Source organism: Dipodomys merriami, unplaced genomic scaffold (genome assembly GCF_024711535.1).
Source record: "Dipodomys merriami isolate MVZ:Mamm:240054 unplaced genomic scaffold, mDipMer1.0.p SCAF_509, whole genome shotgun sequence".
NCBI classification, from domain to species: Eukaryota; Metazoa; Chordata; class Mammalia; order Rodentia; family Heteromyidae; genus Dipodomys; species Dipodomys merriami.
Window position 1 is genome coordinate 582439 of NW_027206079.1, and position 60948 is coordinate 643386.

Below are 60948 nucleotides of genomic sequence, written 5' to 3' on the forward strand. Positions count from 1 at the left end.
ACTTCACCTTTAAACACTGTCCTTAATTACAAGTTCCATGTCACTAAAGAGTGATTTCCTGGGCTAGGAATGTGGCTTCATGGTTAGAGTGCTTGCCTAGCATACATGAAGTCCTGGGTTCAATTCCTCAGTCCCACCTAAACAGAAAAAGCCAGAAGTGGTGCTGTGGCTCAAGTGGTAGAGCACTAGCCTTGAGCACAGAGAGGCTCAGGGACAGTGCCCAGGCCCTGAAGTCAAACCCCTGGACCAAAAAAAAAAGAAAAGAAAATTGTTTGAAGTGTGTGCAGACAACTCAAGTAGCAACTAGCAGCCAGTTGTATGGGTAAACTAACAGGGAAATCTGGTGTGGACGTTAAGGATTTACGGGTGGGGACTGAAGCCATGGGTGTGTGTGAGATCATCTGGGGACTGAACTTGTGAAGTGACAAGGAAAGCATGCAGCCTGGGTCTCAGTGGTAGAGCACAGCTGCAATCCCCAGCACCACTGTCCAGGGAGAATGGGCTGGAGGCGGGAGGAAACCCAGCCGTGCCCCCTTAGCATCAGTACCTCCCAGGCCAGGTCAACACCTGCTTCCAGACACCCAGCAAGGCCCAGGAGCCTCCAGTCACAGTAGAAACACTGCCATGTCTTGACTCTCTTCTTACTGTGTTTTTGCCAGTTGCCAAATACAAACTCAGAATAGTTGAACCACCAGTATTGCCTTTGGATAAAAAGTATGAGGCTGATGAAGATGGTGAGTAGAGAGGTATGCTGGGGCCCAGGGGCATCTAGAGCCTGTGAGCCACGTCAAAGACTCGCTGTCCCCTTTTTGTTCTGCACAGACCCAGATATCGAGCCCAACCTGTGGATGTGGGTAAACCCCAACATCGTGTACCCACCTGGCAAGATGCAGGTCAAAGAAGCTAAGTGGGCACGTCCGTCGAGCCCTCCTCTCGCCTCCCAGCGATCTGTGAAGAAGGAGGAGGACAGCTGCTCAGAGGCCACAGAGGAACAGCTGCAGCAGCCTTCCTCCAGCTTGGGGTCACCCTGTGAGAAGCCAAAGCGGAGCCAAGCTGCTGCCCCTCCCCCTTGCCCCTGGGAGGTACGGATGGTATGGGCTGGCAGTAGGCAGGGTGGGCCCGGGGATGAAAGCATCATCCTTTGGGTTTCTTAGAGACAGGTTAACAGGTTTAGGGCTGGGGAGACTCCCAGATGTTGGTCTTAGACCATTCCCCCTCCAGCCACTGTACCCCAGAAAGAAAGCCAAGGAGTCAGGACCAGTTCCTGCTCTGTGCCCCTCTAGCTTGCGGAAGAGGAGGCAGCCCAGCACCAGGACGACAGCTCCTCTGTGGCCCTTGCATCCGCTCATCTGAGGGGCCCCCTCCAGAGTCGGAGGCTCCGGCAACCCATCAGCTCAGAGGGCAGGCTCTGGCCCCGGCCTCCCCTCAATTACTTCCACCTAATTGCCCTGGCACTAAGAAACAGCCCTCCCTGTGGCCTCAACGTGCAGCAGATCTACAGCTTCACTCGGTATGCGCCCGGGGGCAGGGGAGGGACAAGGCCCTGGGTCTCATGTTTTCTAGTCTGCCCCTGACCTCACTGACTCGGTTTCCCCATTTGGATCTGAGGTCCTATGCCTCCCCAATTCTCTTTTCTCAGGCAAATAGGGGCCTTGCCCACATACAAGAACACAGCTCCCCCCATCCCCAGGCTTTTTTGTCTTAGCTCTCCTGTAAAATACAAATTCACCCCCCAACCTGCCTGTCAAGATTACCCAGTGTAAAGTCTGTTTGTCCTAGGACTGTCCTGCCAGGTGCAGCTCTCTGAATCCCAGGGCCCTGGAGAGCCAGATGGAAAAAGGATTTGAATGTAATGCTGGGTGTGCATGCAGGTGCTCACGCCTGCTCACACAGAGCTGGAACCCAGGGCCTCACAAGCTGGGCTGTGCTTTAGCTGAGCCGCAGCCCAGGCCCTTCATTCAGCTACCGACCATAGTCAAGTATCCATGAGTACATGGGAATTTCTCGGACGGTTTCCTAGTGTTAGAAAAAGAACCCAATCCCTCAGACTCTCCTGGTCTGCTGTTTCTGCTGTAGTCAGAAGTCCTAATCCCCAAGGAGGGAGGGAAACCAGCCTGAGGCTGGGGGGGGAGGGGAGACAGTGACCTAGGCTTACAAAAGAGGGGAGGGGTAGGTTTTCTCCCCTGCTTAATCAGCAGAGGGCAGTTCTGGGCCAGCTGGGCATTACCCCCCTTGAGAGAAGGACTAGGCCCCAGGGGAGAAGGCTGGGGAGTAAGGTCTACCCCACCCCACAGCAAATCTTTGCCTTTCCTCCCTGTCCACAGACAACACTTCCCCTTCTTCCAGACGGCTCCGGAAGGCTGGAAGAACACGGTCCGTCACAATCTCTGCTTCCGAGACAGCTTTGAGAAAGTGCCTGTCAATATGAACATGGAGGCCGGCACGCGGCCTCGATCCTGCCTCTGGAAGCTGACTGAGGAGGGACACCGCCGCTTTGTGGAGGAGGCCCGTGTCTTGGCTTCCACTAGGATGGAACGCATCCAGCAGTGCATGGACCAGCCAGGTGTGAAGCCTTGTCACGCGTGGGCCCAAAGAGGGGGACCCAAGGCTGACTGTGGCAGCTTGGGCTACACTTGGGGGCATCTTCTGTAGAAAGCCGAGAGAAATCTGGCTGTCTGACAATACCTGCCCGTGGAGAGGCCTCGCCAGTGACCTGGGGACAGGGACTTACCTACAATGGACTGAGAAGCAGCCAGGGGCTGCTGGCTGCTCATGCCCTAGGGGAATGGTGCCACAGACAGGGGCAACTCGGCCCTTCTAGAGCAGTTCAAGAAGCCACAGAATCTTGAGCCTTAGAATCTTGAGCAAGGGGAGGAGCTGGCCTGTGAAAGAGCACTCCAGATTTGGGGAACAGCAGTTCCAAACTGCACGTTACTTTGAACTTCTTTCTTTTCTTGCAGATATGATGCCCTTCCTCTTTGACCTTTAAGAAGCATAAGTTCCATATGGCTTATTAAAGTTTCTCTGCATATTATATGTGTGTATGTGTGGTCTTTGTAGATGGGGTTCAGTGCCCACTACATGGGTGAAACTGGCACTGGTTAAGGAGCTGCTGCTCAGCACAACAGGGCAGGCCTCAATAGTAACTGCGGTAGGAGCTAGTGCACGAGATCACACAAGGGCTGTAGGAAAGAGATTTAAAGAAATGAGATGCAAGATGGGACATAAGGGGTTTTTGAGATAGGATTTGGCTGAGCATCCCAGGTTGGCTTGGGACTTGAGATCTGTCTACCTCAGTCTCTTAAGTGCTGGGACTACAGCAGCCATGATACCCAATTTTTTTTTTTTTTCCTGAGACAGGGCTTTCTTGTTTTCTTTTTTGTCGGTCGTAGGGCTTGAATGCTGGGCTTGGGCGCTGTCCCTCAGCTCTTCAGCTCAAGGCAAGTGCTCTACCATTTGAACCATAGCACCACTTCTGGTTTTCTGGTGGTTCACTGGAGATAAGAGTCTCACGGACTTTCCTGCCCGGGCTGGCTTTGAACCTCGATCCTCAGATCTCAGCCTCCTGAGTAGCTAGGATTTACAGGCATGAGCCACCAGCACCCGGCCTGAGAGACAGGGTTTTCTATATAGCTTGAACTCATAATTCTCCTGGTTACAGGCATGGATCAATATACCCAGCTTGTAGCATCACTTTATTTATTTACTTAGTGCTGTCCTAGGCCTTGAACTCTTGCTCCACTTTACTCAGATCCTTCCCAGGAATGGAGGCAGAGGGCAAGTTCACAGAGAACCTTCAGGGAAATCCCCCAGTTTCCTTGTTAGGGTTGCTGGGATTAAATTTATGTGCTATCATGATTGGCTTCTGGTGTACTTTTTTTTGTACCAGGGCCTCAATTTTTTTTAATTTCCATTGTGGGGCTCAAACTCAAGAGTCTAGACGCTGTTCCTGAGCTTTTTTGCTCAAGACTTGTGTTCTATCATGTTTAGCCACAGCTACACTTCTGGTTTTCTGGTGGTTAATTGAAGATGAAGAGTTTCAGAGACTTTCCTGCCCTAGCTGGCTCTCAACCCCAATCCTCAGAGCTCAGGCTCTTAGGAGCGCAAGCATGAGCCACCAGCATCCGGCTCCTCAAGTTTTCTTGACTTAATGGCTCTGCTGGTGTTCTACTACTGAAGCCATATTCTAGCCTTGTTTTTGTTTTGTTTTTATTTTTTTTGCTATTAGTTGGAAGTAAAAGTCTCAAGGACTTTTCTGCCTTAGCTGACCTGAAACTGCCACCTTTCATATCTCAGTCTCCTGAGTAGAATTACAGCTGTGAGTCACTAGTACTTGGTTTATTTGGTAGCTTGGTGCTACCAATTAGCAGGACGGTAGCTGCATGTTTTCTGTTCTCCATCTCTGAACAACTCTGACTTTAAGGAGACTATTAACTGCAGACCACTTGGGTTTTGAAAGTTTTAACCTAGTGGACCACTGGGTACAAACTGTTAACATTCCCGCATGAATCTAATTCCTTCACTTGAGCTTTTCCAAAGGTTCTGGACTATTAGATATAACCCCAGTATTTAAGCTTTTCAACTATTAACAAAAAGATGCCTGGTGTTGTGGTATACTCCCATAATCCCAGCACTCAGCTGAGGCACGTGGATTACATCAGGAGTTCAAGGCCCGCCTCGTCCACCTAGCAAGTTCCAAGCAGGCCTGTGCTATCTAGTGACATCCTGTCCTAACTGTCGCACAAAATGACAGGCGTAGTAAAGGACCCTGGGATTCTGGGGCGGAGACGTGGCGCGGTGGGAGGGAAGTGGCACAGCGCGTGTGAGGCTCTCCGTACCAGGCCAGCACCACGCACACAAAAACAGAAACTCCCCCACGGACGGCTCTGCGCCGTTCCACCAAGGTCAACGTTTCATTCTTCGGGTAAGTAGGAGGCGCTTACCTGTGCCAGAGAAAGCCCTGGGCTCCGCGGAAGCTGCGGGTCCCTCGGGTCATCTCTCAGAGCCTTGTAGGTAAAGACTGTGGCTCCGGAGTGGGAGCAGAAGGTTCCAGGCTCAGAGAGATCTCCCGGGGCTGAACCGGATACACTGGGGTGTGGCAACAACTGTACGCGGGGAAGGCCCAGGAAGCTGGGAATCGTCTGGAAAGAGGCTTGGAACCCCCCCAGGCCTCGCCTTTCTCGCTCTTTGCGCCGGCGCGGCCCGACCTCTCGCCACGGGCGTCGGGGAACGCCGGCCGCCGCACGTGGTTTTCCCAAGAACGGCGGAAGTTGGGAGCCGAAAACGCGCGTCCCGCGCAGCCGCAGAACGGGTTGCAGTGTCGACGGCCGGCCGATAGGGGGCGCCAGGGCCCCTGCGTCCCGCCCTGCCCCGCCCCGAGGGGTCAAGGGTCAAAAGTAAGTTGATGGCGGCGAATCTCCCGCTGGTGGCGGAGGTTCGTGATCCAGAGCTGATGGCGCCGCCGCAGCGCTGCCCTCTGTGCCGCCAGACTTTCTTTTGTGGCCGCGGGCACGTCTACAGCCGGAAGCATCAGCGGCAGTTGAAAGGAGCTCTGGAACGACTCCTGTCCCTGGTGCGGACGCGGGGCTCGGGGCGGGGATGCGGGGCGGCGCGGCGCGGGCCCGCGCGGCTCTGCTCAGCCCAGCCTCGTCCCCGTAGGTGGAAGCGGCCCGCAAGGCCATCCGCGCCGCCCAGGTGGAGCGGTTCGCGCCGGAGCACGAACGATGCTGCTGGTGCCCGTGCTGCGGCCGCGAGGTGCGGAGACATCTGAGCCACGGAAACCTGACGGTGCTGCACGGGGGTCTGCTGGAGCACCTGGCCAGGTGGGCGCGGGACGGGGGTCTGCTGGAGCACCTGGCCAGGTGGGCGCGGGACGGGGGTCTGCTGGAGCACCTGGCCAGGTGGGCGCGGGACGGGGGTCTGCTGGGGCACCTGGCCAGGTGGGCGCGGGACGGGGGTCTGCTGGGGCACCTGGCCAGGTGGGCGCGGGACGGGGGTCTGCTGAGGTACCGGGGGCATTATCGGTCTGCGCAGTAGAAACTTTATGGCCGCCGCGGTCCAGTAGTGAGTCACTGCTCACCAACTCAGCTTCATTGGATGAAGGGAGAGTGGAGATCTTGAAGAGCGGCGGCAGTACTCCTCTGCCTTGCTTGTCCAGGGCAGGGATCCCCTGCCAGTATGTTATTTAACCTAATGCTCATATTCCCATGATCAAAATCTGAGATGACTCATCATTGTCATTTTCAGCCCAGAACACAAGAAAGCCACCAACAAATTCTGGTGGGAGAACAAGGCTGAGGTCCACATGAAAGAGAAATTTCTAATCTCCCCCCAGGACTATGCACGGTAAGTCCTTGGTTGTGGTTATTAGCAAAGATGAAGTAGCCGCGTTGATTCTTTCAATCTTTGCCAGTTAGATTTTTTTTTTTTTTTTTTTTTGGTCGGTTGTGGGGTTTTAACTCTGGGCCTGAGCTCCTCAGCTCAAGGCTGGTGCTCTATCAGTTTGAGCCACAGTTCTATTTCTAGCTTTTTGGTCGTTAGTTGAAGAGTCTCTTGGACTTTTCTGCCAGGGCTGGGTTTGAACTATGATCCTCAGATCTCAGTTTCCTGAGTAGCTAAGATTCCAGGCCTGAGCCTACAATCAGTGCCTGACTGAGTAATTGATTTTCTCAAGTGTGATAGCCTAGAATATTACTGCTATTGGAAGATGCCTGCCAGAATATTTAGACTTACTTCTCATGTTTTGGCAAAAGAGGTGTAGATGAAGGGGATATGACCAACATAGTAATCTGGATGAGATACATACAGAACAGTGTTTAACATTCTTTTGTGAGTTTTATCAAAATTAAAAAAAAAATAATGTACCTAAGAGCTTTTCACAAATGATGGGCTGGGGTTCTAGGCCGATTTGTCCCTTTTCTTTTAGATTTAAGAAATCTATGGTGAAAGCTTTGGATTCCTTTGAGGAAAAAGAGGATGAGGTGATCAAACAGGTAAGTAAGAAAGGCTCTGAAGAAGCCCATCTCACGATACTGACCCCCATGATACTGAACTGGTCTGAGCATCCTTTCTCCTACAGATGGCAGCTCAGATCCGTGAGGTGGAACAGAGCCGGCAGGAGGTGGTCCGATCCGTTTTAGAGGTTGGTTTTTCTCCGAGGATCCAGAGCAGTATCCAAATCCACTTATCCCTGCTTTCCTAGATCCAGCCTTCCAACTTGCAGCTCTTCTCAGAGAAGTCCGAGACTCCATTCCTATCTGCTTGGCTTGAATCCCCTGTGGGCCAGGGGCAAGCCTGGGCCATGGTGATGTGGGTGGGACCTTCCATGATACTAGAATCTGGAGTGTGGGGGCATGGCCAAGATAGGCTCTTAAGCACCTTAGACACATTTATTTTTCCTGAATCAAACTCAGCCTCAGGCAGAGCCAGAACCAGAAGAGGGCTCTTCAGCACCAGGAAGCTGGAAGGAAACAAACAGGTAGGAGTTGGGATACATCTGGCCTGTGGGCTCTGTATGGCTTACAAGGTCATTTGGTCTATGATGGGACACATGCAGCTGCTCACCAGCTGCCTATATTGGTAATTTTGTATGACCTAGAAAAATGGTACAGCCAAATAACTGATGGCAGGAAAAAGGTGGCTTGTTGTTGTTGTTGTTGTTGTTTTAATGTGAGTGGGGAATGGGAGGAACATACCTAAATGTTTCTATCCTTATGGCCCAAGAACCTCACCTGGCAGCCTGGCTCCCCGTTTGTATTTCAGCCAAATAGCCTGCAGCTCACAGCAGCCCTCACAGCTGGACCTGCAACCTGCTCCTGAGCTCGACTGGATGGAGCCAGGCCAACCTCTCACGTTCATTGGTCGTCAGGTACAGTGGACTAGCAAGCCAGAATGCCACAGTCCCCTCAGTCTCATAATTGCCCACCTGGCTTTTCCTGCCATGGGTACGTCACTATCCCACACTCAGCTCACTTTCCAGAACATGTAAGTTTGTCCTATTAACTGTAACTCCTGTCTCAATACTGGGACAATTTCTACTCGCCCTGTATCACCTGCCCTGTCAAAACCCACACTCCAGTGTTGAGATGGTGCTGTAACACTTCCACTCATACTTTTCTTCCTCAGCTTTGTCATCTTTGTACAGGTCTTAGTTGTCAAAACTGGTCATCTATTACAAACAGATGTGGCACCATTTAGTTTTCAATGTACTATGTGTAAAGTAAGCCTCTCTTTCACAACTCTCTCTACATATATCTTAAAGACATTCTTCTAGACACATCCACTATTAAGACCGAGACCAGGACTGTCCAAAAGACCTAGTGTATACTCTGCAACAGGATTAGCATTGCGGTGGTTTCCTCTCTGGCTCTATCTTATCTTAGATCTTTTCTCCATTTCTACTACAGGATACACCTGGAGTTGGTAACATCCACTCAGGTAAGGCCCCAGTGTTTCTAAAACTAGAAGCAGTTGAAACCCCAGAATCACTTTATTAGTCAAATGCAAATGAAAGTCTTTATCACTCCCTCCAAACATCTTAAAATGTTAAGACTGATTATACTAAGTGTTGGGCAAAGATATAGTGAAAACAGAACTTTCTTACACCCTTGATAGAAATGAAAAATGAGGGGCTGGGAAGGTGGCTCAGTGGTAGAGCACTTGCCTTGCATGCATGAGACCCTGGGTTCGATTCCTCAGCACCACATAAGCAAAAAGAAAAAATCCGAAAGTGGTGCTGTAGCTCTAGTGGTAGAGCGCTAGCCTTGAGCTGAAGAGCTGAGGGACAGTGCCCAGGCCCCATGACCTGACCCCCCCCCCAAAAAAAAAAAAAAAGTAAAATGATACATTGGGAAAAAAATGACCAGCCTTTCCACATCTACCCACTCAAGACAAACTCTTTCACACATGTATGTAAATGTTAATGGCAGCCCAAAATTAGAAATAATCCAATGTCCATCTACAGGTACCTGAATTAACTGAACATATTACATACGTAACAAACACCAGCAGTTACAAGAAAAGACAAGCACTTTACTTAAAAAATACAGGCACCAAAAATGTGCAATTAAGCACCATGCCTCAAGCCTATAATCCTAGCACTGCTCAAAAGAAAGCTGAGGTGCTGGAATGTGGCTTACTGGTAGAGTGCCTGCCTACCCTGCCTGAAACCCTGGGTTCAATTCCTCACTACCACAAAAGCAGAAAAAAAAGTGGCATTGTGGCTCAGCCGGTAGAGAACTAGCCTTGAGCAAAAAGCAGCTCAGGGACAGTACCCAGGCCCTGAGTTCAAGCACCAGGACTGGCCAAAAAAAAGGGCTGAGGCTGATGGTTAATGTCTGTAATCCTCATTACTCAGGGAGCGGAGATCTGAGGATTAGGATCTAAAGCAACCCAGGCAGCAATATGTGAAAGTCCTTAATTTCTCTAAGCACCAGAAAACTCGGGCAATGAGTTCAAGCTGTAGGACCAGCATGCAAGTACACAAAAATAACAAGGGCTGAGACCTGAGAATTTCATTTCCAAGCCAGAGCAGACAGACTAGAACAAAGTATAAGCAAGTACCTTTTCAAGTCTGTCGACTGTTTGAAACTAGTTGAGGACCTTTAATATCTTAGGATTTTTCAAGAATACTGGAGCCTTTCTAGTTCAGTCAGGCACAGTAACAGCCAGCCCATGTTCCTCAGTAAGGATGTTTCTTATCTCATTCCCCAGTACCACTAAAAGTACTCTTAATTCTGGGTTGGGTCTTTCTCCAGGTGCCACACCTCCCTGGATGATCCAAGATGAGGAACACAGGTCTGGAAACCAACCAATAGGACCTTCCTATGAAGAATTTCTTAAGGAGAGTAAGTTTAGAGCTGTTGCATAAGGAGGGTGCAGTAGCACATATCTGAAGCACAGGCAGTGTCTTGCCTGGGCTATGCATTTACGAAGCCAACTAAATCTGTTTCCTTACTGCAGAGGAAAAGGAGAAACTCAAGAAACTCCCCCCAGACAGAGTAGGGGCCAACTTTGACCACAGCTCTAACACCACTGCAGGCTGGCTACCCTCTTTTGGCAGAGTGTGGAATAATGGGCGTCGCTGGCAGTCCAGGTATGGGTCCATTTGGGACTCCAGCTTGCCACTGTCTGGGGTTGTCACCATCCTGTTAACCTTTATTTCCTTTCAGGCATCAGTTCAAAACTGAAGCTGCAGCAAGAAACAAACAGTCACATACAGAAAAAAGCTGATTATTCCCATCCAGATATTCTTCTAGTCACCATCAGCTGGAAGGCACTCATATGTATGACCAAATACTTTACAACTTTATAATCGCTTCTCTTAAAAAACGGACACACTCATTCACTGGTGTAATAAAGTTTTATTTTTCCAAATGTACAGCTGATTGTATCTGTTAAAAGAAAAATTAAGAATCAGAACCAGAGCCTTGAAAAGGAATGTATGCTTGTACATTGTTAAAATTCTTGGGTCTGTGCTCACCTGTTCATGCATCTTCACCAGCAGCCGGGGCATCTCCACCTTTAGTATTTCTAGTGTAAATTACTTGAGCTCTGTGCTTTGAGACTAACTTGATAAGTCCTAAGGAAAAAAGAGCAAAGCTTTCACACAGTAGCACTTAGTTATACTATAAACCTTACACGATTGTTAATTCTACTTGCAACTAAACTAAATGTGGCACTCAGACCCATTACTGAGTTTTAAAAGTTCAAGGAGTCGGTAAACAATTACGCTCTGAAACCTTTTATACGTTTTAAACTTTCTCAATACAATAACTTAAAGGAGCAATTGCTGGCTTAAGTGGTAGAATTGCATAGCAACTCTAAGCACAATTATTCCCAGCACTGGAGGAAAAACATTTCCTCTTGCCTGGCATTGGTGGCTCATGCCTGTAATCCAGCAGGGGCTGAAAAGTCCCTGTGAGACTCATCTCCAGTTAGCTATCAGAAAACTGTAACTGGAGCAGTGGCTGAAAATGGTAGCGAGCTAGCCTTGAGCCAACAGTTCTCAGGCCCCAAATATAAGTCCCACGACCGACAAAAAAAAAAAAAAAAAAGAGAAAAGTTTCCTCTTAATTCTACATGATTTCAGACTAGGCTTTCTTGAGGAGTGGGTCGGTGGACTGAGTGCAGGGTCTCCCACTTCTTTTCTCTAAATCTCCCCAAATACTCCCCCAGGAAAAGTAGGGCAGGTGAGTCTTGACAATTGAATCCCTGAAAGCCCTCCTCACCTTTACTAAGCAGCTCCTGAAGGGCTGCCCTGGCCAGGGAGCCACGAATCTTCAGCCTCTCAGAAACCACAGCAGGGGTTATGAGTTTATAGTTCGGAACTTCCTTACAGAGTTTGTCGTAAGTGGCTTTGTCAAACAGGACGAGGTTGTTGAGTTTATCCCGAACTTTGCCTTTGGACCACTTCTGCTCACAAAAACAAGGGAAGCCAATCAGTAATCCCGACAGAAGCGCTCGTCTCCCCTCCCCGCAATTAACAAGCGCCTGAGAAATCCACGGGTTTTGCACGGGTGCAACGTCCCTGGGGCTTTGAACACCTGTAAGTAACATCAACGCATCTGTGAGCAGACGCTCCACTGCACTTCGGAGAGCCCGCCTCCCCTACCTTCTTCTTGGCCTTGCCCCCAGACTTGTTTACTGGGTCCTTGTCTTTCTTGGCCGACTTCCCGGCATCTTTCTTCTTCTTGTCGTCCTTGGGCGGCTGTGGGGAGGAAGCAGAGCAGGGGTGCTGAGGCGGCCCGCGCCCCGCCGCCGAGCACGTGGGGCAGTCCCCGCGCGCCGAAGCCCCGCCCGCACCCAGGGGCCCTCCGGCGGGGTCGCCCGCACAGCAGCCCGGCCCCGCCCGGTACCGAGAACCACGTCGCTTCGCACCCCAAAACTCACCATCGCAAGGCCTGGAGAGCGGGAGACACCGCTGCGGCTTCGTCAAGATGTCGGACAGAAAGGAAGTGCTCCTCTCCGACAGACCCAGAAACCTCAGGCCGCCGCAAGTACTTCCGGGGCGAGGGGCGGGGCCACGCGGAGGAAGTTGGGGGCGGGAAGGGGCGTGGCTACGCTCCACACTTGACGCGGTCGCATTGCTCTACCCGGGCACTGGGGAACAGGAAACGACTTGCCAGGTCCCGGACCAGTTTCTCCGCATAACTGGGTCAGCCTGCAGCTCCGAATGCGCACGCGCCGCAGATGGTGGGCGGGGTACTGGGAGACAGCCGGCGGAGTGGGCCGGGCAGGACCTGCGACGGCATTTCCGGGGCGGGGACGTCGGACAGAGGCCGCATCCGGGAGTCACCGCGGCAGCCATGGCGATTTTTAGCGTGTATGTGGTGAACAAAGCTGGCGGCCTGATTTACCAGTTGGACAGCTACGCGCCACGGGCGGAAGCTGAGAAAACGTTCAGTTACCCGCTGGACCTGCTGCTCAAGCTACACGACGAGCGGGTGCTAGTCGCCTTCGGCCAGCGCGACGGCATCCGGGGTGGGCTGGGCGCGGGCCGGGGGCGGGGCCAGCCGCGGCGGAGGCGTGAAGGGGCGGGGCGGCCGGCGTGAAGGGGCGGGGCCAGCCGCGGCGGAGGCGTGAAGGGGCGGGGCGGCCGGCGTGAAGGGGCGGGGCCAGCCGCGGCGGAGGCGTGGAGGGGCGGGGCGGCCGGCGTGGAGGGGCGGGGGCAGCCGCGGCGGAGGCGTGGAGGGGCGGGGCGGCAGGAGCGCGGCCTAGGAGGGTCCCGAGCAGCGGAGCCCGGGGCTGTAGCAGTGCTGACCCTAGGCCTCACCTCTGCAGTGGGCCACGCGGTGCTGGCCATCAATGGCATGGACGTGAACGGCAAGCACACGGCCGATGGGAAAGAGGTGCTGGAGTATCTGGGTAACCCTGCTAACTACCCGGTGTCCATTCGTTTCGGCCGGCCCCGCCTCACCTCGAATGAGAAGCTCATGTTGGCCTCCATGTTCCACTCGTAAGTACCCCAGCCCTTCGTAGCGCCGCGGGCTTGGGCGTGCCGTCGGTTGGGTTGGCCTGGTTCTGCGGGCGGGGCCAAGCTTTTCTATACCTCCCTCGCTGGAGCGTTCGGTTCGTGTGAAACCAGCTGATCAGGGATGTTTAAATTTTCGGTAGTACAGAGGTGAGATCTGGCCTGAGTTAGCCTCTTTTCTCTGAGCCTTAGTGTCTTCATCTTGAAAGGAAGGCAACTGAATTAATGACCTTTAAAATTAATAACTGGTATGAGATGTGCAGGGATGGGCCTAGCGGTGGACTAAGTAAATATGCACATAATCCCCAGAGTGTTTGTTTTACCCGGAGTTTTCAGTGTAAAACATTTTATAGCAAAACAGGAATGGTGGGAGCTGTAGCTCAATGGTAGGGCACTTAACGTAGTAAAATATGTAATGGAAAATAGAAGTCATGTGAATTTGAAAGAATTATTTTTGTCGGTTATGGAGCTTGAATTTGAGTCCTGGACGCTATCCCTGAGCTCTTTTTACTCAAGGCTAGCGCTCTACCACTTTGAGTCACTTGCAATTTTCTGGTGGTTAATTGGAGGTAAGAGTCTCATAGCCTTTACTGCCCAGGCTGGTTTTGAACCAAGATCCTCAGTCTCAGCCTCTAGAGTAGCTAAGACTTCAGGCATGAGCCACCAGCGCCCAGCTGAAAGAAATTTTGACACAGCTGCTAGATAGTCTACATTAACTCTCCTGACTATGCCAGGCTGTAAAACAAATTGTCGGCAGGTAGAATCAGCTTAATGGAAAAGTGAGGGGTGCATTCCCGACTTGCCTCCTTTGCACACACAGGCTCTTTGCCATTGGTTCCCAGCTGTCTCCTGAACAGGGAAGCTCGGGCATTGAGATGCTGGAAACAGACACATTCAAACTGCACTGCTTCCAGACACTGACAGGTATGTGTTTGTAGGTAGGCCAAAGGGATGGGTGATTGACCAAAGACAGGTTTGGTAAGCAGGGGTGGTGTCACACTTTCTATTTACTGGCTTTGTGAAGCCAGGGCCAATATTTAATCTGAAGCTGGTATTTCTTATGGTTTTTTTTTGGGGGGTTGTCCGGTCATAGGGCCTGAACTCTGGGCCTGGGCGCTGTCCCTCAGCTCTTCAGCCCAAGGCTAGCACTCTACCACTTGAGCCACTTAGGCTTTTTTTTCTTTTTTGCTTATGTGGTGCTGAGGAATTGAACCCAGGGCCTCAGGCATGCAAGGCAAGCACTCTTACCACTGAGCCACCTTCCCAGCCCCAGTATTTCTTATGTTACTCAGCATGTTCAGCTCTAGCCGTCCTAGGTTCAGAAAATTCACCTAATTAACATTGCACACACAAGAGAATTTTCGAGTGTTGTTCCAAAATGAAACTTGAAAGCCAAGTGAAGATGGCCTTATCATTGCTTCACTCCCTAGTGCAGATAACGGAAAACTCCCTGCGCTTGTCCTGTTTGGCACTGAGGAATTCCAAGAGTGGGAGTAAGTGGCACAGCTAGAACTAGAACCTGGTCTCAGCCTGGGTGATAAAAGTCACAGCATTTGGGGCTGGGAAGGTGGCTCAGTGGTAGAGCGCTTGCCTTGCATGCTCGAGGCCCTGGGTTCGATTCCTCAGCACCACATAAGCAAAAAGAAAAAAGCCGGAAGTGGCACTGTGGCTCAAGTGGTAGAGCGCTAGCCTTGAGCTGAAGAGCTGAGGGACAGCGCCCAGGCCCAGAGTTCAGGCCCCACGACCGGAAAAAAAATCAATCAATCAATCAAAAAAAAAAAAAAAAGTCACAGCATTTCTTTGGCCCCTTCTGCTTGATGAAGTAATAGATTAAAAACTTTTTTAAAAAATCACAACAGTCTTTTACAAAATTGAAAAGGCTTTCCTATACAGAATGACATTACTTACTGCATTTTGTCCCTCTGGTATAACCATCCTTGGCCTCTCTACAGGGATCAAATTTGTGGTACTGGCAGACCCCAGGCAAGCTGGAATAGATTCTCTTCTCCGAAAAATTTATGAGATTTACTCAGACTTTGCCCTCAAGAATCCATTCTACTCACTGGAAATGCCCATCAGGTAGGTGAGCCTATTTCCCAGACAGTGGTCAAAGCATTGTACACCTCCCCCAAATCATGAAGTTTGAGAGTACTTTTGTTTTGGTTTTTATTTTGGGTCCGGTTGTGGGCCTGAACTCTGGGCCTGGGCGCTGTCCCTCAGCTCTTCAGCTCAAGGCTAGCGCTCTACCACCTGAGCCACAGTGCCACTTCCGGCTTTTTTCTTTTTGCTTATGTGGTGCTGAGGAATCGAACCCAGGGCCTCATGCATGCAAGGCAAGCACTCTACCACTGAGCCACCTTCCCAGCCCCTTCCCTTGGAATTTACATCTTTAAAGTAGTGTTTCTAAGTGGTGCTGTGGCTCAAGTGGTAGAGCGCTCGCCTTGAGCTGAAGAGCACAGGGACCCAAGCTGAGTTCAAGTCTCACGACTGACAAAAAAAAAAAAAAAAAAAAAGTAGTGTTTCTGCTGATTCTGCCTGTATACCCCAAGTGGGAAGGAAGCCTCAGGCCTCACACTTTTCTGTCTCCTGGATTTGGCCTAGGTGCGAGCTGTTTGATCAGAACCTGAAGCTAGCCCTGGAGGTGGCAGAGAAGGCTGGAACCTTTGGACCGGGGTCATAAGCTAAACTGGCAATGGGCTTTCAAATTCTGAAATCCTGGGCAGGGGTTCTTCTGTTTCCACTCTAGTGGGGATCCTGTTGCAGCAGCCTTGGAGTGTACTTGAAAATGGGGCAGTCCTGAGCTGAAGTGTTTGCTCTCTTCCCTTCTGTATATATCAAGGTCCTGCTTCCTGACTGTACAGATTTATTTATGGAGGAGGTAGGACCATAAGTGCTCTAATAAACTTTCTTAGTTCCAGTCTGTCCTGATGGTGTTTGGGGAAAAGGGATGGGGTGAAGTAGGGCAGATGGCAAGGGCCAGCTAGGCATGGTAATACATGCTTACAATCCCAGCTACTTGGAAGGCGTAGGTAGAATTGTGGTCCAAGGCTAGCCCAGACAAAAGTGAAAAAAAAAGAAAAAAAAAATGGGGGAGGACGGGGTAATTTCAGGGTAAGGAGATACTGTTTTGGGAGACAACAAAAGTGTTAATAAATGAGCATCTACTTTGAATTATGAACCTTGGATGTAGTGTCAGAATTGTTATTGATTTCCTGGAGGGGGGAGGGGCTGAGATAGTGCTGGTGGTGGAACGATTAGCCAGCGCTTAGAGCCAGGCTTTATTGCTTTGTCTCACTTCATCTGCACCCTAACACCAGGGGTACCTTCTCTTCCAGATGAAGTGGACCAAGGTGTACCTATCTCCATGTCTCAGATTCTCCATGCCAGTCACTGACAGTCTAGTTTTACACTGTTTTCTGACCAGTCTGTGAACCATGACCCCACTACTCAATCAAGTTATTTAACCTATTACCTAGCAGTTTTGTCTGGGAAGTGATCATTGATTATACAACACTCAGTTGAAGGCATAAGAGGCCTGAGCTTAAGGGCCCCATTAACACTTCATCTTCCCTATTCCAGGGAAATGAAGTCTTTCTTTTTTTCTTTAAGTTGGTTGGCTTGAACTTTGGGCCTAGGCATGTCCCAGAGCTCTTCAGCTCAAGGATAGCATTCTCCCACTTGAGCCACAGTGCTATTTCCTGTTTTCTGGTGGTTAATTGGAGAAAAGAGATAAGACTTTCCTGCCTGGGCTGGCTTTGACCACAATTTCAGATCTCAGCCTCCTGAGTAGCCAGGATTATAAGTGTGGGCCACCAGCGCCCGGCCAAAGTCTTCTTTGAAGTGGAAAGAAGCAGTAATGAGAGTAATTTCCCAAAGAAAAGCTGCCTAGTTTCTGTTACCCCTTTTGAAAAAATGAGTCACTGTTTAGTATCAAATCTAGTTTTAATCTTCTGTAACAAGTCATCTTACCCTCCCCTCCATCTCCCTGCTATACCCAGGGTACCGGCTTGCTTTCTTCCTCCAGAGCCTAAGGTACTGGCAATAGCTTTGCTCACTCTGGAGAGGACTTAAGGCAGAGCAGAAGTCACTCGCCATTAGTGCCCTGCAACTGCAGAAACAGCCTTACCAAGTGGGGACTGATAGAACTGAGACAGGACAGGGCCCAGAAGGGGAAGAAAGGTGTAGGAGACGTCAGGATGTATATGCAGGGGTTGCCTGTTTGAAGGCAGGGCATGAGCTAATGTCCAGGAGCAGAGGTTATTGCTTAAATATAGGACTGGGAGCTGGGACCTCATGAGCCACTAATAAACTTTCAGTGCCACCTGGGTGAGGGAGACATTGCACATACAGAAAAATAGGTTCCAGTTGGAAAGACAAAGGTTCCAGTCAAAGGTTCCATCCTAGCAGGAGCCGCCCGCTCCCTCCCTGCATCCTAACATTTGAACGGGGAGGCCACTGCAGAAGGCGCTCCAGAGCCGGCACTCTTCACTCAGCCTTCTTGGGTACGCGGCCCATCTTGGTTCGGATGTTTCGGAGCAGGAAGAAAGCGGCTGTGCTGACTGCACAAATCACCTCGGCCACCCAGAAGGCTGTGCTCCAACTGTAATGCTTGGCGATGGTGCTGAAGGGCAGCCCGGCCAGAAAGCCGCCCACTGTCAGGAGGGAGGGGAGCTGCCTGAGCTGAGTGTGAGGGGCAAGCCAGTGGGGGGGACTGGCGCAAGGCACAAGTGGGGACAAGGCAGCTACTCTACAGGGTACTACTTACCATTTGCCATGAGTCCCACAATGGCGTGAGAGGTGCCACACAAGTTGGGAGGGGCACTCTCATTGGCTATGACTCCAAACAAGGCAATGGGACCATAGGAGGAGAAACCAAACACAGCTCCCAACACCAGGATCCAGATCTGCAAGGGCAGCGCGGGGTGCCATTCAGAACCAGAAAGCAACCTTCCTGCCTACCTCTGCCAGATCACAAAGTCTTTGGCCACCAAAAACGAACTCTAACAAAGGGACAGTAAGCTACCCCCTCACCCAAGTCCCTAGTACAAATGACAACACTGAGCTAGAATGCTGAGCCAGCTCAAGGAAGGCCTATGTGGGCAGGGGAAGGAGGTAGAGAAGTCCTCTCCTGAGCTGCATATTGGCTGATTTAGAACTTGCTGGACTGGTTGGGACAGGCAAAGGGGCAGGACAGTGGCGAGACAGACCAGGAATAAAATGAGAGACCACTTTAAGGCACCTCGTGCTCCGTAAAGCCCGTGAGCTCAGCGAGAGGGTGAAGAGCCGGAGTCCAGAAAGCAACATCCTAGAGGAGCAGAAGAAAGAAGAAAAGCAGGCCCAGAGTAGACAGACACCAGAGTACAGAGGCGAGATCTGAGGGGCAACAGATCAGAAGAAGAGCAGCAGGGAAGCTGGCCCTGGATGGAGCCAGGGAGGGGCCCAGTCACAGTGGTCCTTGCTCTGTCTCCTGTGCATAGCCCTTGGCCAGGCTTTCCATATTTACCTTGGGGGAGTCACTGGTCACTGTCACCCGGAAGAGGTACATGGATGCTGTCATGCCAGCCATCATGAACAGCAACAGGCCATGGCGGGGGTTTCCGTAGACAGACAGCCCTGCCTATGAAGATAGTCCAGAGACTTCAGGCCCTCAGAGCCCAACCCAGCACCCCCACGGTGGACTCTGACACAGCAATAGGGCTGCTGCTGACAGGTCTGTGGCAATCCCATCACAGTTCTTGGCTCTGGGAGGCCCTGGGCCTTGCTCATGCTGAGGCCAAATTCCACAACATCCTGTCCTCCGCTATGGGGCAGGTGTACAGCACGTGCTGGGGAGCTGTACCCAGTCCGTCCCCACCCCCAGCTTGCCTGGGGCACTGGAGAAGCCAATTTAGACAGATTCTGGCTCTCTCTGACATCAGTTGAAACCCTTTCCCAACAACCTATTGTCCCGAAGTAAGGTAGGAGAAGCCTGGACTCATTCCCACCTGAACCAGCTGTGCCAACCAGCCTCCGTCCCACAACTCTTGTCTCTCCAGGGCTTTTCCAAGCCATGCAGAGAAGACTCAAAGGGAAGACTCCCTTTGGCCCACTCACCTTTGCCATGGCTCGGTCTGACAGGTAGCCAGCTGCGATGCTGCCTATGAGACCCCCAACCTCCAAGGCACTCATGTAGGAGCTACCTGCAAGGGGGAGTTGTGATGGGAAGAACGAAGGAGGGGAGGGTGAACCAGAGGTACCCAGGGCTCAAGGAACGAATAAAGGATAAAAAGAAGCAAGGCCTGCATTTCTCCCCTGTAGGACCCATTTTTTCCCACCCCAACACCCATCTTACCCACAAGGGCAGACTGTCCTTTCTCCTGAATAAGGAAGAACTGGCCCCAGTCTGTGCAACAGGTCTTGACTCCAAACACTACCAGGTAGCCGGTGGAGAGCACCCATAGGTAAGGGGACAGCAGCAGCTCCTGAAGGGTGCTGTCTTCCTTTGAGGAGCCTAGAGGTGGGAGGGGCCAGACAGCTTTCAGGTGTTGTGTTTTGGGTGGTGGTGTTTTTGTTCCTTGTGTTCAGTACTGGGAACTGCTATGCAAAGACTCATGATGCCCCCAGCCTTTTTAGCTGTGTGCTTTTTTGTTGTTGTTTTTGAGTCTATAGCCCAGCCTGGTCTGGAACACACCATCCTCCTGCCTCCACCTCCCAAGTGCTAGGGTTGAAGGAATGCATCCTCACATCTAGCCTCAGGCTTTTTGCTCTGCTGTCCTACCCCAACTGCACCCCTACCATTCATCAACTAGCCCCAGGGACAGAGTCCATGGGCACAACCAGGACCAGTGTGACCGGGAGCCCTAAAGCACCTGTTTCCCTTTCCCCAACTCTGCTGCAAGCCTCAAGGAATGACAGAGAACTGAGAACTAGAGCAGATGAGAGAAGACAATGCAGCCACATAAACTTGGGATGCTGTGCAGGATGCTACTCCAAGGAAAGACCAGGACATGACATGAGTCGCAACACCTGTTTGCTCTAAGGATGGAGTTCTACTTGTTTCCCACCCGCCCTCCTTGCTAGCCCTTCCCCTGCATCCACCGGTTAGCACAGGATGTGGCAGAGGGCTAATTCTGCTAAGCGAATGATGGATGAGCGTGGGTGAGGGCTCACCCTTCTTGCCCTTGGAGGGGGTAGGGTCCAGGTTGCGGAGTCCAACATCAGCAGGTTCGTTGTGGATGAACAGCAGGCAGAGGAAGGAGACCACCACACACAGTGCCCCAGACATGGTCAGCGTGCTGCGCCAGCTATAGCTCTGGGCAAGGATGGTGGCCAGGACAGGACCCAGCCCTCCGGCCAGGTTCATGCTGGTTGACAGGATGGCCCACCACGTGCCAAACTGGGATGGCTCAAACCACTGTGAGGCAGAGGGGGGGAGAGTAGGTACCTGGCCCACAGCCCATGTTGACAGAGGGGCTAGGGTAGGGCAGACCCGGCTCATATTACAAGGATGAGGGAGAAGGTAGTTCCACTTGGCAGGGCAGTACCCTCATCTGCCACCTGACCCTACCACTCCGACTCCTAAAATATCTTGACAAGCAATAGAAGCCGGCTGGGAATGCCTAAGGAAACTGCTGTGGGCTGGGTCAGAAAGAGTGGGCAAGAAGGGGGTGCCCACACCCTTGTCCAGTACCCTTCATGCTAATCCAAACAGGTCTACCAGATGAACACACCTTCCGAAGGATCTTCCCACAGGGAGGCCAGCCCAGTCCCTGTGCTAGGCCATTCAGGAACCAGAGAGCAGCAAAGACAGGCACTGTGGAGCTCCAGGAAAAGACTACATTGACCAGGCCAACCAGAAGCAGTCCAGAGGAGAAGAGCCAGCGAGCACTCATCTGATCGGACAGCACCCCACTCACAAACTTGCTGATGGCATAGGCTGCAGACTGGCTGCTGGTGATGAGCCCTGCAGGGGAGGGGAGCAGGGAGGAGGACACCTGGGGAGTTAGGGGCAGGGCAGAGGCACAGGAAGGGTGGAGGAAGGCACGGGGTCAGGTGTGCAGAGGTGCCCAGCAGGATGAGACAGGTTCCTTCCCCAAGGAACAGGAGGATCTGTGTTCGAGTCCTGAGGTTCTCACAGGGCCTGAGGCCTGTGCTACCTCTCCTGCCTGCTCCAGGGCCAAGAAAGAAGCAGCTCCTCTCCCTGGGATCTGCAGGCACCTCACCAATGCCAACCCAAGGCCTCTAGCAGTTGCCCCACCTCTGGACATGGGGTGAGGGACTCTCATTCCTTCTGGAAGGTAGCATGTGTATCAGGCCATATGAAGTCTTGGTGCCATCCTCCCTTCCCCCGCCCTCCCTGGTGCTCACCTCCACCTCTGCAGGCTCACATAGGTGTGAAAAGCTTACTCTGAACCCAGCAAACACACTCATCATGAACAGTGTCTCTGAGAGCGCATGTGGGTGACAGGCACACACACCAATACACAGCGCCAGATGACTGGCCAGAGTCCTGCTGTGCGGACGCTTCTAGCATGCTACACACCCACACACATTACACTGCCACACACACTCAATGTGTCCTGCTGGTTCCAGTGCTCCAGACCCGCCACCCTTCCCTTCCAGGGCTTACCCAAATCATCCTTGTCCAGAGGGATCTCTTCCACCAACGATGGCATGACAAAGGAGAAGGTCTTGCGATTGTAGTAGTACAGGCTGTAGCCCCCAAACATGGCTGTGAATATCACAGTGCGATAATAGCCGTAGCCTTGGGCCTCCATGGTGGAAAAGAACAGGCCCTGCCAGCCAGGACACTGAGCTCCAACCACAACACCACAACACCTCCGACTACTCCTGCTAGAGGCTCTCAGTGCCCAGATCTGCTGAGCTGGGTTTTTTTCTGCTCCCTCCTCCACCCAGACTCCCTTTATAGCCGCCTTCTGGACAATTATTAAGCTCTAGGCGGCTCCTAGGGAACCCAGTGTCCTGAGGGAGACAAGAAAACAGGAGATTACTGAGAGCCAAACTGGGGGGGTGAGGGGGTAGGGGTCCCTGAGGGAAGGCATGCCTGAGAGCCAGGCCAGAACCCTGTGTCCCTTTCCTCCTTTTGCATTGTCCTTCTGACTGTGAAAGGAGCTGTGATTAAAGGCTCAGCCTAATTACTTTTGTCTGCATGAGCCCAGGGGAGGCTGGGCAGAGCAGAGCGGCCCTCTACCCAGCCCTGCTCCCTCAGTGAGGGAACCTCAAGTTCAGGGAGGATTCACTGAGGACTTCCTGGTCGTGAGGCACAGCAATGGGCTGCAACTGGCTTCCACACTGTCCCTTTCAATCTGACACACACCCCCCAACAACCCTACCTCTAGAGGTAGGCCTTCTAGAGGGGACCTCATCCAGGGCTTACCATAAGTGGGGTGTAGCTTTCTTGACACAGTAGCCCCCCTCATCCTAGAAGAACTAGACCAAGAACCTAAATACGCTTTTTCCCTACCTACCAGTGACAGTTTAATCTAATCGGGCACAGGCATTAACGACCATAAAACAATTACAGCAGTATTCCACAGTGACTTCACACACGGTGACATTCTCCCACCGCGGCTGGCCTCCTCCTGACCGCAGTAACTAGAACACGCGAAGCCAAGCCGCACAAGTTTCGCGGGGGGATCCCCTCCCCACGCGCCCGGCGGGGACACACAGGAAGCCCGCGGGCTAGGCTGGGCCAGGGCCACGCAGAGCCGCCCCTGGGTCCCCATTACCCTGCGAGGTCCGTCCGGGCTCGGCCTGCGGGCGGGTGCGCGGCGGGCCCGGGCGGGAGGGCCGAGGCGCCCGGCGTCCCCGGCCCCCGCATGCCGCGGCTGCTCCGCTCGGCTAGGCAGCAATTGGAGCGGAAGGTCGGGCGCAGGGCGCAGGGCGGTCGCACGTAGTCCCGGAGGCCCCTGGCTCCAGCCGGGCGGAGGCGGCTCGGCACCTGCCCAGCCTCGCGTCCTCAAGCCACCCGGGACACCCGACTCCGGGCTGGGGAGCCACGGGCCCGGCGGCGGAGCCAGAGAGCTGCGGGGGCCCCCGGGCCCGGGACATAAAGGGGCGGGGTCAGCGCTTCCCCCGGAAGGGCCGCCGCAGGAACCATCCGGGATTCCAGCGTCCACCCCGGAGCCCCAGGCCGGCGTCCAGCCCCGCCCTCAGGTGATGCCCCTCCCCCGCCGACCGCCCCCTACCTGGACGGAGGCGGGAGCCCGAGGAGGACGGGGCGGGGCCAGCCCGGCCGGTGCTGCGCATGCGCCGGCGGTGGGCGGGCCCGGCGGCGGGCGGGGCTCCGCCTGCACCTGGCTCTCCCTCGTCACGCTGCTCCTGGAATGGGGATGGTGCTCCCTTTGGGGGCCAAGCACCCCCAAAATGACCTCCTCCTGCGTGCTTCCTGCTCCGCCAGACAGCTGCGGAATACTGAGGGCTGACGATCCCTGTTCCTCGAGGTGTTTTCTGTAGGAAAGCAATGCGCTCCTCAGCACAACTGACAACTTTCCGAGGCACACCCACTATTTCAGGGACCGCGCTCTGCTAATCCTGGACCCATTTCTTTCTCTGAAGCACTTCTCTAAACCTTACTTCTGTGGACTCTGCTCAGACTTAAACTGCTATTCTCCCGATCTTTGCCTCCAAGAACCTTGGATTACAAGTATGAGCCACCACACCTGGTCTTTGCTGTAGTAGTAAAGCTTACTTTGGCAGTACTGGGGTTTGAACTCAGGCTTTGCCCTTCCTTCGTAGGCACTGCTTTGCCTTTTTCAGGTAAGAGCTCACATCACACCATACCTGGCCTACAGGTAGTTTTACTATACCTCTTTGCATATTAAATATGCAGTTATTCTGAAATGTATTATTTCCAAGAAACACATTTTAAAAATACAAAGCACAAAAACTGTAGAAAAGAATATTTTATTGAAAGTTTCTCAATTAACAATGGAGCAAAGTACAATTTGATTCAAACCTGTCCAACCAGCCTCACGCGCTAATGAAGGGACTCAAAACTTACAGAAGTGAGGTCGTGGGACCTGAAGGTCCCTCTCTGCCAATGTGGCAAAAGAAAAAAAAGGGGGGAGGAGGAGTGGAAAGAAGGCAGAATGACACAACTGGGTTAGCTTTTGTCCCAGAGAGGGTGGCAGCCCTAGCTCTGCCACAGACGGAATACTGGAGGACAGGTTCCCTAGGCATTGGCATTGTGGGTAAAGAGCTCCCCTGACCGCCCCAGCAGAGTCACACACAAGGCAGGCCAAACCTGACCCTCACCCTTTACCCACAGCCTGCCTCCGAATGAGGTGACAGTTTTACATTCACACATTGTCTCTCCATCCCCGTCTTGGGACAGGGGCTCACAGTAGAAAGCACATTTTGGTCAGCCCAGTGGGTAAGGGGTAAGGGAAAGGCTCTATTTGGGAGGGGCAGAAGGAAGAAGGAAAAAAGGTAGTTACAGAAACCTGGGGTACTGGGCAGCTAAGGATTTTGAGTGCCTGCAGGCTACTGGCATCCTTGCTAAACACTCTACATGTTTTCCAGGGCCCAACAATCACAGGGGAGGACTGCAGGGCTTTGATATGTCTCAACTCCCTGGAGGGCAGTGACTGCTCCCCGTATATTCTGGCCACTAGGGGTCGCAACAGGCAGTGGGAATACAAGCCAGTCTGGGTGGGAGATGTCAGGCAAGAGACAGAAAACTGCCCTCCTGTACTAGGAAGCCAAGGGACCCAGTGGAAAGAGCCAGATAAGAACTGGGTGAAGGGTTAGGAAACAGAAGATCCTGGAGGGAAAAAGCATAGACAGGCACTCAGAAACCAAAGGTGGTGACCAAGGCTTTGTAGACACTGGCCAAAATGGGACATTGATTTCATGGTGGAAGAGGAAAGAAGGGAAGGATGCCCAGAGAAGACTGAACACTCTCCTGTGTCCCTTGACATCCTGCCCACTACTAGGTCCCCTCCACCTCTGGCAGCCATCCTCTCACTGACCCAGAGGCAAAGAATTAAGACATAATAGTGATTTTTTTCCCCAAATGCAGGGCCAGATAGGTAGGGACCAAGAGGTGGAGGTCTGGAAACCAACAGTTCAGGTTTAACACAGAGCTATTCCAGAAGATGGTGAGCAGCCTCCCTCCTGCCCCAGGTGAGAGAGAAGTTACTTTAGCCCTGTGGGCAGGACCAACCCCTGCCCACACCCCAATGTGTAATAAATAGAGGTGGTAGAAGGGGCTGGAGACAAGTGGGGGATGAGTGGGGATTGGGGAGGAGGAGATGAGGGTTATAGTTCATCATTCTTCAAAGGCCTCTTCTGTCCTGAAGGCTGTTCCTTCTGTTCCGATTCTGTTAGGAAAATGGGAGAAGGGGAGGCAGTGAGACCAAACAGTTCTCTGCAGGGATTATTCTCTCCATCCCACCAGGCTGCCCAGCACATACCCAGCCCCACCCTCACCTGCTCCAGGGCCTCCTAACTCCAGAGGCTCAGTGTCTGTTGGCTCAGAGCCTGTGTTTTGGAAGGAATAAGAGGGAGAAGTTAATGGAGGGCTTGTCAATAGCCAGCTAGTAAATATTTTAGAATGTGCAGCCCACATTTGGTCTCTTGCTTATTTTTTTTTTTTAGTTGTTTTTTTAAGAGGCCAAGGTCTGGGGATGTGGCTCCAACAGATTTCTTGTTGAGCATGTTCAAGGCCCTGTGTTACATCCCCAGCACCACAAAAGACCATCTAGATATGCCAGATTGCCAACCCCAGGCCAGTGCAATGTCTCTGTCCCAACAACCAGTTTCCCCAACTCACGAGTCTCTACTTTCTTAGGTTCTGAAATGGGCTTTGCTTCTTCAGTCTGGCCTGGAGGGAAACCAGAAGTAAGCTGCAGGAAAAGGAGGCTTTCTCCCAGCCCGCTGGGACGAGGAGCCAGGCGCTCTGCCCTCACCTGCTGGCGGGATGACCTTCTCGTCCTGGTCACTGGCACTGGCATTGACGGGAGGCTCTGTCCGGGTGCCATTCTTGTCCTTGGGCCGTGGCCGGGGTTTGGCAAACTTGGCTTTATTGAGCAGATACTGTACCTCACGATCTAGGGCCATCATCTTGGCCTCGATGTCTTTTGAGAGCAACACAGGCTTCTCAGTGGCAGGAAGCTTGGCTTGCTCAGCAGTAGTTGTGTTCTTCCAGGCCTGTGGATGAGGCCAGGATCACTCAGGGGTAGCTAGGAAGAGAAAATGTCTGCCCCAGGGAAATCATCCCAGCCTCCGGCTGAGGACTGTAACTCATCCTGCCACCCTTGGTACCTCCAGTACTACATTCACATAATGATTACCCAGGTCTCATTGATGACTTTCTCCAGTGTCGTCATCTCTACCTCAGTAAAGATCTGGTCCATCTCTGGAATGAGCCGGGCGCCCCTGGATGCCAGACAGGAGACAATCAGCTCAGGGGGCAGAAAAGACTGGGGTGGGGGAATGTGAGGCTGACAGGAATCAGAGCTGTGGCCTTGGTAGGGACTAGGGAAGAAAGGGTGCAGAGGCTGCTCACTTGAGGAACATGCTGGAATGGTTGAGGAGATTGTCCAGGGCAGACAGCCGTTCGGGCCATTTCTTGCGCTCTTCCACCCGAAAGAACAGACCTTGGCATAGCTTCTTCAGCTCAGTCAACTTCTCCTTCAACATCTGAGGGACAGCAGGAGTAGGGAGAGGAGTTGAAAGGATGGCAAAAGCCCTGGAAAAGTCCTGCATCCTGATTTTGTTTTTATACTGGAATTTGGACACAGGATCTTGTGCTTGCTAGGCAAGGTCTCCACCACTGACATACACCTCTAGCCCCCTTGCATCTTTTTTTTTTTTTTTTTTTTTTGGTTGTGGGGCTTGAACTCTGGGCCTGAGTGCTGTCCCTCAGCTCTTCAGCTCAAGGCAAGTGCTCTACCACTTGAGCCACAGCACCACTTCCAGTTTTCTGACAGTTTACTGGAGGTAAGAGTCTCATAGACTTTCCTGCCTGGGCTGCCTTTGAACCGTGATCCTCAGATTTCAGCCCCTGAGTAGCTAGGATTACATGTGTGAGCCACCAGCGCCCAGCTCTTGCATTTTTCTTTATGGCCTCATACCTCAGGCTTTCCTCTTTCTGACCCTGAGAAAGGAAGGCAAAAGCTTCCACCCCATTATATCCTGGGCACCTCCTCACCACAGTGGTGGCCTCAAAGCCCTCGTCCTCCAACCAGGCGGACACGGTACTGAGTTTCTGAGAGATCTCCTCACGCTGTTCCTCAGTGGACACTTCCTGGTACTCAGGCTGATACAGCTTGTCCTAAGAGGGGACAAATGCACGCATGCCATGAGCCCAAGGGCAAGGCTAAGAGAGAGATGCCCTACCCAACTTCCAGGAGGCCAGGGGCATGGTCCCCAACCTGCCAACCTGGGTTTCAAAGATGAAAGCTTCCAAACTGTTAGCAGCTTTCTCTCGTTCCTGCTTCTCTAGGTCTCGGAAGGTCAAGTCTTCAAGTCTGTGGGCAAAGGAGAGGCAGACGTGAGGGAGAGGGTGGGTTGGAACTCAACTCCTACAGACTTAATTCAACACATACACACACACCACTTACTTCTGCACAGAACGAGCCAGCTCCTCCTCTGGCAAGTCAGGCAGGTCCAAAACCACCAGCTCTACACCGATCTCCTCTACCATTTTCTGCTTCCGGGCAGGCTTCTGCTTCTTTTCTTCCTCAGGGGCTGTAGGAGCACCCTCAGGCCCTGCCTCCCCCTTCTCGTTGGGCTTCTGGGTGGGAAGAGTGGAGGATGTCAGAAAAAGCTTTGCCTTTCCTTCTTCAAAGGCCAAAGAACAAAGATGGCTTCTATCTGGTCCCTCAATCCCAGTTTCCACTGGCCTTTCTCCGCTCACCTGGGCCTCATCTTTGTGCCCATTTTCCTTTTCAGTGGGCTTTTCTCCCTCAGGAGTTGCATCTCCCTTGGGCTCCGTAGGTGGGGGCTGAGAGGTATCCTCTGCTGGGACTTCAGCTTCTTCCTTGAGCTCTGCCTGCTCCCCAGGCTCGTCCTTGCTCCCCTCAGCAGGGGTCTCCTCTTCTTCCTAGGAGACAGTGCTGAGGACTCACAGCAGAACCTGGAGGCCTGGCTTGACTATGCAAGTTACTCTGCTTAGAAGAGATCACCTCTCAGGACACTGCTGGGTGCAGAGGACAACTAGAGGACCCCAGGGGCTGTCTGGACTATAGCAGTCTAAGTGGATGAAGGGATTGTCTCGGAAATGGGCCTTGGGCTCTGAAATTTAGGAATGGCTTCTGTGTCCAGAGGAGAATGATGAGGGCATGGCTAACCGGGCATGGGCTGAGGTTAAGGGCCATCAACTCCCAGACAGCTTGGATGTCCACCAGACTTCTCGCCTTGGTTGTAGCTACCTGCTCCAGTGCTTACCTGGACAGCATCAGTACCATTCTCCTTTGAGTCTGGTGTGGTACTACCTCCAAACAGGCTGGAAATGGTGTTGCCGAGTTCTGGGGAGAAGGAAGCATACAGACTCACAGGGGATCAAGCAGTGAGTCAACTTCCTAACCAAGGCAGTGGCCCATCCACCTTGTCCAATTTCACACACACACACACACACACACACACACACACACACACACACACACACACACACACACACACACACACACACACACACACACACACACACACACACACACACACATGTTCATCTTACTGGTTAGAGTAGATTCCTCTTCTGGACTGTCCTCCACTAAGGTCTCAAAGACAGACTCAACCTGAAAATAGGTTCACATTGAAGAGCTGCACATGCTAAGCCATGCATCACCACAAACCCTGCAAGTGCACAGTGGTCTGCAGCTGTACGGCACTCTCACCTGGCTTTCCTTAGAGCTCCCAGATGGTCACCCAACCCTTTCAATTAAGAGCCCTGATTCCTCCATGTCTCCCCCCAGCAACAGTACGGGACACCAGTTCCCAGTGTGTGTACCAAAAGACAACCCAGAATTGTTCTTCAAAAATGGGTTTCTTGGGCTGGGAAGGTGACTCAGTGGTAGAGTGCTTGCCTTGCATGCATGAGGCCCTGGGTTTGAAGAAAAAGCCGGAAATGGCTCTGTAGCTCAAGTGGTAGAGTGTTAGCCTTGAGCTGAAGAGCTGAGCAACAACATCCAGGCCCAAAGTTCAGACTCCATGACCGACAAAAAATAAAAGGATGTGTGTGTGTGAGAGAGGATATTTCTCAGCCATTCTAATAGGTTCCTCTTAAGCAAGTTTTAATGCCTACATATGGGCCATGAGAAGGTTCATGCCGGACTCCTGGTCAGCTCTATTTAGATCCAAGACAGACGCAATTCCAAAACCCACTGTGTTTATCATGTGGAATCTGCTCTGGGAAAGCCAGCAGGGTACTGGTCCCTACTCTGCACGGGGACCCTCGTGCTCTCACCCTGTCTAGACTGAGCACGCCACTCTCATCCAGGTTGAAGTGGGCCTTGATGCCCTTGGACTCATAGTCAGGATATTTCTTGAAGCTTTCACCCACGCCCTTTAGCTTCACCGTTGTCAGATTCTGGGAACCAAATACCCTAGGTGGAAGGTAAAGAAGAGTTTGAGGAGAACACGTGCTCACCTCCAATCCCAAACAGCATCCTGGCACAAGAAGCCAGGGGCCCTACGTAAGGACACACTGAGGACAAAGAACTCTGGCTGACGCCTGTAAACTGACCCTCACCCTGCAGCCTATTTCCTATTTCAGTCCCGCAGGCTCCACAGCCCCCTCCCACAAATCCTCAAGTCATCTGGTAGCCACTCCCCCCCACCTCCCAGGAGTTCCCATTCTGTCCCCCCGCCCCTCACCGAAGATCCTCAGGCCCCAGGAAGCCCAGGTCACCATAGTTGATGTGGAAGTTGAAATCATGGCTGTAGCGGTTAAAGGTGATGACTTTGCGTTGAGGGTAGGGCCCCATGCGGGAAAAGAGCACGCGTTTGTTGTGCTTCAGGCTGTGAACCCCAGGCTCCTCCTCCACCTCCCTTGTGAACTCCACCTGCACAGCCAGCAAAGAATAGGCACACTGAGGAGCCACAGCGGGTTCTGGAGTGGGGATGGGACAGCAGGGATCTCTTGTGGCAGAAAGACCAAGGGGACAGGCTCAAATGGACAGAAAGTGAGATCCCACAGATAGAAGCAAAGGGAGCTTGTGAGCTCATCAGGCAAGCGTACTCACCAGGATGGGGTAGACCACGGCGTCCCGGACAACAAACGGCTTCACCTTGAAGGCTTTGCTGAGTGCAGCGGCTTGGTACACAGCCCCCATGGCGGCTGCTTCATCAGCATTGATGTTCTTCCCCAGCTCCTCCCTGTGAGAGTCCCAAGCTTCAGCACCATCCACCCAGCCTGAAGAGCTAGGTCCCATGCCCAGCTGCTATACTCACTTCCTCACAGCCTTCAGCAGCACCTCTTGAACCTTGGGGACCCGAGTGGCCCCACCCACCAGGATCACTTGCTCGATCTCATCCTGCAGAAGGAAGGTGGCGAGGTGAGGTACAAGCAGGGCATGTTCTTCTTCAACACTGACCCTTTCCCTACCAACTGCCTCCCGGCACCCCTGCCCACCATGCTCTCACCAAGCTCATCTCAGCACTCTGGAGGGCATGCTGGACAGGCCCAGGCACCCGCTCAAACAAGTCTGCACACAGCTCCTCAAACTCCACTCGAGTCACTTTTGCCTTGAAGTCCACATCATCCATCAGGCCCTCGATCTAGGGGAGGAGGACGAGGGTCAGGAGGGGGTTGCCCAGATAGGCCCTGCTGACTGAACCCAAAGAAACAGGACTGTGGGAAGGTGGCAGGATCTTCCACCCTCTGGGTAGAGCAAGCTTGCCCACTACCAGCTTCATGTGGGTACCTGGGCCATATGGTCGGCGTTGGCACTCAGGACGGTTTTGAGCCTATTGGCTTCCCGCAGCAGCTTGGCCATGGCTCGAGGGTTCTCCCGCACATCCTTAGCTCTCTGACCTTTGCGCTGTTCATTGAAAAGCCCAGCCAGGTGCTCCCGCAACCGAAGCTCCATCTCCAGGCCTCCAAGTGTACGATCAAATCTGTTCAGGACAGGGAACGGGGAAAGGGTGAGGACACGGGGCCCATCCACTGGCCCAGGAGCCTCTCATGGCATCTTGCTACTGTTTCAGAAACCCTGTAACCCCAAATGTGAAAACCCACTCTATGCCCAACTCTTCACCCCACACTGGATACCCCCAGTAGCAGTTCATCCACCCACCCACTCAACAGTATTTACTACACATTATTTGTTTCTCAGAATACAAATGTGCAGAAGGGATTAGGAGTGGCAGGACCCCTTCCATCAAGAACCTTATAATCTAGCAGTTGAATAACCTAGTAAATGTAAAATAATAACCTTGTGTTTTGGGCTGGGAATGTGGCTTAGTGGTAGAGTACGTGCCTAGCATGCATGAATCCCTGGGTTCAATTCCTCAGTAACACATAAACAGAAAAAAGCTGGAAGTGGCAATGTGGCTCAAGGGATAGAGTGCTAACCTTGAGCAAAAGAAGCTCAGGGACAGTGCCCAGGCCCGGGTGGGCGGGGGGAAGGGGAAACCTGTTCATAAAGGAGTATTAGACAAGGCTAGCTGAACTCAACAGGGAGGTTTGCACTACTTAGGGATGCCTGGGAAAGTTTCCCTGTAGAAGTGATGTCAGAACTGAAATCTCCACAGGAGCTAGGGCTAAGTGAAGAGAAGGAAAGATGTTTTGGACAGAGAGAACAGTGTCTGTAGAGACCTTGCGGTAGGAGAGACAATGGCAGGCTCCAAATGAGGACAGATGTGCTGGGGTGCAGAGCTTAATTAGAGATAGCTGTGGGAGGCAAGGCTCAGGTAAAGGAAAAGCTTTAAAGAAACAGGTTAGAATCAGATTTGCTTTGTTTACTTAAGTGCTGAGGACCAAACCTAGTATGTCATGAACACTAGGCAAGTGCTCTACTACCTCACCGCTACCCCAGCCCCTAGATCAGCATTTTAAAGAGAACCCCTTCCCTGCAATATGCAGGAAGAACTGAAAGGGGAAGTCAGTAGAAACAGCACATCTTTTTAAACTCTGTAGGCACTAGCAGCTTGGTCTAGGGTAACACTGGTAAAGATAGAAAAGATTTAAAAAAAAAAAAAAAAAAGATGAGTCTAAGAAAATGGTGATAGGGCTGGGAAGATGGCTCAGTGGTAGAGCGCTTGCCTTGCATGCTCAAGGCCCTGGGTTCGATTCCTCAGCACCACATAAGCAAAAAGAAAAAAAAGCCGAAAGTGGTGCTGTGGCTCAAGTGGTAGAGCGCTAGCCTTGAGCTGAAGAGCTGAGGGACAGCGCCCAGGCCCAGAGTTCAAGCCCCACAACCGCCTAAAAAAAAAAAAAAAAAGGAAGTTCCCTGTAGGACTGGGAAGATGGCTCAGTGGTAGAGTGCTTGCTTTGCATTCATGAGGCCCTGGGTTGGATTCCACAGCACCACATAAGCAGAAAAAGCCAGAAGTGGCGCTATGGCTCAAGCTGTAGAAGGCTAGCCTTGAGCTGAAGAGCTGAGGGACAGCGCCCAGGCCCAGAGTTCAGGCCCCATGACCAACCAAAAAAAAAAAAAAAGTTCCAACTGTCCTCCTTCCTTCTCTCCTGCTTTCCCTGACTCTTTGCAAGTAGTCCTTTATGGTGACTGATCCTTCGCTCAGGGGAGCCATTCTCACAGATAGCAGGGAGGCAGCTGTACTCCAGGAAGACCCCTCTAACCTTAAGGGTCTTAATATGAAGCCCTCCTCCCAACATCCACTTACCCCACTCCCCGGATCTGCAGCTGTGGTTGCATTCCAGCATCCTTAGTTTTCACTGTTTGATAGGTCACGATGGTACACACGGTGCTGCCTGAGCCCATATCATAGAACATGATGTTCTGTGGAGACACCAAACGCACTGTCACAGAACCCACCTGCCTGCATTCAAGGGGCCACCAACTCTCATCATAAAACCAAGTAGCTCTATTAGGGGCCACAGGAGGCTGCTGCCACATTTTGTCAAAGGTTAGCTATGCAAAGGAGATGCAAACAAAACAGGGGGCCTCTATCCTCAGACTCAGCACCCAGTATGTCTGGCCTTCTTGGCTTACCTGTGCAGTGGTGTTGATGTCTTTCCGGCGGAAGACACCATAGCTGAGGGCAGTGGCAGTGTTGTCATTGATGAGCTGCAGCACTTTGAGGCCAGCCATTCGGGCAGCCTGCAGCACAGCCCTACGCTCAGCCTGGTTGAAGAAGGCTGGCACGGTGATCACTGCATCCTTGATAGGCTGCTCTACAAAGGATAACAAAATAGGGTCACACCAGTTCCAAACCTCGGACCAGGATTTCCAGCCTCGCCACTACTGGCACTTGGGGACAAATAGTTCTGGTGTTGGGGGCTGCCCTGCACATTGCAGGATGCTCAGCAGCATTCTTGAGGTCTGCACACTAGAAACCAGGAACTTATCCCTGGCTAAGGTATGTAGTGACAACCAAGTATGTTTTCAAACATTGCTGAACGTTCCCTGATTGTACTCCCACTTGAGAGTCCCTGCATTAGATCTGGGAAGCCTGGCAGCCACAGCCCCTTCATGGCACTCACCTGCAAAGTCTTCAGCCAGGGAACGAGAATAGTTGAGAACCATGCCCAGCACCTCCTCAGGTGAGAACTGCAGCTGCCTGAGGGGAGGAGGAAGAGTTGAGACAAAGAAAGACAAACACGAAGGCAGGACAATCATGAACACACGCCAACAGAAAACTCAGGAGGGCGAGGATGCATTTCCCACTGAACCACTCACGGGCTGATCTGGAAGCGCACAGTCTGCCTCTGTGGGTCAATGTTTAGTTCGTGCTCGGGGAAGCGAGTTCGATACAGAGCTACATGAGGGTTATCAGCCTGCTTCCCTAGGAGATGCTGGAAGTAACGTAGCGTAGCCTTTGGGTTCTTGATGGCCTAAGAGGAAGTGAAGAACAAGCAAGGTGGTAAGCTGGCCAACCTCAGCACCGCCTGCCTCTTATAGCACAGATGTAAGGGCATAGTCTCTTGAGTCCACCGACCTGGCAAACAGGACTGGTAACTCACCATGCCTGCTGCACTATCTCCAAAGAACCTTTCGTTTTCTTTCAGGGTCACCATGACTGGGGTTTTCCTCCGAGATTCCCTGAGGAAAAGGAAAAATTAGGTCCAGGTGCTTACAGCAGGGTGTGACACCAGGCACCTCAAGACCCAACAATCAATCACTCAAATATCAATGTGTGTAGTGGGCATTACCAAGAAACAACACTGCGCCCCAACCCAGGTACCCTCATTGCCACCCTGACTCCTGGGCTGCTCTCACTTGTTCAAGACGATCTCCATGGGCACTCCAGGTTTGACGATAGCCACTTTCATGGATTCACTGCCCAGGTCCACAGACATCACAGCCAATGTGTCTGAAGGGGAAACAGGATTGTCAATGAGACCCTTTTCCCCCACCTTCCCAAGAGGCATCTGACTTTCTGAGGAGAAAGATGGCAAAGACAAAGGTAAAAGTCTAGATCCAGTAACTCTACAGACTTCGGACCAGGAGTCTCAAGCCCTCTCCCCACCCTTCATGTATTCTTTGACACCTCTGTTAGATACATACCGCTCAGTGCCAAGAGATCTGCCAAGAGGATAGCCATCAAGGCCCAACAGGCTAGCCTCCTTGGCCTCTGTCTTCTGACTGTTACTGCCATTGTACCCTTAGAAGAGGAAAATACAGGGTGAGTGAATGCTCCAAGGGAAAGATACTGAACCATATCCCACAAATAAGAAGCTGTAAGATTTCGTGCCTATTACATCCTCACTTAGCCAGAACAGCTTATATCAATCCCTCCAGATAAGTTATGCCCATTCTAATCCTCCCCTGGAGTGTCTACAGAAGGGCCCTGACAAGAGTAGGGTCCTGAGCTCGCTAAACAAGGAAGGTAACAGTACAGCGGGGAGGAGGACAGGGCCTTCCTCAGCTGCACAGCCTTGTAACTGACCCACCACAGCCCTGTGCGCGCTGCCAGACCCCTGGCGCGGGGCACACGGACCCCTGCAAGGGCTCAGCTTGCCTCCCCACACCTGGAGCTCCGCCGGTGGCTGGGAGCACCAGGCTGGGCCTGGACAGGAACCGAGAGGTGATGACGTTGGGGTGGCGAAGACGTTACCAGGCCCGTCTCCCCGGCATCCCAGCGGCTGTCCCGCCCCCCTCCGCATCCCCTCCCCGCGCTCGGCCCCGCTGCCCACGCAGCCGCCGTGCGGGGAGCTGTAAGGTCACTCGCCCGACGGGATCGGGTACCCGGTGTTCACCTAAGTCTCACCTGACCGAGGCCGAGGCTCCCACTCCCGGAATCGGATCCGGGCCTACTCCTAGCTCGTGCGGGCGGCCGATCTCGAACTGCAGGAGCCAAACGCACCGGCGTCCGTGCGGCCCTCACTCCCGCAAACGACCCGCCCCCGGAGCTCGCACGCCGTCGCCCTCCGGAGCGGCGGCCGGTCCGCCACTCCGCTCCCACTACCTCTCAAGCCCCTGCTCCTGTGGTCCCCGCTCCGAGACCAACACAGCGCCGACGTGCCCACGAGGCCAGCAGCGCTGCCCCGGCTCGCGCCCTTCACAACTCCCCTCGGTTTGCAAACTGTTACATTGGCCACGAACCTCTCCGCGGCGCCTCGCGCACCAGCCGGCCCCGGACGCGGCGCACGCTCATTGGCGCCTCCACCGTCCGGTCCTGCGCCGCGCGCCCGGCCCCGCCCCCTCGCCGCCCGGCGCGTGCTCTCATTGGTCCACGTCCTAGGCCCTCCCCGGCTTTGGCAGACGCCCCGCCCCTACGGCGACCTCAGGGCCAGTCCACCAGTTGGAGGGGGACTCCATCACTGGCGCCGGCCGGGGATTGGGCCACGTCACAGGCCGGCGCGTTCCATTCCTTCCTCCTCCTGGGAGCCCGCGGGATCTTTCCGAGCCTCGGGGGTGCTGGAAGCGTCACTCTGCCTAGGCCGTGGAGTGACCCTAGATGAATCAAGCCGGGTGCACAGTCGATCCGGTGGTAACCAGGGGAGCCCCCCCCTGCCCCCAGGCGTGGGAATGAGCAGCATCCCCTCCGCAGCCACGTCAAACAAGCGCTTGCCCCGGTCGGTACTGGCTGGACATCTACAGTCTAGTCCCATTGAGGAAACGAGCCGCGCGAGCGATGTTTGCTGACGGCTCCGAGAGTGGCCTAGTTTCCCGGCACAACTTCCGGCCTGGACCCTGAGCCCCGTTTTCCTTCCCGAGAAGGAATATTCCAGACTTTCAGTAGGTCTGACTGAGCATATGCGCGCCACCTTCTGTGTATTTTGTGCCACCAGGTCTTTTCCCAGTCCCTTTATGACTGCGTAGGTCACAGAATTAGAACAGCCTGTTCCATCTCTGTGTGGCATTTCCCTCTCCCTTCCCGGGGTCATTACACGGTGAGGTTTATCACCTGTCCTCCGCCCTAAAGCTGCACCTGGTCTCCTGCCTCAAGGCAGGAGGCGTCCTGGTCAGGGCTTGTGCAGCCCCTGCTCCCTTACCGAGCTCACATCTGTTCCTCCACGTTTTTCCTCAGGCGTAAGTGAAGAGAGCAGAAGAGAAACCTAGTTGGTAGTACCGCGGAGAGGTCCACTGTGTTTCTAGAACAGTGCAGGCCTGGGGGTGTGGCTCGCTTGTAGAGCCCTTGCGTAGCTTTTTTTTGTTTTTTTGTTTTTGTTGTTGTTGTTTGGTAAATTTCCATCCCTAACAAATTAAAAAAAACCATACTTTACTATTCCGGTGGTAGGGAAATTGACAGAAATAAAAGAAGTTAGCTTAAAATTATAATATGGTAGGGTGCATATGACTCATCCGTAATCCTAACTACTCAAAGGCCAAGATCGGAGGATCAAGGATCAAAGCCAGACTGACCAAAACAAAAAAAGTCCATAAGACTATTTTCAATTAACCAAGGAGCAAGACAAACTGAAGTGTGGCTAGAGGAGTAAAGTGCCAACAAACCCTGTTACTACTACCACCAACAACAAAACAGCCAGGCACCAATGGGTACAAAAACAAAACCCCATTGGATGGCTGCAAAATGGGAGAATAAGTCTCCCTTATTCCCAGGAAGCAGGGGCTTCCACCCCCAGAATATCCTGATGGGAGCTGTTTTGCTGCAGTTACCATTTTTAGCCTAGATATCTGTCCCCCTGGGAGGTGCAGCAGGTGTTCAGTGCTCTGGGGAGTTGCCTGTTTTGTTCTCTGTCCAGAGAGGAGAATAATGTTTCACAGAAGGAATTAGGGAACAATGGAAAAATATTTTATGTAAAACACTTGATTCATATTGCCCTTGGCTGAAAAGGCACTGATCTTATCCAGAACAACTTGTGAGACTTTCCTTCTTGGACACTGCAGAAACCCTGGGGAAGAAAGGTGCATTGAAGTTAGCCAAACAGACAATAGATTAAAATCAACAGGAGCTGAACAGAGTGGTGCATTTGGCAGGCTGAGGCAGGGGGACCTCACATTCAGCCCGATCTTAAAAAACAAACAAACAAACAAAAACAGTCAGGCACCAGTGGCTCATGCCTATAATCCTAGCTACTCAGGAGGCTGATCCGAGGATCGATCATAGTTCAAAGCCAGCCCGAGAGAGGAATGTCTATGAGCCTCTTACCCTCAATTAGCCACCAGAAAACTGGAAATGGTGCTGTGGCTCAAAGTGGTAGAGTGCTGGGCTGGGAAGGTGGCTCAGTGGTAGAGCGCTTGCCTTGCATGCCTGAGGCCCTGGGCTCAATTCCTCAGCACCACATAAGAAAAAAGCTGGAAGTGGCGCTGTGGCTCAAGTGGTAGAGCGCTAGCCTTGAGCTGAAGAGCTGAGGGACAGTGCCCAGGCCCAGAGTTCAGGCCCCACGACTGGACCAAAAAAAAAAAAAAAGGTAGAGTGCTCACCTTGAGCTGAAGAGCTGAGGGACAGCATCCAGGCACAGAGTTCAAGCCCCACAACCAAAAACAAACAAAAATATATACACACACAGATATATATATATAATATAATATAATATATATTATATATATTTTATGTATACTATATATATATATGGTGCCTGAGTCACATGGAAGACTTGGAAGGTTTTTGTTGTAACTTTATGTAGGGAGAAAACAGATGATTCACATTTTTTTGTTTCCATAATATTTTTAGGATTATAAATTTATTAAAGTGGAAGATAAGACACTGTCCATGCCAGGCACTGGTGGCTCATGCCTGTAATCCTAGTTACTCAGAAGTCTGAGATCAGAGGATCTCAGTTCAAAGTCAGTCCTGCAGGAAAGACCATAAGACTCTTAATATCCAATAAACCACTCAGAAACCCAGAAGTGGTGCTGTGGCTCTAGTGGTAGAGCACTAGCCTTGAGCTGAAGAACTGAGGGACAGCACCTAGGCCCAGAGTTCAAGCCCCATGACTGACAAAAATAAGAAAGGAAATTGTCCACAATTCCGTTACTAGATTAAATCACCTTTACTATTATATTTAATTAATACACACTAAACTTTCATGTAGATAAGATTTTTGTGATCATTTTGTTAATATTTTGCTATGTCATATTAATATTTTTTCTCTTGTGAAACTTTCAGCACCTACATTTATAGAATGCCTAGAAAAGTATTACCAAAGTTACAATGGAAATGCTAGCTTAAAAGTATATTTTTAGGCATTTGGGGGTTTTTTGGTCAGTTGTGGGCCTTGAACTCTGGGCCTGGGTGCTGTTCCTCAGCTCTACAGCACAAGGCAAGAGCTCTACCATTTGAACCACAGTGGCCACCTCCACTTTTCTGGTGGTTAATTGGAGATAAGAATGTCATGGACTTTCCTGTCTGGACTGGCTTTGAACCGTGATCCTCAGAGCTCAGCTTCCTGAGTAGCTAAGATTACAGGCATGAACCACCTACACCTGGCTTACTTAGTCATTTTCTGTTTACTTTTTTTTTTTTTGGGGGGGGGTCCATTCGTGGGGCTTGAACTCTGGGCTTGGGCACTGTCCCTCAACTCTTCAGCTCAAGGCTCTACCACGTGAGCCACAGCGCAACTTCCGGCTTTTTTCTTTTTGCTTATGTGGTGCTGAGGAATCGAACCCAGGGCCTCAGGCATGCAAGGCAAGTGCTCTACCACTGAGCCATCTTCCCAGCCCTCATTTTCTTTCTTTCTTTCTTTTTTTTTTTGGGGGGGGGGTCTGGTTGTGGGGCCTGAACTCTGGGCCTGGGCGCTGTCCCTCAGCTTTTCAGCTCAAGGCTAGTGCTCCACCATTTGAGCCACAATGCCACTTCCAGCTTTTTTTTTTCTGCTTATGTGGTGCTGAGGAATTGAACCCAGGGCCTCAGGCATGCAAGGCAAGCGCTCTACCACTGAGCCACTTTCTCAGCCCCCCAGTCCTCATTTTCTGTTTAACTTCTTCACTATACTGAAGTTCCTAGATAGAAACAAGTATAACCAAGAAGACAGACTCTAGGGTATGTTTTGACAAGTGTAACATAACTTCACATCCCAGAAAAATGTCTAATTAGAGGTTGAGGGAGTGAAGAGCTCATGTAACTTCCAGAGAACTTTTATGTTTTTTCCCCAGAAAGAGCCACTTTTGAAATACGGATACTGGAGCTAAGTAACGCCATCTTGTCCTCATCGCCATTTTGGCTTCTTAATAGATGATGGGGAATTTCCACCCAGTTCCAAGAACTCTAGAGGTGTTAGAGGACTTTCTTTGATCTGCAGCTGTGTTGTGGGTTGTCAAGCAATACAGAGGTGATATTCTTTGAATTGCAGGCGTGTCATCAGTTGCTTAGCTCCAGCAAAGTTTTGCTACAGAGAATACTTGCCCTTAGCTGTCCTTGATTGCTCCCCCTAGAAAGCTTGCTCTGGTAGAACAAGCTTTGCTAGTCCCCATACTGTGTGACATCTGCCTTGATGTGTTCTGTGCCTTTGTAATAACTGCATTCGGGGCTACAGGTTATTTGGAATGCTAGTCCATCTGCAGGTCACCAGCCTCCTAATAAAGACTCCTGATTGGACCTCTCAAATTGTAGCTTCTCTGTATCTCCTGATCCAGTTTCCATATAACACTTTAACCTCCTTGAAACTATTTGTCATCAGGGATAATGATACAACTTCCTTAGAAGGATATTCCGTGAAAAGCAAACGCCCTTTGTGAGTTATAATTTGCTGCATGAAATCGGGCTGCTGACTGTCAGTTCTTTGTATGTCTGTTCCTAAGGGGAGTGGTCAAGGACCATGTGTTTGTTATGCCTCTCATGTTGTTCTTTTTTTTTTGGGGGGGGGGGGTGTTGTAGGGCAAACAGGCAGCCAGGATGGTGTTGAGGAAGTTGAGTGGGCAGAGCTGGATTTGTTTATGTTCAGTGTGTAAACAGCTTCTGGAAGCTTAGGTGCAAGATAGGGTGTGACCTTTACAGTGATTGGTTGGTTCCTTTTCCTCCCTTCCCACACGGTCTTTTGCTTTAAAAAGTGCTTACTGTATGGTAATAAAGGAGTTCCTGCTTGACTGTCTCCCCCACTGCAGTGCAGTGCACTTAACTTTTCCTCGGACCCGAAAGGGGGTGTTTAGTGCAACTGCAGAAATAGGGAGTGCTAGCTGGGCGCTGGTGGCTCACGCCTGTAATCCTAGCTACTCAGGAGGCTGAGATCTGAGGATCGCGGTTCAAAGCCAGCCCGGGCAAGAAAGACCATGAGACTCCTATCTCCAATAAACCACCAGAAAACCGGAAGTGGTGCTGTAGCTCAAGTGGTAGAGCGCTCGCCTTGAGCTGAAGAGCTGAGGGACAGCGCCCAGGCCCAGAGTTCAAGCCCCACGACCGACAAAAAAAAAAAAAAAAAAAAAAAGAAATAGGGAGTGCTTAAAATCTACCAAACGAAGGAAAAGGCTGGGTGCTGGTGACTCAGGAGGCTGAGATCTGAGGATCATGGTTCAAAGCCAGCCTGGGCAGGAAAAGTCTGAGAGACTCTTATCTCCAATAAACCACTCAGAAAACGAAGTGGCACTGTGGTTCAAGTGGTAGAGCACTTGTCTTGAGCTGACAAGCTGAGCACCCAGGCCTAGAGTTCAAGCCCCACGACCAACAAAAAACAAAAAAGAAAGAAAGAAAAAAAGAAAAGGCCAGGCACTGGTGGCTCACGTCTGTAATCCTAGCTACTCAGGAGGCTGAGATCTGAGGATCACAGTTCAAAGCCAACTGGGGCAAGAAAGTCTGTGAGACTCATCTCCAATTAACCATCAGAAAACCAGAAGCACTGTGACTAAGTGGTAGAGTTTTGAGTGAAAAAGCTAAAGGACAGTGTCCAGGCCCTGAGTTTAAGTCCCAGTGTGTGTACACACGCACGCGCGCGGGGGCACGCACACACGCGCACACACGCACACACACACACACACACACACAAAGATTATAAGGGTTGTAAGGTCCAAAAAGGCACTGAAAATTACTCTGCAGGAATAACCTCCTTGCTATTGCTCATCAATAAGACCCAGTAGGCACAGGTGGAGCCAGACTCAGATTTCAGAGGAAGTCTTCAGCCACGGGACAGCAGGGGGAGCACTAAGGTCAACAATAAAGATGCCACCCTCCTACCCTCCCCCCACACGCTATTCATATCTCTTCCTTTTTTTTTTTCTGCCTGTTAAGGGGCTTGAACTTTAGGCCTCAGCCTATCAACTGGCCTGCTTGTTTATAGCTACCACTTGAGCCACAGCTCCAGTCTGGCATTTTTGCTAGTTAGTTGGAGTTCCAACAGGCCCTGAGTTCAAATCCCAGTATTGGGGAAAACACACACACACATTTGCATATTAATTAGACTGAATGTATCTGGAAGTACAGATTTCTGTTTTTCCTTTTCAGTATTTGAAAATCCAGTTTCACATACATGGCTTCAGTTGTACACTAAAGTAATCCTCTGAGAGCAAAACATAATTCATTTAAACACAGGTTACAAGTCACAAAACTCCCAGCATCACTTCTCTTGAGCCCTCAGTGTGTGGGAAGATGTTTTCTTCTTTTTATTTTTTGGCAGTCATAGGGCCTGAACTCAGGGCCCGGGCGCTGTCCCTCAGCTCTTCAGCTCAAGGCTAGTGCTCTACCACTTGAGCCTCAGCACCATTTCTGTTTTTTCTGCTTATGTGGTGCTGAGGAATCGAATCCGGGGCCTCAAGCAAGCAAGTCAAACATTCTACCACTGAGCCACCTTCCCAGCCCCTTTTTCACTTTTGTTTGCTGTACCAGGGTTTGAATTTGAGGCCTCATTCTCAGTAGGCTGTGTATGTGCCGGCCGCAGCTCCACTTCTGGCTCTTCGCTGGTTTTGGAGGTGGAAGTCTCACGGACTTCACTGCCCAGGCTGGCTTTGAACCTCGGCTCTCACATCTCAACCTCTGGAACAGACAACCGGCTAGTTAGTAGGCTTTCTGGCTCCTGGCTTGACCACTGGAGCCTCGGTTCCAGCCCAGCACTTTGCTGATTATTTTGGGGATGAAGTTTGGCACCATTTCCTCCCAGGGGTAGCTTCGGACCACGATCGTCCAGGTCTGGGCTTCCAGAGTAGCTAGGATTGCAGGTGTAGGCAGCGGCGCCCCGTCTGGGTGGCGCAGGCCGGCCTGGGCTCCCGAGGGCGGGACGGCCTCGCGCCCGGCTGCGCCTGGCATTACAGAGGAAGCTGACGCTCAGGGCGAGGGCCCAGCGCTCGGGCCCGTCCCGAGCAAGACCGACGACCAGGCCCCAGCCGACAGGCCCCGCCCAGGCCTCCGCCCCGACCCGAGAGCGCCAGTTCCCGGAAGTCGCGGGGTCACATGACCAGCGGGCTCCGCTCACGTGACGTCTCTTCCGGAGGCGGTGGCCTTGGCCAAGATGGCGGCCTACCTGCAGTGGCGGCGCTTCGTCTTCTTCGACAAGGAGCTGGTGAAGGAGCCGCTGGGTAACGATGGGGCTGCTCCCGGCGCCGCGCCTGCCCCCGGACTGCCCGCCTCCAAGCTCCTTTGCCTCCCTCCGGGCATCACTGTCTGCGACTCGGGGCGGGGGAGCCTGGTCTTTGGCGATATCCTTCTGGATCTCTCTCCCCCTTCCCCGGATCCCCGAAGAGAGCCCGCCAGGGGGGAAGGAGTCGGCCAGTCAGCGTGGTTCGGGCTTCGCGCCACTCTGCGTTAGACGTGGCCCGAGCAGGAACAGAAGTCCAGCCACTGAGCCTCCCCGGGCTCCGTCGCCTTTTCTGTGAAAGGGGTGGGAAGGCCAACTTGACAAGGTTATTTCAGGTCAGTCCCCCACTGAACGCTCGTTTCCCGTCAAGGTGGAAGGTGGAAGGTGTCACCTTCGCTGCCTGAGGTGGTGGGTGAGGAAGTAGAAGACGCACAGGAGTTTGTTGCTCTGTTCTCGTACCTGGGAAAGCTCTGGAAGTTTGAAGAGCTGTATACATATACATGATTATTATCTGGAGTTTGGTCTAAATATAGGTATTACGGAGCCTCCCCAGGGAATGTCTGAAGTGTGGCTAGAACGGAACCCCTTGCACGCTGGTTGTTTTTCATATAGAGATGTTAGTCACTTTACGAGAAACGCATCGTAAGTTCAAAATACTCTAATATGAAGACAGCATAATGAAATCCATCCAAGACTCTAGAAAGGAAAGGGAAGGAGCATGAATATAATGGAGAGGGGTGAAGTAGTTGTTCCAAGCATACTGTAGGGACTGGAGGCATGGCTCAAGTGGTAGAGTGCCAGCCACAAGCAAAATACACTGTTACAAATGTATTATGACAATGAAACTATTCCATTACAAAGATGTGCTGGGCTGGGAAGGTGGCTCAGTGGTAGAGTGCTTGCCTTGCATGCATGAGGCCCTGGGTTTGATTCCTAAGCACCACATAAGCAAAAAGAAAAAAGCCGGAAGTGGCGCTGTGGCTCCAGTGGTAGAGTACTAACCTTGAGCTGAAGAGCTGAGGGACAGCGCCCAGGCCCAGAGTTCAGGCCCCACGACCAGACCCAAAACTAAAAAAAAAAAAAAAAACAAAGATATGCTAATTAAAAATACAGGTTTGTGGGGGTTTTTTTTGTTTTGTTTTGTTTATTGCCAGTCTTGGACCTTGAACTCTGGGCCTGGGAACTGCCCCTAAACTTCTTTTGCTCAAGGATAGCACCATTTCTGGCTTTTTTTTCCCCTATAATTAATTAGAGATAACAGTCTCACAGCCTTTCCTGTCTGGGCTAACTTTGAACCACGATCCTCAGATCTCAGCTTCCTAAATAGCTAGGATTACAGGTGTGAGTGATGCCCAGATAAAATACAGGAATTTTATGGACATTATTCTAAATTGAAAATGCATTTAACATATCAAGCCTAGGTGTTCTCGTGGCTCATGGCTTAGGAACACAATGCATTGAAGTATATTAATTAGTGTGTTCTTGTGATTCCATTGCTAGCTGGGGGATACACCTTTCTGCAGCTGCTTAGCAACACAAGAAAGTATCACCTAGGGGCTGGGAAGGTGGCTCAGTGGTACAGTGCTTGCCTTGCATGCATGAGGCCCTGGGTTCAATTCCTCAGCACCACATAAGCAAAAAGAAAAAAGCCAGAAGTGGCAGTGTGGCTCAAGTGGTAGAGTGCTAGCCTGGAGCTGAAAAGCTGAGGGACAGTGCCCAGGCCCAGAGTTCCCCACAACTGGCAAAAAAAAAAAAAAAAAAAAAGTGTCATCTTACCCATAGCACTAGCCCAGGAAAGGCGTAAGGTTTAAATTATAATTCCTACTAAATTCATACCAATTTTGAGTCATTTAAATGAAAAATCATACTGTACATGTATACTGATGGTAAGATTTAACTTGTAAAAAAAAAATTGAGCAAAATTAAAAGCTGAGTGCCAGTGGCTCATGCCTGTAATCCTACTCAAGAGACTGGTTTGAAGCCAGTCCAGGCCATGAGATTTTTTTTTTTTTTTTTTGTCAGTCATGGGGCCTGAACTCTGGGCCTGGGCGCTGTCCCTGAGCTCTTCAGGTCAAGGCTAGCGCTCTACCACTTGAACCACAGCGTCACTTATAGCTTTTTCTGTTTATGTGATGCTGAGGAATCGAACCCAGGGCCTCATGCATATGAGGCAAGCACTCTACCACTGAACCACTTTCCCAGCCCCCAGGCCAGGAGATTTTTTTTTTTTTTTTATTGTGAAAATACCTTACGGAGGGGTTAAATTACATGAGCAACAGTGTATTAAAGAAAACGAAGTCTTTAATTCGACATCCATGTACAGTTTAGGGGGCTCCATTGGGATAATTGCACAGATGTGTAAAACACACTTTGGACAAGTTAACACCTCTATTCTGGCCCTTTAATCTTCCCCCTCACCATCCTGTCTTGATACATAAAACTCATTTACTTTGGCCGGGCGCTGGTGGCTCACGCCTGTAATCCTAGCTACTCAGGAGGCTGAGATCTGAGGATCGTGGTTCAAAGCCAGCTCGGGCAGGAAAGACAGTGAGACTCCTATCTCCAATAAAACCACCAGAAAACCGGAAGTGGCGCTGTAGCTCAAGTGGTAGAGCGCTCGCCTTGAGCTGAAGAGCTGAGGGACGGCGCCCAGGCCCAGAGTTCAAGCCCCACGACCGACAAAAAAAAAAAAAAAAAAAAAAAAAAAAAAAAACAACTCATTTACTTTGATCCTTTTCACCCTCCCTCCTGTACTCTTTCCTTTCCCTTTCCCCTCTCCCCCTCCCCCCCCCACAGTCCTTGTTTAAACCACTTAGGTTTAGATCCACGTATGAGAGGTAATATGCACTATATGTGTATTTCAAGCTTGCCTTATCTCATTCAACATGATGATCTCCAGTTCTAACTATTTTTTCCTACAGATGATACAATTTCATTCTTCTTCACGGCTAAATACTATGCATACCACATTTGTCATTTATCAACTCTGGAGATTCATTGAAAACCTATGCATCAATAGTTTATAGTTCTTTTTTTGGTGCAAGGGATCAAACCAGCATGCTAAGTATATGCTCTATCACCAAGATAAACCTCCAGCCTCAGTTTGCTCCCTTTTCAGAGCTGAGTAGTACTCCATGGTATAGATATTCCACAGTTAAAGCATGCACCTTTGGAGAGTCATCCGGTTGTCTCCAGTGTGGGCTCTTAACTAATTGCCCTACTATGAGCACTCGTAGGAGGGTTCATTGTGAATAGAAAAAATTGATTTCTCCAGGATAAATCCCGACTGTAATTGCTGTGTTATCTGGCAATTATATGTTTGAGTTTATATGAAACTGCCAAACCATGGTTTCTAAAGTGGCCATACCACCTTACCCAGGCAAGTTTAAGAAGGGAGGTAAGATTTATATTTTTCTGGACACTTATCTTAGAATGTCTCTCTGTTGCCTCAGACCTATGAAAAATGAACTGAGGAAACATACTTGTTTCAGAATGCTTTTTCTTTGAAATTCTACAAAATTCCTTTATCTGCTGATAGTTTCTGTTGCAGAAAAATCAATGTCTAGCCCAACTTTGTTACTCTGTAGATAGTCTGTTCTGTCCTTCCCCCCCCCCCCCCCCACTATTACCACCTTTATTTTTTTTTTGTTTTTTTTTTTTTTTTTGTCGGTCATGGGGCTTGAACTCCAGGCCTGGGCTCTGTCCCTCAGCTCTTCAGCTCAAGGCGAGCGCTCTACCACTTGAGCTACAGCGCCACTTCCGGTTTTCTGGTGGTTTATTGGAGATAGGAGTCTCATGGTCTCTCCTGCCCGGGCTGGCTTTGAACCGCGATCCTCAGATCTCAGCCTCCTGAGTAGCTAGGATTACAGGCGTGAGCCACCAGCGCCCGGCTTATTACCACCTTTATTTATGATGTGTCCTCTCAAGTTACTACATTACAAAAAACTCCTCAAAATTCTAGAGGGTACAATAAAAATCTTCTTGCTTCCATTTCTTGGAGTTCATTTCAATAAACATCATTTTATATGATCATAAAAAAATTACATGAGCAAGATAATGAGTACATTTCTTATCAAGCATTGTTGCCTCCTCCTTTGTTTCCCATTCCTATCCCTTCCTATCTTCCCCCCACCCCCATGAGATTCTTATCTCCAGTTAACCACCAAAATGCTAGCAGTGGAGCTGTGACTCAAGTGGTAGAATGCTAGTCTTGAAAGAAAAAGCTAAGGGACAGTGCCTGGGCCCCAAGTTCAATCAAGCTCCAGTACTAGCACACATGCACACACACACACACACACACACACACACACACACACACACACACACACACACACACACACACACACACACGCACGCACGCACGTGTGTGCGCAAGATTAAGATGGTTATGGGTGCTGGTGGCTCACACCTGTAATTTTAGCTGAAATCTGAGGATCAGGTTTGAAGCCAGCTAAGGCAGGAAAGTCTATGAGACACTTGCCTCCAATGAACCACCAAAAAGCCAGAAGTGGAGCTGGGGCTCAAGTGTTAGACCACTAACCTTGAGCAAAAAAGCTCAGGGACAGTGCCCAGACCCTGAATTCAAGCCCCAGGACCAGCGCATATGCACAATCTGTAGACGGATTATTATTCTTTTGTTGTAAGATTAGCAGCAATAATAAAACATAACAATTTTAAAAACATACAGTAATTAAAGTTAAGCGAATGTGGTCTATTACTCTCCAAATATATATTTTTTTAATTTTTATTTATTTATTTTTGTCAGTCATGGGGCCTGAACTCTGGGCCTGGACTGTGTCCCTGAGCTCTTCAGCACAAGGCTAGTGCTCTACCACTTGAGCCACAGCACCACTTCCAGCCTTTTCTGCTTATGCAGTGCTGAGGAATTGAACCCAGGGCCTCATGCATGCAAGGCAAGCACTCTACCACTGAGCCACCTTCCCAGCCCCTCTCCAAATATCTTAATTCCTGTGCTATAGATATTAATATAACTTAACCAAAGATAACTGAAAAAGAGTATGGAAAGTGAAGCTACAGATGGGGTTGGGGGCACTACCATATCTCTCCTTGAAAAGGAGGTTCCTTAACTACCTTGCACATATGGAAGGCCAGATCTGGTTCTTGCTGCGTTCCCTACAGCTTACAGGCTTCCAGGCCTACAAACTACGAGTGACACACCTATATCAACTGAAGCAGCACAATATTCTAGCATCTGTTGGTGAGGATGAAGAGGGTATTAACCCCCTGGTGAGTTCCAGCAAGGAAAGATTCAGAAGCCTGGCAATGTTTTCCTGTTGGAGAAGATCAGCATTTAGGCATTTGAGTTTTGTCCACAGGTAAAGATCTGGAACTTGGAGAAGAGAGATGGCGGCAACCCACTCTGTACTCGAATCTTCTCTGCCATCCCAGGAACAGAACCAACTGTTGTGTCTTGTTTGACTGTCCATGAAAATCTCAACTTTATGGCCATTGGTAAGGAGAAGGAAGGCAAAACGAACTCACAGATTTTCTTTGCTTCTGCAGCTCATCTCTATTCTAATTGAGACCACTTTATTCTAAACAGAGGTCTTTGAGATATTAAAGTTTGGCATGGGAAAGCATTAAATTTTGTTCTTTGAAAATGAGTCAGTAAGTACCAATGGTCAGCTTTGCTACTAAAAAAGTTAGATGTGGGGGCTGGGAAGGTGGCTCAGTGGTAGAACGCTTGCCTTGCATGCATGAGGCCCTGGGTTTGATTCCCCAGCACCACATAAGCAAAAAGAAAAAAAGCTGGAAGTGGCACTGTGGAGCAACTGGACCCCCCCTCCAAAAAAAAAAAAAAAGTTGGATGTGAGGAGAAAGCTTATCATTTCTTTTTCTTTCTTTTTTTCTTTTTTGTCAGTTCTGGGGTTTGATCTCAGGCCTGGGTGCTGTCCCTGAGTTCTTCAAATCAAGGCTAGTGCTTTACCCCTTTGAGCCACAGCACCATTTCCAGTTTTCTGGTGGCTCATTGGACATAAGTCTCATGGATTTTCCTGTGCTGGCTGGCTTTGAACTGAGATCCTCAGATCTCAGCCTCCTGAGTAGCTAGGATTACAGGAGTGAGCCATCGGCGCCTGGCAAAGCTTATTTCTGATGAATGAATGATCTTTTGATCTAATGAATGATCTTTTTCCTTTCTCTACATCCCAGTCTTTTCAGCCTCACTGGGATGCTGTTTCCTGCTTTCCTACAGGTTTCACAGATGGCAGTGTTACATTGAACAAAGGAGACATCACCCGGGATCGGCATAGTAAGAGCCAGATTTTGCACAAAGGCAACTATCCTGTTACGGGACTGGCCTTCCGTCAAGCAGGAAAGACCACTCACTTGTTTGTTGTGACAACTGAGAATGTCCAGGTGGGACTGAGCCACTGCTCTTGGAGCAGGCCCAAAGGGCTTATCCTTGGCTTAGGGGGCTAGAGTAAGGACCTGTTAGGAAAGATGGAAATCCTAAAAATTTTACCAGATAACCTTGAATTATTTATCCAGCTTTATATTTTATATCTTCACTTAGCTGACTAAGAGGAGCTAGACTTCAGGAAGATACTCTGAGATAGTGAAAAACAGGCTTTTTTGCCTAACCTACTAAGTGACATTAGAAAATTGCTTTACCTCTTTTTTTTTTTTTTTTTTTTTTTTTGGGGTCCGGTCGTGGGGCATGAACTCTGGGCCTGGGCGCTGTCCCTCAACTCTTCAGCTCAAGTCTAGCACTCTACCACTTGAGCCACAGCGCCACTTCCAGTTTTTTTTCTTTTTGCTTATGTGGTGCTGAGGAATTGAACCCAGGGCCTCAGGCATGCAAGGCAAGAACTCTACCACTGAGCCACCTTCCCAGCCCCTTGCTTTACCTCTTTAATCTTAGTGCTCCTAACTTATAACAGCCCAGTCTCTCAGGAATGCTGGGGTTTAGACCTCGGGCTTCACACATGACATGCATGCCCTGTACTGCTAAAGTATATCTCTAGCTGAGGAATCGCTTTGATAAAATTATAAAAGATGACTGGATTTCTCTTACTTGTAGAATTCTTGAACTAGGTAGAGGTAACATAAAGAGAAAAAATATGGCCCCTATTTGGTAGATGGATGGTAGTGAGTGGAGAAAGCAAGCAGCCAAGGGAAAGGTCTTAAAATGCCAAGCAAGGATAAAAGGAGCGTTCCTTGTGGAAATGGGAATGTGTCTGTGGCGGCTTAGGTGCTGCCTCTTCAAAGGAAGCCTGCTAACCTTTTCTTACTTTGGCAGTCCTATATAGTTTCTGGAAAGGAGTACCCGCGAGTGGAGTTGGATACCCACGGTTGTGGGCTACGGTGCTCAGCCCTGAGTGACCCTTCTCAGGACCTGCAGTTCATTGTGGCCGGGGACGAGTGTGTCTACCTATACCAACCTGATGAACGAGGGCCCTGCTTCGCCTTTGAGGGCCATAAGCTCATTGCCCACTGGTTTAGAGGATACCTTGTCATTGTCTCCCGTGACCGGAAGGTTTCTCCCAAGTAAGGACTCCAGGGAAAAAGAAAAGGGAGAAGGCTAGACTTGTTCCCTAGCATTCACCTCATTTTAAAACCTATGTCTGGAGCCTGCCAATTTTCCCACTTGAATTTTAGGTAGATTGCAGTTCTACCCAGACTCTGTTAGGTGTTTTTACTGGAAAATGTGTTTTTGCTGTATACACTTGCTGCATAGCCCTTGTATACTAGAATGCTTCATAGATTGAGTTGGACCTGACCTGATAACTGTTTTTCTTTTTTTTCTTTTTTTTTTTTTTTTTTTTTTTTTTGTCGGTCGTGGGGCTTGAACTCTGGGCCTGGGCACTGTCCCTCAGCTCTTCAGCTCAAGGCGAGCGCTCTACCACTTGAGCTACAGCACCACTTCCGGTTTTCTGGTGGTTTATTGGAGATAGGAGTCTCACGGTCTCTCCTGCCCGGGCTGGCTTTGAACCGCGATCCTCAGATCTCAGCCTCCTGAGTAGCTAGGATTACAGGCGTGAGCCACCAGCGCCCGGCTGATAACTGTTTTTCGTTGTTTTTCCTTTTGGTCAAAATAAGTTGGGAAGAAGAACAAGGGTTAGAAGGTAGTGAAATTGGCAACTGTAGAGAAGTCAGGACTCCAGGCACAGTCCTGTTGTTCCAGAGCCACTGAAAGGGGGAGGCAGATCTTCTGTGCAGATGGGATTTGTTGTCATTTAGTGCCAAGCACAAAGTCTAACATAAATCACACCTTAAGTGATTTTTTTTTTTTTTCCAATCCTGGGGCTTGAACTCAGCCTAGGAGTTGTCCCTAAGCCTTTTAGTGCTCAAGGCTAGGCTCTACCACTTGAGCCACAGAACCACTTTTGGGTTTTCCTGGGTAGTTTATTGGAGATAAGAGTCTCACAGACTTTACTGCCCAGGTTGGCTTCGAACCACAGTCCTCGGATCTCAGCCTCCTGAGTAGGATTTCAGGTGTGAATCACCAGCGTCTAGCTAGTTTTTTTGTTTGTTTGTTTTGTCAGTGGTGGGGCTTGAACTCTGGGCTTGGGCGTTGTCCCTGTACTCTTCAGCTTAAGTTTAGTGCTCTACCACTTAAGCCACAGGGCCACTTCTGGTTTTCTGGTGATTATTTGGAGATAAGAGTCTCACAGATTTTCCTGCCTGGGCTGGCTTTGCACCACGATCCTCAGATCTCAGCCTCTTGAGTGGTTAGGATAACAGGCGTGAGCCACTGGCACCTGGCCCCAGCTAGTTTTTTAGTAAACAAGTGAGGGTCTGAATATACTTCATTTCTTACTCTTGGCCTGAACTAATGGTAGGATCAGGATTACATGGCCTCTTTCTTGAGCCATCAGTAAATGCTACATTAGGGACTAATGAGTTACTAGAGGGACTGAGGAGGTAATTTGTTATAGGTGGATTGGTTATAGAGCTGAGACTGAGATGGTGCAAATACCTGTTGCTCTTTCTTTCAGATCAGACTTTACCAGCAGGGACTCACAGAGTTCTGACAAGCAGATTCTCAACATCTATGATCTGTGCAACAAGTTCATAGCCTACAGCGCTGTCTTTGAGGATGTAGTGGATGTGCTTGCTGAGTGGGGCTCCTTGTACGTGCTGACGCGGGATGGGCGGGTCCACGCACTGCAGGAGAAGGACACACAGACCAAGCTGGAGGCAAGGCTACCAGGTCCCCAGAGCTGACACTGGCTCCTAGAAGTAGCTAACAGCAGGAATAGATTTCCCACTCACCTGGGCCCTGGGATTTTATTTCCTTTGGGTAAATAGTTTCGTTAAGTAAATGGCTAAAGATGCAGCTTTGGTGGGAACAAATGGCTGGGAGCCAGAGCCCAGCCTCAGGGTTCACTTGGGCTGCAGAGACCCTTATGAGGTTGGTAAGATTCGTTTTGGGGTTATCTGAAGCTCTTTGTCCAGGATCTAGGCAAGTTGGAATGCTTGTCTCAAGGGAACACTCTGGGAAGGTATCTTTTCAGGACTGATTCTACCAATCATAATCCCTTTCACCTTCCAGATGTTGTTCAAGAAGAACCTATTTGAGATGGCAATTAACCTGGCCAAGAGCCAACATCTGGATAGCGATGGATTGGCCCAAATCTTCATGCAGTATGGAGACCATCTCTATAGCAAAGGCAACCACGATGGAGCTGTCCAGCAGTATATTCGGTCAGTCTGAAGGAACTATGATATATAGCTGTGAACAAAGATGCTCAGCCAGAGAACTGAAACCCATGCTGGGGGCGGGGCTTGAAAGACACAAGGAACTGCTGGCTTTCCTACAGAAAGTTGATGCCTCAAATGAGGAAACAGGACTTCTTGCAAAGGGAACGTTTAGAGTGAAATTTACATGACCAGTATAAAACTGAGCTGATGATGCTTCTCCTTTTAAACTCTAGTTTGCATTTTGTTAACATTCTTGTGATCTAGTCCTTTCTCTTTTTGACATTACTGGAGTTTGAACTCAGGGCCTTGCACCTGAGTCCACAGGAGCCACAGTCATAGCCTTTTTTGTTTTAGTTATTTTTCCAACAGGGTCTTGTGTTTTATTGGTTGAAATGGAGTTTGAATGTTTTGCTTTGGGTGTTAGCCTCCAACTGTGAGCCTCCTGACTTCTTCCTCCTGAGCATGTTTGAGTAACCATGCCTGGCTTGACCTAGCTAAAGAAATAAAAATGTGCTGAGCCCTGGTCACTCACACCTGTAATCCTAGCTACTCAGAAGGCTGAGATCTGAGGATCGTGGTTCAAAGCCAGCCCAGGCAGAAAAGTCAGTGAGACTCTAATCTCCAAGTAACCACTGGAAGTGGAGCTGTGGTAGAGTACTTGCCTTGAGCTGAAGAGCTCAGGGACAGCGCCCAGGTCCAGAGTTCAAGCCCCATGAATGACAAAAGAAAAAGGAAAAAAATGTTTATCTTTTGCTTTCCTTGGTACTAATTTGTCAGCCTAGTTGAAAGACTGGTGTTTTGGAGCCTGGCGCAAAGCATGGTCTATAGACTGGTAGTACTGATGTAACCCAGGACTTGGTGCAAATGCAGTTGAAGGACTCACATGTGATGAACTGAAGCAAACTTTGCCTTTTTTTTTTTTTTTTGTCGGTCATGGGGCTTGAACTCTGAGCCTGGGCGCTGTCCCTCAGCTCTTCAGCTCAAGGCGAGCGCTCTACCACTTGAGCTACAGCGCCACTTCCGGTTTTCTGGTGGTTTATTGGAGATAGGAGTCTCACGGTCTCTCCTGCCCAGGCTGGCTTTGAACCGAGATCCTCAGATCTCAGCCTCCTGAGTAGCTAGGATTACAGGCGTGAGCCACCAGCGCCCGGCTAAACTTTGCCTTTTAACAAAAATCAATAAGTAATTGTATGCAGATGAGTTTGAGAAGTACACTGATCCAGATGATATTGTACATCTCCCTAGAACCATTGGGAAGTTGGAGCCATCCTATGTGATCCGCAAGTTTCTGGATGCCCAGCGCATCCACAACCTGACTGCCTACCTACAGACCCTGCACCGACAATCCCTGGCCAATGCTGACCATACCACCCTGCTCCTGAACTGCTACACCAAACTCAAGGACAGCTCCAAGTTGGAAGAATTCATCAAGGTGCAGGGTGTGGTTACCAGAGACAATTCCTAGAGGGCCCCATGGAGCACAAAGTGGCAGCACCAGAGCTGATCCTTCATCGGGGCACAAGGAAAGAGCTGATTGTATTTGGGAACTAGCTTCCCTCTGGGGAAGATAAGTTGCTATTTATGCCAGTTCACTCTGATGTTGTCTCGTTTTATGACAAAACATTGTAAGCCCAGGAAAGTGGCAATAGAGTTTCCAGAAATGCCCCTGTAATGGTATAGGCAGAGAAGGGCTTATGTCTTTCATAAGCAACTCTTGAGAGGCAGGTTAGGTTGTTTTCAAAGCATGGACATTACTGTTGCTTTAGGAATGTGTCTTACCATTAGTTGCCTGTTTCCCTTCTCCAGCCACCTTTGTGCAAATGATTGTGTACCATGTTCCTCTGGCAGACAAAGAGCGAGAGTGAAGTGCATTTTGATGTAGAGACAGCCATCAAGGTCCTCCGGCAAGCTGGCTACTACTCCCACGCCCTCTACCTGGCTGAGAATCACGCACACCATGAGTGGTACCTGAAGATCCAGCTGGAGGATATCAAGGTGGGTGAAATTCTTTTGCATTTTGGTCGGTTCGGGGGCTTGAATTCTGGGCCTGGGCGCTGTCCCTCAGCTCTTCAGCTCAAGGCTAGCGCTCTACTACTTGAGCCACAGTGCCACTTCCAGTTTTCTGCTGGTTTATTGGTAAGAGTTTCATGGACTTTTCTGCCTGGGTTGGCTTTAAACTGTGATCCTCAGATCTTAGCCTCCTGAGTAGCTAGGATTACAGGTGGGAGCCACCAGCACCCAGCTTGGGTGAGATTCTTTTTTTTTTTTTTTTTTTTTTTGGTCGGTGGTGGGGCTTGAACTCTGGGCCTGGGCGCTGTCCCTGAGCTCTTCAGCTCAAGGCGAGCGCTCTACCACTTGAACTACAGCGCCACTTCCGGTTTTCTGGTGGTTTATTGGAGATAGGAGTCTCGCGGTCTTTCCTGCCCGGGTTGGCTTTGAACCGCGATCCTCAGATCTCAGCCTCCTGAGTAGCTAGGATTACAGGCGTGAGCCACCAGCGCCCGGCTTTGGGTGAGATTCTTACATGGGACAGTGCCCTGTGCTTTTTGAGGATGTTTCCACAGTGCTGGAAGTGCTTTCAGGAGTGGGTGCTAGTCTGCCCTTTACCTCTCCCCACAGAATTACCAGGAAGCCCTTCGGTACATCGGCAAGCTGCCTTTCGAGCAGGCAGAGAGCAACATGAAGCGTTATGGGAAGACCCTCATGCACCACATACCAGAGCAGACAACACAGCTGCTAAAGGGACTTTGTACTGACTATCGGCCCAGTCTGGAAGGTCGAGGCGATAGAGAGGCTCCAAGCTGCCAAGTGAGGCCTCGGGAGAATCACTTTGGGTAGCAAGGATTACCTTCGGGGCCTCTGGGTACCAAATGCACTCACTAGCCTCCCTTCTCCTCCTTCATACTAGGCCAACTCTGAGGAGTTCATCCCCATCTTTGCAAACAACCCCCGAGAGCTGAAAGCCTTCCTGGAGCACATGAGTGAAGTGCAGCCAGACTCACCCCAGGGTATCTACGACACACTTCTTGAGCTGCGGCTGCAGAACTGGGCCCATGAGAAGGAACCGCAGGTGAGGTCTGGCCAGACTGATGGGAGGTGCTGGAGAGAATACAGCTCTTGGGCTGGGAATGTTGCTCAGTAGTAGAATACTTGTCTAGCCTGTGTGGAGCCCCAGAGTCTGTTTCTGGCATTGCAAAAGTGAAAAGAAGCTGGGTTCAGTGGCTTACACTTGTAATCCTAGCCACTCAAGAGATAGAGATTGAAAGCCTGAAGTGGTGCTGTGGCTCAAGTGGTAGAGTGCTAGCCTTGAGCTGAAGAGCTTAGGGACAGCGCCCAGGCCCAGAGTTCAGGCCCCACAACCGGACCCAAAAAAAAAGAGATAGAGATTGAGAGGTTCCAAGGCAGCCAGGTCAAAAAGATCACAAGACCCCATCTCAACCAATAAAAAGTTGGGTTTGGTGGTACACACCTGTTACCCAACTATGCAGGAAATGTAGAGAATTGTGGTCCCAGCCAGTCTGGGCAAAAAGTGAGATCCTATTCAAAAATCACTAAAGCAAAACGTGAATCAAGTGGTAGAATGCTTCCCTAGCAAGCTAAGCTCAAACCCCAGCACCACTGAAAAGGAAGAGAAAGGACAGTTTTCTCTATCCCCATTCCTCTCCGAGCTTTGAGGCAGTCTTTTGCTGCTTTCCTTAGGCAGTGACACTTCACTGGTGTCAGTGTTCATCACTGAAGGGGACACTGCACTGAAAGGAACAGTCTTGTCCCAAAGGACCTTGTGGTTTCCACCTTATGTCTACCAGCCCAACCCTCTTTCCTCCCCAGGCCAAAGAGAAGCTTCATGCAGAGGCCATCTCCCTACTGAAGAGCGGCCGCTTCTGTGATGTCTTTGACAAGGCGCTGGTGCTGTGTCAGATGCATGACTTCCAGGATGGGGTCCTTTACCTCTATGAACAGGGAAAGCTGTAAGAGTAGGGGTACTTCCAGGGCCAAGGGAAGACCCAGGGGATTTTCCAGGAACATCACTGAGGTGTCCCTCTGCCCTGGCTCAGGTTCCAGCAGATTATGCACTACCACATGCAGCACGAGCAGTACCGGCAGGTGATCACTGTCTGTGAGCGCCATGGGGAGCAGGACCCCTCCTTGTGGGAACAGGCCCTCAGCTACTTTGCCCGCAAGGAGGAGGACTGCAAGGAGTACGTGGCAGCTGTACTCAAGCACATCGAAAACAAGAACCTTATGCCACCCCTTCTAGGTACTAGGGAGATGGATGGGTGGTGACCAGGTGGTAGTCAGGGACCATGGCAAGAGCTGCTGGGCTTACCGTCTTGTTTCCTCTTGGACCCCAATCTTAGTGGTGCAGACTCTGGCTCACAACTCTACAGCCACCTTGTCCGTAATCAGAGACTACCTTGTCCAAAAACTGCAGAAACAGAGTCAGCAGATTGCACAGGATGAGCTGCGGGTACGGCGGTACCGAGAGGAGACCTCCCGCATCCGCCAGGAGATCCAAGAGCTCAAAGCGAGGTAGTTGTCACCTGGATATGGGGAAAGGAGCAGGGCTGGCTTCGGTTTTCACAGAGTGTTATTGCATACTTTTCTCAGAGTGCGAACATTTTCTTCCCCCCTGTGCTGGGATTGAACCCAGCTGGGTTACACATTTCCCAGGCTCAGCCCTTCTGAAGAATGGTGATTACATAAAGCATCATTTATTGGTCTTTAGAGGCAAAGCATTTACTTTTTTTTTTTTTTTTTTTTTACTGCTGTGGGGCTTGAACTCTGGGCCTGGTCGCTTTCCCTCAGCTCTTCAGATCAGGGTGAGCTCTTCCACTTGAGCCACAGCGCCACTTCCAGCTTTTTTTTTTTTTTCCTGCTTATGTGGTGCTGAGGAATCGAACCCAGGGCCTCATGCATGCAAGGTGAGCACTCTACTACTGAGCCACCTTCCCAGCTCCAGCAGTTACTTTTTCTTTTTCTTCTTTTTTTTTTGGGGGGGTCCGGTCATGGGGCCTGAACTCTGGGCCTGGGCACTGTCCCTCAGCTCTTCAGCTCAAGGCTAGCGCTCTACCACTTGAGCCACAGCACCACTTCCGGCTTTTTTCTTTTTGCTAATGTGGTGCTGAGGAATCGAACTCAGGGCCTCATGCATGCAAGGCAAGCGCTCTACCACTGAGCCACCTTCCCAGCCCCCAGCAGTTACTTTTTCTAAGCAGACTTCTAAGTTACTGTTTAAAGCCATTCTGAAGTAAAACCTTGGTTTTAGAAAATACAGAAAGTAACCAGGAATCATCAGCTCAAACCTGTAATTGTACTACTCAAAAGGCTGAAATCTGAGGATCAAAGTTCAAAGCCAGCCCAGTCAGGGAAAGTCACTGAGATACTGTATCCCTAATTAACCAAATAAAGCCAGACTAGATACATGGTTCAAGTGATAAGAGTGCCAGTTGGACACTTGAGTTCAGACCCCTGGTGCCAGTATAAAACAAAACAAAACAAACAAACAAAATAAAACAGGCTCATGCCTACAATCCTAGCTACTCAGGAGGCTGAGAGCTGAGAATTGCAGTTCAGTCAGCCCAGGCAGATAAATCCAAGAGACTCTTTTGTTGTAGTTCTATGTGTTTTTATCATTATTTGACACAAAGCAATCAAGATCCAAGAGACTTTTTTTTTTTTTTTTGGGTCCGGTCGTGGGGCCTGAACTCTGGGCCTGAGCGCTGTCCCTCAGCTCTTCAGCTCAAGGCTAGCGCTCTACCACTTGAGCCACAGCGCCACTTCCGGCTTTTTTCTTTTTGCTTATGTGGTGCTGAGGAATCGAACCCAGGGCCTCATGCATGCAAGGCAAGCGCTCTACCACTGAGCCAACTTCCCAGCCCCCAAGAGACTCTTATCTCCAGTTTACCAGCAAAAAAGCTGTGCACCTGCAAAGCCAGCCTAGGCAAGAAAGTCCATGAGACTCATCTCCAAATTAGCCACCAGAAAACTGGAAGTGGTGCTCTGACTCAAACAGTAGAGTGGTAGCTTTGAGCAAAAGAGCTTAGGGATAGCGCCCAGGTCCTGAGTTCAAGCCCCACGACTGACAAGGAAGTAAAAGCCAGAAGTGGTGGTGTGGCTCAAGTAGCAGAGTATGGACTTGAGAAAATAAGGTAGGGCTTGGAATGTGGCTTAGTGGTATAGTGTTTGCCTAGCATGCATGAAGCCCTGGGTTCCATTCCTTAGTACCATATAAACAGAAAAGGCTGGAATTGGCAGTGTGGCTCAAGTGGTAGAGTGCTAGCCTTGAGCAAAAGCAGCTCAGGGACAGTGCCAAGGTCCTCAGTTGAAGCCCCAAGACTGGCAAAAAAAAAAAAAAGTGGAGAAAGGGAGAAGGGGAAGGTGTTTGTTTTTTGTTAGTTTTGTTAGTTTTTGTTAGCTAAGAATGGAACCCAGGGCTTTGAGCATGGTAGGCAATTACTGTGTCACTGAGCTATACCCCCAGTCTGTCTTTATCTTTTTTGCAAATATATATTAAAATTTTAGATAACATACAAAGGAAAGGCCCCACTGAAAGCATCACATCTGAATACCTACCTGAAGAGGCTTTGGGGACAATTATGGAAGGGGAAAACAGCCCTGTGGTTCCTTGTACTTGTTAAGACTCTATCCAGAGCTGTGGTCCTTATTTGCTTTCCTTTATGTAATCAGAAATGCAGGCAGAGCTGCTGGTCCCCTCCCAGAGACCCTTCCTTGTCCACCCCAGCTACTCTCTCTCTACTCTTTTTAAATTTTTGTCAATGGTGGGGCTTGAACTTAGGACCTGGGTGCTGTCCCTGAGCTCTTTTGCTCAAGGCTAGCGTTCTAACATTTTGAGCCACAGTGCCACATCTGGTTTTCTTTCTTTTTTTGCTGGTCCTAGGGTTCATACTCCCTGTGCTCCTTTTTGCTCAAGGCTGGCAGAGCTCTGTCACTTGAGACACAGAGCCACTTCTGGCTTTTTCTGTGATTAATTGGAGATAAAAGTCTCAAGGACTTTCCTGCCCAGGCTGACTTTAAACCTCAGTCCTCAGATCTCAGCCTCCTGAGCTCGGATTATAGGTGTGTCCAGCTGCTCTTTCCACTCTTGGTCCTGCCTCAGTCCTTGCCGCTCACTTTCCATGTCCCTTGCCTATAGTCCGAAGATTTTCCAGAAGACCAAGTGCAGCATCTGTAACAGTGCCTTGGAGTTGCCCTCCGTGCATTTCCTGTGTGGCCACTCCTTCCACCAGCATTGCTTTGAGAGTTACTCAGAAAGTGATGCTGACTGTCCCACCTGCCTCCCCGAAAATCGGAAGGTCATGGATATGATCCGGGCCCAGGAACAAAAACGAGACCTCCATGACCAGTTCCAGCATCAGGTGGGGATGAGTGGGCTCCATGGGATAGGGGTCGCCCCCAGCATCACAGTTCACCGAGCACTGGAGGGCTTGTTTCCTTTGCTCCCCTTCTTAGGAAATGAGCTTCTCTAGTTGTGATTCTTCTCTCTTTTCCTCTGCAGCTGAAGTGCTCCAATGACAGCTTCTCTGTGATTGCTGACTACTTTGGCCGAGGGGTATTCAACAAGTTGACTCTGCTGACTGACCCTCCCACAGCCAGGCTGACTCCCAACCTGGAGGCTGGGCTGCAGCGGGACCTGCTCATGCACTCCAGGAGGGGCACTTAGGTAGCTCTGGCATAGTGTGTGACCTGGAGGCTCAGCTGGACACAGGTACTGAGACTAGCTGATACTGCACACATAGCAGATGTGTTCACGGCTCCAGGATGCCATTGCCCTCACAACTCAAGGGGACTTGCTTTTCTTGCCCCTTTATTTTTCCAGCCTGCTGTTCTTCCTGTTGACTAGCAGTATAGATTATGACAGACCAGTGGGGGAGGGTACCTCGATAACCTCTGTGTGGACAATAGCTGCTTTATTCTGTATTCAAGGGTACCAGGCTGTGCTTGGGTCCTTATTCTCAGAATGTATAAATAAAAGAATATAATGATGGGAGCCTGGAAGAATTTTTTTCTGAGGACTTTCTGATGAGTCTTAACTGTATTATAGCTCTGTACTAGGCCCCCAGTCTCCTTCCCATGGACTTCTTGGAGGTCATCTCAGTAATGAGTAGCCCTCTAACAGCTAAGAAGTTTCAGCTTGTTAAAAAACCTCTACAAAAGGTCTACTGAACTGGGTTCCAGTGGCTCACACCTGTAATCCTGGCTACTCAGAAAGGCTGAGATCTGAGGATTGGTGTTCAAAGCCAGCCCCGATAGAAGTCTTTGATACTTATTTCCAATTAACTACCAGAAAAAAGGAAGTAGAGCTGTGGCTCAAGTGGTA

General features: G+C 50.5%; 7 protein-coding genes across 15 annotated transcripts in view; 4 read left to right on the forward strand and 3 right to left on the reverse strand.

Annotated features, from left to right (window-relative positions):
- The window catches only part of LOC138810804 (forkhead box protein R1-like), a 6627-nt gene extending 3602 nt beyond the window's left edge, over positions 1-3025 (forward strand). Inside the window, exons 2-6 of the mRNA XM_069998078.1 lie at positions 660-734; positions 823-1082; positions 1284-1510; positions 2325-2563; positions 2961-3025. Coding sequence (XP_069854179.1) covers positions 660-734; positions 823-1082; positions 1284-1510; positions 2325-2563; positions 2961-2989 — 830 coding nt within the window. The 3' untranslated portion in view covers positions 2990-3025. The remainder of the gene's footprint in view (positions 1-659; positions 735-822; positions 1083-1283; positions 1511-2324; positions 2564-2960) is intronic.
- A 2376-nt stretch (positions 3026-5401) lies between these two features.
- On the forward strand, positions 5402-10374 carry LOC138810778 (centrosomal AT-AC splicing factor). Its single transcript, XM_069998033.1, has 11 exons — positions 5402-5572; positions 5659-5822; positions 6247-6345; positions 6926-6992; positions 7079-7141; positions 7413-7477; positions 7762-7867; positions 8406-8436; positions 9756-9845; positions 9961-10093; positions 10170-10374. The coding sequence occupies exons 1-11, from the start codon at positions 5405-5407 to the stop codon at positions 10228-10230; spliced, it is 1047 nt and encodes a 348-aa protein (XP_069854134.1). The 5' UTR covers positions 5402-5404; the 3' UTR covers positions 10231-10374.
- On the reverse strand, positions 10347-11998 carry LOC138810780 (small ribosomal subunit protein eS25). Its single transcript, XM_069998037.1, has 5 exons — positions 11890-11998; positions 11612-11707; positions 11229-11412; positions 10481-10579; positions 10347-10391 (listed from the first exon to the last, which is right to left on the reverse strand). Exons 1-4 carry the CDS (start codon positions 11890-11892, stop codon positions 10485-10487), a joined length of 378 nt encoding a protein of 125 aa, XP_069854138.1. The 5' UTR covers positions 11893-11998; the 3' UTR covers positions 10347-10391; positions 10481-10484.
- Positions 11999-12163: 165 nt separating this feature from the next.
- On the forward strand, positions 12164-15887 carry LOC138810779 (trafficking protein particle complex subunit 4). 2 transcript variants are annotated; one of them, XM_069998036.1, is made up of 5 exons: positions 12164-12322; positions 12781-12955; positions 13791-13894; positions 14923-15049; positions 15572-15887. In XM_069998036.1, the coding sequence occupies exons 1-5, from the start codon at positions 12190-12192 to the stop codon at positions 15648-15650; spliced, it is 618 nt and encodes a 205-aa protein (XP_069854137.1). In that variant the 5' UTR covers positions 12164-12189; the 3' UTR covers positions 15651-15887. The 2 variants fall into 2 exon arrangements, with proteins under 2 accessions (XP_069854137.1, XP_069854136.1); XM_069998035.1 differs by having other exon boundaries at positions 12247-12480.
- Positions 15888-16893: 1006 nt separating this feature from the next.
- LOC138810781 (glucose-6-phosphate exchanger SLC37A4) lies at positions 16894-23064 on the reverse strand. 6 transcript variants are annotated; one of them, XM_069998039.1, is made up of 10 exons: positions 22699-23064; positions 21579-21931; positions 20680-20912; positions 20120-20363; positions 19302-19460; positions 19064-19149; positions 18474-18587; positions 18210-18275; positions 17736-17874; positions 16894-17622 (listed from the first exon to the last, which is right to left on the reverse strand). In XM_069998039.1, exons 2-10 carry the CDS (start codon positions 21724-21726, stop codon positions 17456-17458), a joined length of 1356 nt encoding a protein of 451 aa, XP_069854140.1. In that variant the 5' UTR covers positions 21727-21931; positions 22699-23064; the 3' UTR covers positions 16894-17455. The 6 variants fall into 6 exon arrangements, with proteins under 6 accessions (XP_069854140.1, XP_069854141.1, XP_069854139.1 ...); XM_069998040.1 differs by lacking the exon at positions 22699-23064 and adding an exon at positions 22492-22669; XM_069998038.1 differs by lacking the exon at positions 22699-23064 and having other exon boundaries at positions 21579-22669.
- Positions 23065-23859: 795 nt separating this feature from the next.
- LOC138810783 (hypoxia up-regulated protein 1) lies at positions 23860-36623 on the reverse strand. Of its 3 annotated transcripts, none has more exons than XM_069998047.1 (26): positions 36537-36623; positions 34606-34702; positions 34318-34411; positions 34062-34140; positions 33778-33932; positions 33582-33658; positions 33091-33272; positions 32762-32877; positions 30841-31033; positions 30560-30694; positions 30368-30450; positions 30160-30292; positions 29792-29979; positions 29382-29520; positions 28653-28713; positions 28364-28443; positions 27834-28019; positions 27538-27710; positions 27357-27444; positions 27126-27248; positions 26481-26614; positions 26266-26350; positions 25882-26122; positions 25746-25796; positions 25403-25453; positions 23860-25293 (listed from the first exon to the last, which is right to left on the reverse strand). In XM_069998047.1, exons 2-26 carry the CDS (start codon positions 34694-34696, stop codon positions 25232-25234), a joined length of 3000 nt encoding a protein of 999 aa, XP_069854148.1. In that variant the 5' UTR covers positions 34697-34702; positions 36537-36623; the 3' UTR covers positions 23860-25231. The 3 variants fall into 3 exon arrangements, with proteins under 3 accessions (XP_069854148.1, XP_069854147.1, XP_069854146.1); XM_069998046.1 differs by lacking the exon at positions 36537-36623 and adding an exon at positions 35644-35708; XM_069998045.1 differs by lacking the exon at positions 36537-36623 and adding an exon at positions 35309-35671.
- Positions 36624-42862: 6239 nt separating this feature from the next.
- On the forward strand, positions 42863-60610 carry LOC138810784 (vacuolar protein sorting-associated protein 11 homolog). Its single transcript, XM_069998048.1, has 16 exons — positions 42863-43065; positions 48043-48191; positions 48281-48416; positions 49159-49322; positions 50206-50453; positions 51905-52106; positions 52462-52613; positions 53856-54042; positions 54459-54605; positions 55230-55418; positions 55519-55680; positions 56439-56578; positions 56666-56868; positions 56969-57140; positions 59764-59986; positions 60127-60610. Exons 1-16 carry the CDS (start codon positions 42879-42881, stop codon positions 60289-60291), a joined length of 2826 nt encoding a protein of 941 aa, XP_069854149.1. The 5' UTR covers positions 42863-42878; the 3' UTR covers positions 60292-60610.
- The last annotated feature ends 338 nt before the right edge of the window (positions 60611-60948 follow it).

Excerpts from the sequence above, each read along its gene's own strand:
- LOC138810778 (XM_069998033.1), top strand. The coding sequence starts at position 5,405 with ATGGCGGCGAATCTCCCGCTGGTGGCGGAGGTTCGTGATCCAGAGCTG. Across the intron at positions 7,142-7,412 it reads TGGTCCGATCCGTTTTAGAG|CCTCAGGCAGAGCCAGAACC; the intron begins GTTGGTTTTTCT and ends AATCAAACTCAG. Across the intron at positions 7,478-7,761 it reads AGCTGGAAGGAAACAAACAG|CCAAATAGCCTGCAGCTCAC; the intron begins GTAGGAGTTGGG and ends TTTGTATTTCAG.
- LOC138810780 (XM_069998037.1), bottom strand. Across the intron at positions 11,413-11,611 it reads GGGGCAAGGCCAAGAAGAAG|AAGTGGTCCAAAGGCAAAGT; the intron begins GTAGGGGAGGCG and ends TTTTGTGAGCAG. Across the intron at positions 10,580-11,228 it reads TCAGGAGCTGCTTAGTAAAG|GACTTATCAAGTTAGTCTCA; the intron begins GTGAGGAGGGCT and ends TTTTTTCCTTAG.
- LOC138810779 (XM_069998035.1), top strand. The coding sequence starts at position 12,306 with ATGGCGATTTTTAGCGTGTATGTGGTGAACAAAGCTGGCGGCCTGATT. Across the intron at positions 12,481-12,780 it reads CCAGCGCGACGGCATCCGGG|TGGGCCACGCGGTGCTGGCC; the intron begins GTGGGCTGGGCG and ends TCACCTCTGCAG. Across the intron at positions 12,956-13,790 it reads TTGGCCTCCATGTTCCACTC|GCTCTTTGCCATTGGTTCCC; the intron begins GTAAGTACCCCA and ends TTGCACACACAG.
- LOC138810781 (XM_069998039.1), bottom strand. The coding sequence starts at position 21,726 with ATGGAGGCCCAAGGCTACGGCTATTATCGCACTGTGATATTCACAGCC. Across the intron at positions 20,913-21,578 it reads TCTGGACAAGGATGATTTGG|GGCTCATCACCAGCAGCCAG; the intron begins GTAAGCCCTGGA and ends CCTCCCCTGCAG. Across the intron at positions 20,364-20,679 it reads GTGGGAAGATCCTTCGGAAG|TGGTTTGAGCCATCCCAGTT; the intron begins GTGTGTTCATCT and ends TCTGCCTCACAG.
- LOC138810783 (XM_069998047.1), bottom strand. The coding sequence starts at position 34,696 with ATGGCAGTAACAGTCAGAAGACAGAGGCCAAGGAGGCTAGCCTGTTGG. Across the intron at positions 34,412-34,605 it reads AGATCTCTTGGCACTGAGCG|ACACATTGGCTGTGATGTCT; the intron begins GTATGTATCTAA and ends TTTCCCCTTCAG. Across the intron at positions 29,980-30,159 it reads CCGTGGTCTACCCCATCCTG|GTGGAGTTCACAAGGGAGGT; the intron begins GTGAGTACGCTT and ends CTGGCTGTGCAG.
- LOC138810784 (XM_069998048.1), top strand. The coding sequence starts at position 42,879 with ATGGCGGCCTACCTGCAGTGGCGGCGCTTCGTCTTCTTCGACAAGGAG. Across the intron at positions 55,681-56,438 it reads CCCATGAGAAGGAACCGCAG|GCCAAAGAGAAGCTTCATGC; the intron begins GTGAGGTCTGGC and ends TTTCCTCCCCAG. Across the intron at positions 56,579-56,665 it reads CTCTATGAACAGGGAAAGCT|GTTCCAGCAGATTATGCACT; the intron begins GTAAGAGTAGGG and ends GCCCTGGCTCAG.